Below are 66,790 nucleotides of genomic sequence, written 5' to 3'. Positions count from 1 at the left end.
GGGCCACCACCAGGGGGACAACAGGACCCCCAGAGGGGACAAAGTGCCCCCCAAGAGGGGACCTGAGGGGGACAGGGCCACCCCCAGTGAGGACAGGGCCACCCCTGGGGGAACAAAGCGACCCCCCAGAAGGACGGGGCCACCCCCCAGTGGGGACAAGGCCACCCCAGAGGGGACAAAGTGACCCCTGGAAGGGACAGGGCCACTCCTGGAGGGACAGGGCCACCCCCGGTTGGGACAAGGCCACCCCTGGGGGGACAAAGTGACCCCCAGAGGGGACAGGGCCACTCCTGGGGGGACAGTGGCCCCCACAGGACACAGGGCCACCCCCAGGGTGACACCAGAGGGACATTTCCAGGTGGAGGTGACACCGCCCCACCCCCCACGCCAGGGACAGCGCCACCCCCGTGTCCCCAAGGCCACCCGGGTGTCCCCCCCCAGCGACGGAGCCGTTCCTGTGCCCCCTCCTTGGGTCGGAGCCACCTCAGGGGCCACCTAAGGGACACCTCAGGGTCACCTCAGGGCCACTCTGGGGTCACCTCAGGGGCCACTTTGGGGCCACCTCAGGGGCCACCTCAAGGCCATCCTGGGGGTCACCTTGGGGCCACTTCGGGGTCACCTCAGGGGCCATCTCAAGGCCACTTCAAGGCCACCTTGGGGTCACCCCAGGACTACCCCAGGGGCCACCTCAGGGGCCACCTTGGGGGCCACTTTGGGGCCACCTCAAGGCCACCTCAGGGGCCACTTTGGGGCCACCTCAAGGCCACCTCAGGGGCCACCTTGGGGCCACTTCGGGGCCACCTCAGGGGCCACTTTGGGGTCACCTTGCGACCACTTTGGGGCCACCTCAGGGGCCACTTCAAGGCCATCCCGGGGTCATCTCAGAGCCACCCCAGGGTCACCGTGGGGCCACCCCGGGGCCACTTCAAGGCCACCCTGGGGCCACCTCAGGGCCCACCTCAGGCCCCACTTCAGGGCTACCCTGGAGTCACCTCAGGACCACCTCAGGGTCACCCCAGGGCCACCTCGGGGTCAGCCCGGGGCCAGCCCGGCCGGGCCGTGTCCCCGCGCGGCGCGGTGGCCGCGGTGGCCCTGATGTCCCCTCCCGTGTCTCTCTTGTCACAGCTGTCCGTCAGGTAGCGCGGCCCGGCCCCGCCAGTGGCACCGGACCCTCGGCCACCGGTGACACCCCAGGTGGGTCCTTGTCCCCTCCCTGTCACCCCCCGGGCCGCACAGGGGGACCCTTGGGGACACGGATCCCAGATGTCCCCAAGGCCCTCCTGTGTCCCTAAGGGACATTGGGGACCCTTGGGGACATGGATCTGGAATGTCCCCAAGCGCTCTGCTGGCCCCAAGGGACACTGGGGACACTTCACGGGTGTCCCCATGTCCTTCCCATGTCCCCATGTCCCTCCCATGTCCTTCAGGCACATTGGGGACCCTTGGGGACACAGATCCAGGTGTCCCCAAGGGACATTGGGGACCACTGGGGACACGGATCCAGGTGTCCCCATGTCCCTCCTGTGTCCCCATGTCCCTCATGGGCACTGGTGACTCCTTGGGGACACGGATCCAGGTGTCCCCAGGACCCTTTTTGTCCCCAAGGGACATTTGAGACCCTTGAGGACATGGATATGGAGTGTCCTCATGTCCCTCCTGTGTCCCTCCTGGGCACTGGGGACTCCTTGGGGACACGGATTCAGGTGTCCCCAAGACCCTTTTCTGTCCCCAAGGGACATTGGAGACACCTGGGGACATGGATCTGGAATGTCCCCATGTCCCTGAGGGACACTGGGGACTCCTTGGGGACACAGATCCAGGTGTCCCCATGTACCTCCCATGTCCCTCCCATGTCCCCAAGACATATTGGGGACCCTTGGGGACACGGATCCAGATGTCCCCAAGACCCTTTTCTGCCCCCAAAGGACATTGGGACCCCTTGGGGACACGGATCCAGCTGTCCCCAAGACGCTCCCTGTCCCTATGTCCCTCAAGGGCACTGGGGACACTTGGGGACACTTGGGGACATGGATCCAAGATGTCCCCAAGACCCTCCTGTGTCCCCATGTCCCTCAGGACCCCCTGGGGACACCACCCCCGGTGTCCCCGTGTCCCTCCTGTGTCCCCATGTCCCTTGGGGACATGGATTCAGGTGTCCCTTTGTCCCTCCTGCTGTCCCCATGTCCCTCCTGCTGTCCCCATGTCCCCGAGGGACATGGACCGAGGTGTCCCAATGTCCCTCCTGGTGTCCTCCTGTCCCTCCCGTGTCCCTCCCGTGTCACCCGGGGACACGGATCCAGGTGTCCCCTTGTCCCTTCTGTGTCCCCATGTCCTTTAGAGACATGGGGAACCCCTTGGGGACACTGTCCCAGGTGTCCCTTTGTCCCTCCTGATGTCCCCATGTCCTTCCTGGAGTCCCCATGTCCCTTAGGGACACTGGGGACCCTTTGGGGACACCGGGGACCCCTTGGGGACACTACCCCCGGTGTCCCCATGTCCCTCCAGGTGTCCCCATGTCCCTTAGGGACACTGGGGACCCTTTGGGGACACCACCCCAGGTGTCCCCATGTCCCTCCAGGTGTCCCCATGTCCCTTGTGGACACTGGGGACCCTTTGGGGACACCGGGGACCCCTTGGGGACACTACCCCCGGTGTCCCCATGTCCCTCCAGGTGTCCCCATGTCCCTTAGGGACACTGGGGACCCTTTGGGGACACCACCCCAGGTGTCCCCATGTCCCTCCAGGTGTCCCCATGTCCCTTGTGGACACTGGGGACCCTTTGGGGACACCGGGGACCCCTTGGGGACACTACCCCCGGTGTCCCCATGTCCCTCCAGGTGTCCCCATGTCCCTTAGGGACACTGGGGACCCTTTGGGGACACCACCCCAGGTGTCCCCATGTCCCTCCAGGTGTCCCCATGTCCCTTGTGGACACTGGGGACCCTTTGGGGACACTGGGACCCTTTGGGGACACCACCCCAGGTGTCCCCATGTCCCTCCAGGTGTCCCCATGTCCCTTGTGGACACTGGGGACCCTTAGGGACACTGGGGACCCTTTGGGGACACCACCCCAGGTGTCCCCATGTCCCTCCTGGTGTCCCCATGTCCCTTGTGGACACTGGGGACCCTTTGGGGACACTGGGGACCCTTTGGGGACACCACCCCAGGTGTCCCCATGTCCCTCCAGGTGTCCCCATGTCCCTTGTGGACACTGGGGACCCTTTGGGGACACCACCCCAGGTGTCCCCATGTCCCTCCAGGTGTCCCCATGTCCCTTGTGGACACTGGGGACCCTTTGGGGACACTGGGGACCCCTTGGGGACACCACCTCCGGTGTCCCCATGTCCCCTCAGGTGCCACCACCGGCCCTGTCCCCACCCCCTGGAGGTGCCACCATTGTCCCCATCGCCCCCAAGGGGGGGTGACCATGGTTTGGGGTGGGGTTGGGTTTGTCACCAAATGTCCCCCAGCGCTGGCGCCGCGTCACCGTCACCATCCTCGTGTCTTGTGTCTGTCCCCATCTCACCGGGGGGGAGGTGACACCCGTGTCCGTGTGCCATGTCCTGTCACCGGGGTGGGGACAATTCGGGGGGGGTGGGGACAGTTTGGGGGGGTTGGGGACAGTTTGGGGGGGCTGGGGACAGCTCAGGGGGGTTGGGGACAGTTTGGGGGGCTTGGGGACAACTGAGGCAGCACCAGGACAATTTTGGGGGTGGGGACAGTTTAGGGGAGGGTGGGGACAATTTTAAGGGGGGGGTGGGGACAATTGTGGGGGTGAATCTCCTCAGTTTTGGGAGGGGGTGGGGTCAAACCGAGGGTGTCCCGCCTTCATTTTTTGGGGTTAATTTTAGGGTGAAACTTTTAGGGTCGGGGTTAACTCCAGGGGGTCAGGGTTAACTTTAGGGTTAATTTTAGGGGGTCAGGGTTAATTTTACGTTAATTTTAGGAGATCAGGGTTAATTTTAGATCAGAGTTAATTTTAGGAGATCAGAGTTAATTTTAGGTTAATTTTAGGAGATCAGGGTTCACTTTAGGGTTAATTTTAAGGGGTCAGGGTTAACTTTACGGTTAATTTTAGGAGATCAGGGTTAATTTTAGGGTTAATTTTAGGAGATCAGGGTTAAATTTAGGTTAATTTTAGGGGGTCAGGATTAATTTTAGGAGTTCGGGGTTAACTTTAGGGTTCATTTTAGGGGGTCAGGATTAACTTTAGGGTTAATTTTAGGGGGTCAGGTTTAACTTTAGGGTTCATTTTAGGGGGGTCGGGTTTAATTTTAGGGGGCCAGGGTTAACTCTAGGGTTAATTTTAGGGGGTCAGGGTTAATTTTAGGGTTAATTTTAGGAGATCAGGGTTAAATTTAGGTTAATTTTAGGGGGTCAGGGTTAATTTTAGGGGTCGGGGTTAACTTTAGGGTTAATTTTAGGGGGTCAGGGTTAATTTTAGGGTTAATTTTAGGAGATCAGGGTTAAATTTAGGTTAATTTTAGGGGGTCAGGGTTAATTTTAGGGGTCGGGGTTAACTTTAGGGTTAATTTTAGGGGGTCAGGATTAACTTTAGGGTTAATTTTAGGAGATCAGGGTTAACTTTAGGGTTCATTTAGGTGGTCAGGGTTAACTTTAGGGTTAATTTTAGGAGATCAGGGTTAACTTTAGGGGGCCAGGGTTAACTTTAGGGTTAATTTTAGGAGATCAGGGTTAACTTTAGGGGGCCAGGGTTAACTTTAGGGTTAATTTTTGGAGATCAGGGTTAATTTTAGGAGATCAGGGTTAACTTTAGGGTTAATTTTAGGAGATCAGGGTTAATTTTAGGGGGCCAAGGTTAACTTTAGGGTTCATTTTAGGAGATCAGGGTTCATTTTAGGAGTTCGGGGTTAACTCCGGGGCGGGTCAGGGATGGTTTTGGGTGGATTCGCGTTGATTTGGGGCCGCCCCGAGGGCCCCGCGCCGGTGCCGCAGGTGAGTGAGCCCCGCCCGGGGGAGGGCGGGGGACGCTCGGGGACACTCGGGGGACACTCAGGGACACTCGGGGGACATTCAGGGACACTCGGGGGACACTGAGGGCGGCGCTGGCGGGGGCGGGGGGGTGAATGAGCCCCCTCGGTGCCTTGCAGGAGAGGCAGCTTTCCGCCGTGGGTGCAGCAGACCCGGGTGTGATTTGGGGGGCCGGGGGGGTCCCCGGGCGGCCCCCGCCTCCGCCCCCGCCACCCCCGATCACGGCCAACGGCTGCGAGCGGCGCGGCCCCGCTGCTGAGCACTGACCCCCGCCCCGGGGGTCGCCGGGACCCCCCCCCCCCTCAAAAAAACCGCACCCGCACCCCCCTTGAGTCCCCCCAAAACCCCCCCAGCCCTGGGGGGGAAAAAAAGGGGGAAAGGGGAGGGCGGGGGGGAGGGGGGAACACCCGGAGACCCCCGGGGTGAGGAGGAGGAGGAGGAGGAGGAGGAGGAGGAGGAGGAGGAGGAGGAGGAGGCGAGGGGGGCTCGCGTTTGGGGGGGGTCTCTCACGCGAGGAATTCGGGGGGGTCCGCACGAGGAATTTTTGAAGGGGGGGGGGGTCCTCGTGCAAAGGGCTCCTCGTGCGGGGAAACGGGGGGGGCGGGCCAGGATTTGGGGTCCCCGTGCGACAATTTGGGGTCCCCGTGTGAGAATTTCGAGGTCCCCGTGTGAGAATTTGGTGGTCCCCGTTTGAGGATTTTGGGGTCCCCGTTCCAGGAATTGGGGTCCCCGTGGGAGGATTTTGGGGTCCCTGTGTGAGAATTTCGGGGTCCCCGTTCTAGGAATTTCGGGGTCCCCGTTCTAGGAATTTGGGGTCCCCATGTGATGATTTCCGGGTCCCCGTGTGGGAATTTTGGGGTCCCCGTGTGAGAATTTCAAGGTCCCCGTGCAAGGAATTTTGGGGTCCCCGCGCGAGGATTTCGGGGTCCCCCTACAAGGGCTCCTCGTGCCACCATCCTCTCGTGTCACCAAGAGGAATTTGGGGGCGTCCTCGTGTGCCAGAGCCCCTCGAGTGTCACCAGCTCCTCACCGAGGGCTCCCCGTGGCACCCAGAGGAATTTGGGGGGCTCCGAGTGGCGCCGGGGCCAGCCCAGCCCTACTGAGAGGGTCCCGAGTGCCACCAGCTCCTCGTGTCACCAAGAGCCCCCTGAGTGCCACCAGTTCCTCAAGTGCCAGCAGCTCCTCATGTCACCAAGAGCTCCTCGAGTGCCACCAGCTCCTCGTGTCACCAAGAGCCCCTCGAGTGCCACCAAGAGCCCCTCGAGTGCCACCAGCTCCTCGTGTCACCAGGACCTCATGCAGGAGAACCTGGGGGGGTCCTTGTGCCACCAAGAGCCCCCCGAGTGTCACCAGGACCGGCCCAGCCCCCGTGTGCGGGTCCCTGGTGTCACCGGGGTCTCTCTCTGTGTCACACGCCGCCCTTGGGCACCCACCGGGACCCCCCTGAGCACCGGGACCCCCAAAATTCACCGTCCTCGTGCACCGGGACCCCCCCTCAGGACCCCCCCTCAGGCATCAGGACCCTCGAGTTTCCCCTCCCCCCCTCCTCGTGCACCGGGACCATCAGAGACCCCCCCCCCCATCAATCAGCGCCGTCACCGAGCACCGGGACCCCCCCTTCGAGCATTGACCCCCCGCCATCGTGCACCGGGACCACCGGAGGACCCCCCCCGAATCACCGAGACCACCGGACCCCCCCTCAAACATCGCCAGCCTCGGGCACCGGGACCACCGGAGACCCCCCTCAAATCACCGAGCACCAGGACCCCCCCCCATGCACCGGGACCACCGGAGACCCCCCTCAAATCACCGAGCACCGGGACCCCCCCTCCGTGCACCGGGACCACCGGAGACCCCCCCGAATCACCGAGCACCGGGACCCCCCCTCCGTGCACCGGGACCACCGGAGACCCCCCCGAATCACCGAGCACCGGGACCTCCCCCGTGCACCGCCCCCCCCTCGTGCACCAGCACCGGGACTGGACCCTCCTCGAGCACCGGGACCCCCCCCCCTGTGCATTGACCCCCCCTCTCCGAGCACCGGGACTGGGACTGGACCCCCCTCGAACCCCGGGACCCCCCCGGGCACCGGGACCCCCCCGGGCAGCGCCACCCCCGTGCACCGGGACTGGGACCGGACCCTCCCTCGTGTACCGACCCCTCCCCGAGCACCGGGCCCGGACCCCCCTTTGTGCCCCCCCCCCACCCATCACGGGGGTTCTGCCCCCTCCCCTTTGACGCCCCCGGGAACAGCACCGGGACTGGGGGGGGGGCCCAGGAGCGGGACCGGGGGGGCTCCGAGCACTGGGGGGGCACAGGGGGGTCCCCAGCACCGGGGGGGTCCCTTGGGGATCAATCCTGTGACCCCCCCCCCGTTATCAGCCGGGACCCCCCGTTATCACTAGGGACCCCTCCCAATTTACCGGGACCCCCCCATTCACTGCCTCCCCCCCCTTCACCGACACCCCCAAAGCGCTGGGACACCCCCAGTCCATGAGCCCCCCCCCAGTGCGCCAGGACCCCCCCTCACCGCCCCCCCACTCACCGGACCCCCCAATCCATGGGACCCCCCCCACACTCACCAGACCCGCCCACACTCACCAGGACCCCCCAATCCATGGGACCCCCCACACTCACCAGACCCCGCCCCCCACTTCGGCACCCCCCGGGCCCCCCCCCCCATTGATTGAACCCCCCGAAACGCCCCCAGCCCCTCCCCCCTCGGCCCCCCCGAGCCCCCGGCCCGCGTTGGGCCCCGCCGGGGCCGGGCTGGCTCCACCCCCCGGGGCCCCCCCGAGCCCCCCCGGGCCCCCCAGGACCCCCCGAGCCCCCCCGGTGGGGCCGGGCTGGCTCCACCCCCCGGGGCCGCCGCTGAGCGGAGCCTTTCAATAAACGCCGATCGGTCTTGTAGCCACGCCCACAACGGGGCGGGGCCGCGCGGGGCGGCCAATGGGGAGAGGGGGAGAGGGGAGGTAAGAAAGGATTATGAATGGGAGCGTGGGGAAAGGGGCGGGGCCCCGGAAGGGCGGCCAATGGAGAGCGGAGGAGGCGTGGCCTGGGATTGGGCGGGAAGGGGCGGGCAAGGAAAGGGGGCGGGGCCCCGAAATTACCTCAAAATTACCCCTAAAAACCCCAAATCCCCCCAAACTCCAGTCAAGGACCACGAAATACTCTAAAAATACCCCAAAATTACTACAAAAAAAAAATCGAAACTCCAGTCAGGGACCATAAAACAGTCCCAAATCCCCCCAAAATTGCCCCAAATCCGGTCAGGGAGCCCCCAAATCCCTGTAGGATCCCCCAGATTCCCTCTGGGTGCCCAAAACCCAATCGGGACCACCCAAAATCTTCTCAGGACCCCTTAAAATCTCCCGCAGATTCCTGCAGGAGCCCCCAGATCCCCTCAGGACCCCCCAAAATCCCCCTCAAATCCTCTCACAACCCCAGTTCTCCATAGAGACCCCCCAAAATCTCCCCAAACCCCTCCAGGGCCCTCAATTCTCCCTCAGATTCCCTAAAATCCCCTCATATCCCCTCAGCACCCCCAAACCCCCTCACAACCCCCCAGACTCCCTCAGGAACCCGTTCTCCCTCAGGACCCCCCCAAACACACTGAAATCCCCTCAGGACGCCCCAAACCCTCTCAGGATTCCCCAAATCCTCTCATGACCCCTCACATCCTCTCAGGAACTCTAAACCCCCTCACAACCCCCCAAACCCCTTCAAGACCCCCCCAGATCCCCTCAGGACCCCCAATTTCTCCTCAGGACCCCCAGTTCTCCCTCATGACACCCCAGGCCCCCTCAGATCCCCCCAAATCTCCTCAGGACCTCCCAAATCCCCTTAGGACCCTCCAAATCCCCTCAAAACCCCTCACATCCCCGCAGGACCCCCCTGTCCCCCTCAGAATCCCCCAAATCCCCTCAAGATCCCCAATTCTCCCTCAGAACCCCACAAACCCCTTCCGGACCCCCCCAAATCCCCTCACATCTCCTCTACCCTCCCCAATCCCCTCATAATCCTCCCAACCCCTCCTCATCGCCCGTTCCCCGCTCCCGGTGCTGACCGCGGTCGCTGTCGCCCATCCCGCACTGCCGGGGGCGGTCCTGGGGCTCCCTCAGCGCCCCCAAATTCCTCCCCCCCCCCCCCTCCCCCCGCGGCCTCAGCCCCGTTCCGCCGCCGCTGGGCCCCACCGGGACCACAATGCCCACAATGCACCGCGTGCCCGTTTCCCGTGACGTCACGCCGCCCCGCCCTTTCCGGCGTTGTCCAGAGGCGGCTCCGCCATTTCCCCGTGCGCCGCTACCGGGGCCGGTTCTGGGCCGAGACCGGCGCTTGTCCTGGGGCTCGTTCAGCTCTGCCGGAGCGTCCCCAGAGCGTCCTTTCCGGGTCCCCAGTGAGCATGGAGGACCAACGGGTGCGACGGGGGTCGAGGAGGGAAGGGGAGGGGGCGTGACAGAGGGGGACGGGGGGGGCACGGGGGGTGGCAGGGGGTGGCAGAGGGGACGGGGGATGGCAGAAGGGCAGAGGGGACCGCAGAACCCTCCAGGGAGGAGCAAAGGGGAGCCCGGGAGGGCACAGGAAGCCACAAATGCCACCAGGTCCCTGACACCTCCCCTGTCCCCTGCCCAGGTGTCCCCTCCCGAGCTGCCGCTGGAGCGGCAGGTCACCGTGGTGGCCACACTGGGCACGGTGGTGGCCGCCGTGACCGGGCAACACAGGGACGTGCGGCGACGCGTGTCCCCAAAGTTCCTGCATGCAGCCCTGGGGCGATTCACCCAGAGCCTCCGTGAGATCCTGGACCACGGCGATGTCACCTCCCTGGGCCACCGTGGTGTCCCCTCCCTGGGCCAGGCCCTGGCTGCCTTTGACCCCACCACCCCAGAGGCCAGCTGGGACCATGTGAGAGCCGTGGCCACGGCCTGGTGGACGTTGGTGGCTGCGCTGGAGGAGAGATGGAAACGCCTGGCCTGGGAGGCTGCTGAGCTCGTAGTTATCTGTGAGCACACGGACCCTGCCCGGGCCAGGGACCCACAGGACAAGGCCACCTACCGGGGGACAGCTTGGCACAACCTGGTGGCCACGGTCCGGTGGTCAATGGTGACCCTGGACTGGGAGAAGGAGCAGGAGGAGGAGGTGGCCTCGGCAGGGGCCACGCGCGATGCCCAGGAGGCAGCGGCCACCAGCAAGGAGGAGGTGGCCACCAGCGAGGCCATGGGAGAGGCTGTGGTGGCAAGGGTGGACACCAGGAGGGGACACTGGGCAGAGGCAGCCCTGGAGCCGCTGAAGCGCTTGGTGGAAGCGTGTGACCGAGCCGTCGCGTTCACCAGGAACGTGGAGTTCTACCTCTGGGAGGTCAAGTTCATCCTGAAGTGGGGAGAGCAGACGTCCCGCGACGTTCGCGAGGACTTGGAGGCCAAGGTGGCCGAGTTGGAGCAGCTGTGGAATGCCAGCGCCCGCCTGTTCAGGAATTACCTGCTGGGGGTACTTGAGCTCATTGACAGCATCCTCTTGAATCCCTATGGTGGCCCTGGTGGCCCCGGTGGCCCAGGTGGCCCTGGCAGCCGCGCAGTGACCAAGCTGTGTGAAAAAGCCATCGAGAACATCCCGAAGCTGCTGCGGGGACAGTGATGTCACTGCTGTGATGTCATCAGGGCAGTGATGTCACTGGGAAGACTTGTGGACACTTGAGTGCCACCAGCTCGAGGGCCACCAGCTCCTCGTGTCCCCAGGAGCCCCTCAAGTGCCACCAACTCCTAGTGTCCCCAAGAGTCCCTCAAGTGCCACCAGCTCCTCGTGTCCCCAAGAGCCCCTCAAGTGCCACCAGCTCCTCGTGTCCCCAAGAGCCCCTCAAGTGCCACCAGCTCCTCGTGTCCCCAGGAGCCCCTCAAGTGCCACCAGCTCCTTGTGTCACCAAGAACCCCTCAAGTGCCACAAACTCCTCGTGTCACCCGGAGCCCCTCAAGTGCCACCAGCTCCTCGTGTCACCCGGAGCCCCTCAAGTGCCACCAGCTCCTTGTGTCACTCAGAGCCCCTCAAGTGCCACCAGCTCCTTGTGTCCCCAGAAGCCCCTCAAGTGCCACCAGCTCCTCGTGTCCCCAGGACCTCATGCAGGAGAACCTGGGGGGGTCCCTTGGGGCTCAGTCCTGTCCCCCCCCCCCATTATCAGCCGGGACTCCCCCTGTGAGAAACGGGTCAGAATTGAAATTTTTATAAAAGTTTAAGGGATAAAATCCTGGTGCTAATTGCCAAAAGCTCACCGTTAATTAAACCACGTTCTTTATATTCTGTTATACCACAGCAGTTCATGAATATTCATGAGGGTTGATGCATATTCATAGTATATTATTGATCAAAAAATATATATATATATGAGTAATAAAATAGAAATACAATATATATTTTACAAAAGTATTTTATAATATTTTATACCAACAGAATTTATATTATATTTATATATATTATTATATTAATTTATTATATTATTTAAAATAATATTTTATTTTAATATTTTATATATACATAAATATACGTATATTTTTCTATATTCTGTGTAAATTATTTTCAAACATTCCTGGAGGTTCCGATGTTCTTTTGTTTGGTTTTAACCCTTGACTTGCCTCCTCGCCATCTTGTGCATTAAACCAATTTATTTCATTTCTCCTTGCGGTTCCATCGTGTCGTGTTTTCACTCTCTGGTGACGAGGGAAGAATTCACAAATTCTTCTTTTTTTTTTTGCTGTTTTGGCACTGGGACGGAACTGGGGACACAGGGACACAGCAGGGAACACTGGAAGAGGGACACTGGGATGGGACTGGTGACACTGGAAGAGGGACACTGGGACAGGATGGGGGACACTGGGATGGGACTGGGGACACTGGGATGGGACTGGTGACAGTGGGACAGGGACACTGGGACAGGACGGGGGACACTGGGATGGGACTGGTGACACTGGGAGAGGGACACTGGGACAGGATGGGGGACACTGGGACGGGACTGGTGACAGTGGGACAGGGACACTGGGACAGGATGGGGGACACTGGGATGGGGCTGGTGACACTGGGACAGGGACACTGGGACAGGATGGGGGACACTGGGAAGGGACTGGTGACACTGGGAGAGGGACACGGACAGGATGGGGGACACTGGGGCAGGGACTGGTGACACTGGGAGAGGGACACTGGGACAGGATGGGGGACACTGGGATGGGACTGGTGACAGTGGGACAGGATGGGGGACACTGGGACAGGACTGGGGACACTGGGATGGGACTGGTGACAGTGGGACAGGGACACTGGGACAGGATGGGGGACACTGGGATGGGACTGGTGACACTGGGAGAAGGACACTGGGACAGGATGGGGACACTGGGGTGGTGACATTGGGATGGAACTGGGGACACTGGGACAAAAATGGGAACACTGGGACAGGGACACTGGGACAGGATGGGGGACACTGGGACAGGACTGGTGACAGTGGGAGAGGGACACTGGGACAGGACTGGGGACACTGGGATGGGACTGGTGACACTGGGAGAGGGACACTGGGCTGGAACTGGGGACACTGGGACAGGACTGGGGACACTGGGACGGGACTGGTGACAGTGGGAGAGGGACACTGGGACAGGACTGGGGACACTGGGATGGGACTGGTGACAGTGGGACAGGGACACTGGGACAGGATGGGGGACACTGGGATGGGACTGGTGACACTGGGAGAGGGACACTGGGCTGGAACTGGGGGCAGTGGGAGGGGACAGTGACAGTGGGATGGGGATACTGGGACAGGACTGGGGACACTGGGAGGGGACACTGCGATGGGGACATCAGGAAGGGACTGGGGTGGAACTGGTGACACTGGGAACACTGGGATGGGGACACTGGGACAGGATGGGGGACACTGGGACAGGACTGGGGACACTGGGATGGGACTGGTGACAGTGAGACAGGGACACTGGGCTGGAACTGGGGGCAGTGGGAGGGGACTGGTGACCGTGGGATGGGGATACTGGGACAGGACTGGGGACACTGCGATGGGGACATCAGGAAGGGACTGGGGAGAACCATGGGGGGGTCTGCTGAGTGTGGGGGGGGGTCCCATGGATTTGATGCCTCAGGTTTTGGCTTTTCTCTTTTTCAGATTCTGTGCTGCTTTACTCTGTGGCTCTGGGCTTCATATTAAGGGATGCTGAGCTCTGTTCACAGAGCAGGGAGACAAAACAATTCCTGCCCTAGCTGGGAACCCAAGGACAAATAATCCAAACCTCAGGCCCAAGAGCATAAACATCGTGGACTGAAGAGAGAAAAACAAGAAGGATGGGACTTCATCAGCTAAAGCTATAATTGGACAATTAACCCCAATATGCAAATGAAGCAGAACTTATAAAAGTGACAGACCTCGTGACCGGTCGTCCATTTTGGGGCCATTTTGGTTCATCTTGGGCGTAGCCCTGGCTGGGCTCTCGTTCTGCCCAAGGTGTATCCATGGAGGCCTTTTAACAAATGCCTGCTTTACTGTGTAACCTCGTCTGGCCTCTGTTCTAGGCCAGCCTTGTGCAGGCATCAGTTTGTGGCGAGCACGAAGGGAGCCGAGGCACCCGGGCAAGGCTGGAGCAGAGGCAGAGGAAGGTGCAGCTGCTGCCCCCAGCCCGCGGCACTGGCGGGGCCCAGGTGCGGAGCCGAGGGTGCGGGAGGCCGAGAAGCTCGGCAGGAGCGAGAGAGGCGTGAGCGGCTGCAGGGGCGCTGCGTTTATCGGGTGGGGGCGGCGGGAAGGGGCGTTTTGTGCTCGGGAGCGCAGCGGGTGCGGTGCTCGCTGCGCCCCGGGCTCAGGGAGGGCGGGCGCTGTGAGCAGCGGGGTTGGATTGCGGGGCTGGGCTTGGCCTGGGGCCGGCAGTGCTGGCGCAGGGGATCGTTCCCGCAGCGCCGCTCCGGAGCGCCGCGATTGGAATCTCGCTCTTTCTCTCGCTCGTTGGGTCTTTTAATTTCTACTCAGAGCTCTTAAAATTCCGTGTGTATATTCTGCTGCGAGTGTTGTAGTGATAATATCCCGAGAAACAGTCCCCTGGGATAAGCACTGAGAAACTGGGGAGCCCTTACCGGGGGGAGCCCTGTTTTCCAAATGCAAACTGCGAAAAATGCATGCATTTTATGATTGGCTTTTCGCAAATATTAAAATGAATATTTTATGTGTTGTGTTAGAAAGTAATGCTGTATTAGTTTTCTTAAGTACTGTGTTAAATATAGTTTTAGGTTATAAAAATTGTTAAAATAGAAACGATGCTATGCAGGATACTTTTTTAAAAATAAAGGACTCGCAGACTTGCAGTGAGATAGCAGCCACAGGACACCTAAATCTTTCAGAGAAGAAGAATTTATTGCCCTCTTATCAGAAGAAACCAACTTCTTCCCGCCTCGAAGGCACTGTTAGGATTCAGAGGAAGAAGTTGACGATGACCAGACAGAATCCTGTATTTGAATGGAATTTATGCATCATGTATGAAGTGTATGAATATGCAACAGCTTATTGTTTTTAAGGGTTAATCCTTTGTTAACGTGGGTCCTTTTTCGGGCTCGTGCTGCCCAGAAAAAGGTACCCGGACCATCCATAATTCTTTGTCTTTATTGTCTCATATTGTCCTAATTCAACTTGTCCAAATTATTATTACTCTAATTGTATTACTATTTTTATAACAATTTTATTACTATTAAACTTTTAAAATTTTGAAAACAAGTGATTGGCGTTTTTAACACAAACTTATTGGACGCTCAGAAAAGATCTGGCCGCGGTATGAGCTAGAGGACAATCAGACGAGGCCCGAGTTTGGTAGTTGGGATAAGAGATTAATATCAAGTTTGATTTCCCGTAGAGGCGAGGATAAATACTCGGGGTGCTCAGGTGAGCTGGAGTATGCGAGGCTCTTTCTGGTGTCAGCATAGCAAAAGGAAGAGCATCCCTTAGCCTGAAAGGGAAAAGGGGAGAAAAGGGAAAAAGAGCCAATATTGGCAAACAAAAGTAAAGCGAAGGAGGAAGAAGGCTTAGATCGAGTCGCTCCCGTCCTGAGGGTGGGGTCGATCGTGGCCGGCACGATCGGGGGGCGGGGGAGGCGCAGCTCAGCCGGGGCCCCGGGCAGGGAAGGAGGAGAAAGGCGAGCCCGGGCAGGCAGGGATGGCGCCGGCCCCGGCCAGGAGGAGGAGCCGGGGGCGGAGCCTCGTACCGGGAGAGGGGAGGGGATGGATGGCGGGCACAGCCCAGGGCACCGCCCCGAGAGGAGGAGGAGGAGCCGGGGGCGGAGCCTCATACCGGGAGGGCGGAGAGGGCCCCGCCCATGGGGGAGGGGTCTCTCCGCTCCCAGCCCTGTCAGTTTCCATGGCAACCCTGAACGCCAGGGCGTGGCTTCGGGGGATGACGTCACCGATGCAGGCGGACGCGCAGCCCGGGTTAAAAGACGCAGCAAATCCTGCGTGGGGCTTCCTGGGATCGGGGGTAGGCAAAATAGATTATATGGGACAACAGGGTCAGCCGAATCGGAGAGCTCCTGCTCAAGCAGCTCCGAGGGAGATGAAATTGATGAACTCATTGCAGCCTTGAGCAAGCGAAGGAGGGGAAAGATCGTGAGAAAAGCCATCAAAGAGCGTAGCCCCATAGCGAAATGTACTAGATAAAAAAAAATAAAAATAAAATAACCGGTTTTACAAGCCCCACTACGACCAGCAGCTGGCAACCAGGGGCCGATATATGTATAGGTTCCACATTCCCTTGTGAAAAACACGGTTCGCTTTGCTGTTAAAATTTAAAAGTTTGAGAAAGGACAATAGGAGACAGTAAAACAAAGATTACAATTGGGTGCATCTTGGCACTAATCCAAGAGCACCCCTAATAGTTTGGAAAACGCCCTTTTTGTACCATTTCTACTGCATCAGCCTGTTGCATATTCATAGACCCTTATGCATATCCATCATCTAGTTTACATATTCCAGGAACTGTGTTTTTGTTAATAGCAGAAATAAAAGCAAAGTTATTTTAACATTGTGCATACAACATTCATCTTAATATTTGTAAAAAACAAACAGTATAATATGCATTTATAACAATCCCTCCTCTTCCCTTTTTACAAATCATTTGGCTTGAGCAGTATTTCTTTTTTCCTATCCTCCATTATTTACTTTATTTTTTTTTTCTTTCATAAATAATTTTTGCTTCTTCCAAGAGGTCTTGCTCATTATTTTGTTACTTTAGTGCCAGAATCTTTTGTGCAGTCCCAGATGTAGTCAGTTTTGGGTCTATGGGCATTGTTGCTGAATCATTAAAACTGAAAATCACGGACAAAGGCTCCCTAACTAGTTAAAGTTAGAAAGTTGTATGTTTATTACACCAGTGGGTGGTACGGGTGAGGGGGGGGAGTCGTTCCCAAAATGCGTGACTGCAACGCACGAGGGTTTTTGCCTTCTGTTTATTTCCCAAAATTACACATATGCATAACTCTAGTACTTCTCATCTCTGCCTCGTATTAAAATGAGGTTATTAGTCCTCTACATGTGCACAGTTCTTCTCTTGAATTGGGTCAGGGGTCCCGAATTGGGTCAGGGGCCCCAAGGATGAAGTCAGGAAGGTCTTCGTCAGGTGTCTGTGACCCTCTGGCACGATCCAAGGCTTTGGGATGGATTAACATGGAGTCCAGGTGCTGGGCATTGTTCTACTGGTTTCAATACGTTCCTATAATGGTTCACTTGCTCCACTTCTTTCTACAAATGAGCTCATAATATAACAATTAACTTTAGCTTAAGCATCTAATAATGATTAACCACTTGTTGGTGTATCTGACTTCAATACGAATTGGTTCTAACCCTCAGCTAAAATCTTAAATTTTTAAAATCACGATTCGTTCCCTACTCCTCCTTCAAGGTTGGTAAATTCTTTTACTAACATAGAGATTCTTCTTTATTGAGCCATCTCATGTGGTAGGTGTTTCTTAAAACCATGCCATATATTCTCAATATTGAAGTTAAAGCTGCCACTCGCCACAGAAGTTTCTAATTCTAAATAAGTACTATAATAGACAAAATCAAACTTATACTAAGAGAAGTAAAACAATAATTGGATGAACTAAGACATTGAGCAAGTCAGTTGCCATTGGAGACTACTCAAAAAGCACATCCCACTGATGATGGGATGGGCCTTCTTCCAATCTTTTAAATACTTTCTGTATAGTCTCTGTGGGCATGGTGTGTTGTAATCAAAGTTCTTTTATCTTTAATATCTTTAAGAATTTTCTTTAAATCATAATGTTTAAACAGTTGGGTAACCAAAGCTAAGTTCATCCCTATAGGCAGGCACAGGCAATATTTCTTGGACAGTGATCAAATTTGCCTTTATATGTTGGTATGATACGACAGGTGCCTGATAGGAAAAAGCACATCCTTTGATTTTGACGAAGTTACAAATGCAAAAGTTAAACTGAGTTTCCTTCACAGTGACCTCATCTGCTGTTATAGTGGGACATGCTGTTCTGAGGCAGATGCAACCTTGTCTTGTATACACAGGCAAGGTTGTCTGGTTAATGGCGCTATAAATGATCAAATCGTGAGCCAAAATGGTCAAAAATTTCGAGAAGATTTATTAATTTGTCCGCGCCACCGAATTTCGGTCTCCGAGACCACCGCAGCCCAAAGAGACGGCGTCGAGCCCGGGATGGGCGCTGGGTGAACCTGGGCCTGACCCCTCGAGTGTCAGAGTCTCCCCCATTCACGCTCGCTGCTTCTTGCAGTGAGGTTTTACACAGTTCATTGTGCCCGAGGCAAAGATGACCAAATTTCCTTGGTATCTCTTCACATTCATCGCTGTTTCTTTCCATGTGCAGAGCTGGACAAAAGCCGGGTCCAGGTGTGTAGTCAGCGTCAATGGGCTCCAGGAAGCCAAATTGTATTCGGATGTGTCATTTTGGTGCTGCTGACTGTCTTGAGAGATGCAATCGGCAAGGCGATAATCGCTCTTGGGTGTCTCCTGAGGACTCGAGAAACCGGTGATCATCGCCCTGGAAGCTTCTGTTCTTACCTTAAGGCATCGATCGTTATCTTAACGTGTGTCCAGGAACTCGTTGTAATCTGAAAGGACAGCTGCTCCCAGCCGGGATGGTCAAAAGACAAGTTTTGAATTTCACAATATTTTATACCATACATTAATAGCGTGAATTATCCCTGCCAAATATTTACAACCCCTCCCGCTTTTATATCACTGATTTAATTCGTGCTTCTTTTAGCAACCCAAATTGCTAAATTATTTTTATTTCTACTTCTACGCGCCACCATTAAGGGTCTTTCACAAAGAGAGCAATCTTTATTACACTGTCCTATACTCCCCTTGTGGAACACCCTGATACTCAGTATTATGTACATCCGTTTTCGCTCGTTTCTCAAATTTTGCCAATACTTCGGCAGCGTTGCTGGCATAATTCTTTTCTTCCAATCTCATGATCTTGGATGTGTTGCCTCTGGAATTCACGTCCAGGTCCACGGGCACTATTGCTGTCTGCATCCCCTGGACCGCCGAATGCATCAGTCTAATAAAACACGGAATTAGACGAGGCAGGAATGGGATTCTGGCTACTGAACACAGCACAAAGAGCACAGCTTTGTTCCACCAGGCCCCATCGAACAATCCGTCCCACCAGGAAGATTGCAAAATCGAATTCCATTTTTGAACAGACACGTGGGGCACCTTCTTGATCCCGGCTGCCAATCCTCTTATGGTCTCCCCATAACTGTCAATCTCAATACAGCATTCTGATTCATTGAACTTTCCACACACTCCCCCTTCTTCGGCCAGCAAATAGCCTAAATCTATTCGATTTTGGTACACAAATGCCCATACCTGGGTGTGCTGCTGACTAAGTAAATCCAGGCCTTCGGAGGTGCGATCCAATACAATTTGTATTTTTTCGATACAATTTCCACCACTGCCTGCAGCCGAATCAGCCTGTTCAGTAGGTAAATTGGAGTCCTATACCCGTGGTTTCCATCCTGGGCCCATGTGGCTGGTCCATAATAATCAATTATTCTTGCAGCCGGCCACTCTTCCTCCCCCCAAGGTTTTGTTTACCATTTATCACCGGTATCGTCTTTTTCAAGCTTCTCCTCTCCCTCCTCAGGCTCTCGTACAGTGGAGCCATGTACATGCCCAGAGTGCATGATCCCTTCCACCTCGGGGGTAACTCACTCTATGCCTTCTTTCCACAAATCCAATCAATTCCATCCGGGGCTTTCCATCTGATGTTTATTCTCCCTGGGTCTCCCCAGTATTCTCTCAGGCCCTCCAAGGATTGGAAAGGGTTGGCTCCTGGATTTTTGACCCGACACAGTCCCTTTATTTTCTTCCATTCACAGTTTGTCTCATTCTTCCGGCTCCAGTACCCCGAAAGGGGGTTCTGGCTGCCAGACCTTGCTTTTGGTATTTGATTTCACCATCAGGGTGGGCACACACAGAGTGTATCCCACCATTCCGGCGTGCTCCTTTCCTTCCTGACTGATGCAGATGGTTCCAATCACCCTCTGGTCCAAAATCCATCCCTCAGGTGCCAATTCTGAGATCCTCGGATTGTCCCTTTCTCCGCCATCCGAATGGCCACGTGGTCAGGAGCACAAAGGGCCCCTCCCAGTGAGGAGAGAGGGGTTCCTTCTTCCACACTTTCACTCTGTCACCCAGTTGGATTTTGTGGATAGCGAATCCCAGAGAAGCACTCTGAGATATTATCCCTTCTTTTCTGAGTTCTTGCAAATTTTTGTTGATTGCAACCGGGTTGAATCTGACAGTTCTCAAGCCTGGGGTGTCCCACCAGCATCCCATGTCTATATGGCATCCCATATAACATTTCAAACGGCGAGAGCCCCATCTCCGAATGAGGCATGGTTTGGATATTAAGCAATGCTAGAGGCGGGCATTTCAACCAGGACATCCGAGTTTCTAAAATCAATTTACATAACTGCGCCTTCAAGGTCTGATTCGTCCTTTCCACCTGTCCTGAGCTCTGGGGATGCCACAGAGTGTGGTATTCCCACCGAATGCCTAGCACATCAGCCATCTCCTTAATAATCTTCGATGTAAAATGTGTCCCTTGGTCCAAATCAATGCAATTCACCACCCCATATCGGGGTACAATTTCTTCAGCAATTTTCTGGACACTGTTTGAGCCATTGCCCGTGGGCTAGGAGAAGCCTCCACCCAATGGGTCAATTTGTCCACGATCACAAGCACAAATTTGAATCTCCCCACATTTGGCAACTCTGTGAAATCGACTTGAATTCTTTCAAATGGTCGGTACGCTACGGGGCGGCTCCGCAGTGGTGCCTGTCTTGCCCTCGATTTGTTAATTCTTTGACAAATCAGGCACCCCTCTACCTCTTGTTTGGGCAATTCGTAAATCCCTTTGCACCCGAAAAATTTCAAAAATTGCTCTGCCAGGGCCTGTGCCCCTCAATGTGTTCAGTGGTGCAGTTTCCACAAAATCCTCCTGGTAAAACCTTTAGAAACTGGTTCTCTCCCATCAGGTAATCTCCACTTACCTTCTTTCAATTCTCCTCCAATCTTCTCATAACATTCACTCTCCTTTTGGGAGGGCTGAGGAGGATCATCTGGAACCTCAGTCCCTGTGATCTCTGGGGTATTCACCGTCATCAACGCCGCGGTCTTGGCTTCCTGGTCCGCCAAATTATTTCCCCTGGTCCGGAACTGAATTCCTGCCAGGTGTCCCTTCACATGGACCACCGCAATTTCCTCCGGCCCCCTTAGAGCTTCTAAGATTTGCCGGATCAATTCTCCATGCATCAGTCCCTTCCCCCTTGTGTTGATCAGCCCCCTTTCCTCCCAGATTTTCCCAAAAGTGTGAACCACTCCAAAGGCATACCTAGAATCTGTAAAAATTGTTCCCTTTCTCCCTTCCAGTCCCTTCAAGGCTCTCAGAACTGCGTACAGTTCGCAAGCCTGTGCTGACCAACTCGCACTTGGGACCTGCTTCAATCAGCATTCCCGTCTTTCCATCCACAACTGCCTATCCTGATTTCCTTTTTCCTTCGACTACTCCGCTTGATCTCTCTACAAACTACTTTTCTCCCTCATCCAATTCTTCCTCTTCTAAATCTTCCCTGATTTTTGTTTGCAATTTTTTGTTTGCAATTTTTTGTTTGCAATTTTTTGTTCGCGATTCCACCACCTCCACGCAATCGCGAATCGGCTCTCCCGAAGCTTCCCCAGACAAAAATTGTGCAGGGCTCTGCGCGGCCGTCGTTCTCAACTCCAGGTCCCGCGAGTGAATCACAACGGCCTCGTATTTTAACAGCCTGGCATCGGTGAGCCATTTCTCTGCCTTCTGCTGTAGTATGCCCAGCACATAATGCGGCGCAAATTCTACCAGCGGTGCGCCGGAGGTTACCTTCTGGGCTTCCTCCACCAGCAATGCACCCGCTCTTCCAGTGCCCCCCATCTCCTCCTGCCTCTCTCAGTGCCACCCAACTCCCTCCCAGTCTACACCCAGTGCCTCCCAGTCCATTCCCAGTCCCTCCCAGTCTATTCCCAGTCCATCCCAGTCCGTTCCCAGTCCACTCCCATTCCCTCAAAAACCTTCCCAGTGCCTTCCAGTCCATCCCAGTCCATTCCCAGTCCATCCCAGTCCATTCCCAGTCCATTCCCATTCCCTGAAAAACCTTCCCAGTGCCTTCCATTCCCGCCCGGTCCATTCCCAGTTTCTCCCAGTCCATTCCCTGTCCCTCCCAGTCCATTCCCAGTTTCTCCATTCCCCGACAATCCATTCCCATTCCCTCCCAGTCCATTCCCATTCCCTCCCAGTCCCTCCCAGTCCCTCCCAGTCCCTCCCAGTCCATTCCAGTCCATTCCCAGTTCACTCCCAGACCTCCACCCTCTCTTCCAGTGCCCCCCATCTCCTCCTGCCTCTCTCAGCACCACCCAACTCTCTCCCAATCTACACCCAGTGTCTCCCAGTCTATTCCCAGTCCATCCCAGTCCATTTCCAGTCCACTCCCATTCCCTCAAAAACCATTCCCAGTGCCTTCCATTCCCTCCCAGTACATTCCCATTCTCCATTCCCTGACAATCCATTCCTAGTCCCTCCCAGTCCCTCCCAGTCCATTCCCAGTCCATTTCCAGTCCACTCCCATTCCCTCAAAAACCATTCCCAGTGCCTTCCATTCCCGCCCGGTCCATTCCCAGTTTCTCCCAGTCCATTCCCAGTCCCTCCCAGTCCCTCCCAGTCCATTCCCAGTTTCTCCATTCCCCGACAATCCATTCCCATTCCCTCCCAGTCCATTCCCATTCCCTCCCAGTCCATTCCCAGTCCATTCCCAGTTCATTCCCAGTTCATTCCCAGTTCACTCCCAGACCTCCACCCGCTCTTCCAGTGCCCCCCATCTCCTCCTGCCTCTCTCAGTGCCACCCAACTCCCTCCCAGTCTGCACCCAGTGCCTCCCAGTCTATTCCCAGTCCATCCCAGTCCATTCCCAGTCCACTCCCATTCCCTCAAAAACCATTCCCAGTGCCTTCCATTCCCGCGCAGTCCATTCCCAGTTTCTCCATTCCCTCCCAGTCCATTCCCAGTCCCTCCCAGTCCATTCCCAGTTTCTCCATTCCCTGACAATCCATTCCCAGTCCCTCCCAGTCCATTCCCAGTCCCTCCCCAGCCCAGCCCCTGCTGACCAGGTCCAAAAGCCTCACAAGTAACCCACCGGTGTCCTGACCCCTGCCCAGTCCTGCGTCAGCACCCCATGTGCTGTGTGACTGCTCCCATCCACGAACAACCGAAAGGGTTCCCTCACATCAGGGAGGCTCAGCACTGGTGCTGCTGTGAGTGCTTCCTCGACTCCCCTGAATTCCTCTTCGTCCGCCTTTGTCCATTTGATCCGGTCCAGGGTGAGTTTCTCATATAGAACTTCACCTTTTCGCTGCACACTTCAATCCACTGCTGGCAATATCCCAACAACCCCAAAAGCTCTGACCTCCCTTTTTTACTGCGGGGGTGGTATGGCAATAATCCCTGCCACCCTCTCTGGATCCAATTTCTTTTTGCCTTTAATTAACCAATGTCCCAAGTACCTGACCTCGGGCTCTGTGAATTGCGACTTCGACACTTTCAATCTCTTTATCCCCAGAAAGTTCAAGAGCTAGATTGTGTTCGTCCTTAGGACCTACTGCCTTGGACCTGCAGTCAACAAATCGTCTACATACTGTAGCAGTTTTGTTCTTTCTGTTGGTACAAAATGACTTAAAACCTGCTTGAGTGCCTGCCCGAATGAATTCGGAGAGTCCACGAAGCCCTGAGGCAACGATGTCCACCTGAGCTGCTGCTGTGTGTTCATCTCCGGATCTTCCCACTGAAATGCAAAGTAATCTCTGCTGTCCTTGGCTAGAGGACAAGTCCAGAAAGCGTCCTTCAAGTCAATCACACTCCACCAAGTGTCCTCGGGAGAAAGGTTGCTTAACAAAGTGTAAGGATTCGAGACCGTGGGGAACAAAGTCTTAGTGCTCTGATTCACAGCCCTTAAATCTTGCACCAGCCTGAAGCTGCCGTCTCTTTTCCTCACAGCCAGAATTGGGGGTGCTGTGCCAGGACATGCACGGCTCCAACGTTCCTTTCTCTATCAATTCCTCAATCACAGGTTTCAAACCCCTCCTCCCTTCCATGGAGATGAGATATTGTTTGACCCGTATCAGGTCTCCTGCTCTCTCAATTTCGACCCGAATCGGCTCCATGTCCAACCTCCCAGCCTTCCCCTGATCGTACCACACCCTCGGGTCTGATCTTTTCTTCGTCTTGGACGGCGAGTTTGTACATCCTCACCTTGAGCCGGGATTTTTCCACTGCCAACCCAATCTCTAGAGCAACCATCATGTCCCGCCCCAGCAAACTGAAAATCAGCATCCCCTATCAACAATACGCTTTTTATTTTCCGTTTCTATTTCCACATCTTTTATGAACAGAACCTCGAAAGGTTCCCCCTTTGCCCCAATTACCATCATGGAATCGTCGCTCAGAGAGCTCCCTTGCAGCAGCTGCTGCGCCGCTGTCGGTTGTCGCAGACGTCTTCCATGAAAAATCCTTCCTTAGGATTTTTCCTTGTGAGAAGCTGCAATTTCAGCAACCAAAAGTGAACAATGGTTATCTGCTGCTGTGGAATGCAACAGGCAGAGCCGTGATTGGTCTCCTGTGGGTGTTTGGATTTCCTGACCACTCATGGCAGAGCTGGCTCTTGCTCTCTGTCTGAGACACAGATCTTTGTTATTCATTCTTGTCTATTCTTAGCTTAGCTAGCTGCTGAAGAAACCTTTTCATTTCTGTTTCTTTTTAGTATAGTCTTAATGTAACATATATCATAAAATAATAAATGAAACCTTCTGATCATGGAGTCAACACTCTCGTCTCTTCCTCATCCTGAAAACCCTTGTGACCACGGTCACAGTCGGTTCTGCCCCTGAGTCCACCATAAACCACATCTCCTCCCTGTGGGGTCCCACTTTTAATTTTATCAAGGGCTCCCTCGGTGTTCCGGACCCCAAACTGAAAAGCCCCTGACACCCCTAAACTTCTTGAAACATCGCCCGGTCCTTGGCTTTGTTGGGGCAATTCCTTCGGATGTGTCCCTTCTGTTTGCAGTAATAGCACTCAAAATCCCACCTTTGATCGTTCGATCCTTTTCCCTGTGAATAATCCTGTTTCTTTGCCGGTGCCTTTTTCGCCGCATCCTTACCTTGCTCCTGCTTTTGTGCTTCCCTTACTGCAGCCACCAACACCTTGGCTTGGATCTTTTGTTTCTCCTCATCCCGTCTCATGTAGAATTTCTGGGCTGCAACCCCTGTTCCTGCCACCCATCTACCTTTTCTAACTTCTTCCAAACGTCCTCCCGAGATTTCGCCACAAACTGCGTTTTCAGCAAAACCATCCCCACCGGAGAATTGGGATCCATCCCCGAATACATTCTCAAACCTTTGCGGAGTCTCTCCATCCATTCCGTGGGGGTCTCATCTTTCCCTTGGCACTCTCGGAGTACCTTGCTCATGTTTTGTCCCTTGGGTACCGCCTCCCGGACACCCTGAATTATCATTTTTCTCAGATTTATCGTTTTCTGCCTCCCCTCCTCCGTCTGGGCCTCCCAAGACGGTTTCTGGCTTGGCCATGTCTCCTCCCCGGCTCCCCCCCTGTTAGGGTTCCTCTTTTCCCAATCTTTGATCGCGGCTTGCCTGACCACGTCTCTTTCCTCGTTGTTAAACAGCGACCTTAGGATGGCTTGGAGACCCTCACAGGTGCATATGCTGGTTCTCCAAAATCTCATCCAACCTTTCTGCCACCCCCAAAGGATCATCCATCGATTTTCCCATCTCTTTCTTGAACGCCCTCACGTCACCCGTGTCGATCGGGGCGTGTACGAACCCAATCAGCCCCGGAGCCTTCGGCGCTTCCCGTAAAGGGAAGATGCCGGGCTTCTCTTCCTCATCCCCACTGTCCCCCGTGGTCACCCTCCTTGTCTGCCGCCTCGTCCGACGGGCCAGGGGAGAGATGTCCCTAGGGACGGTTACCTGTCTCCCCTCGGTTTTTGGCCATGCAGGAAAATGGATGCCGCTGCCTGCTCTGGCCAGGGGCGGCGGCGCCATCGCCTGAAACTGCTGAACCCTCGCCTCGGGAGGCATCTCGGGCACTGCCTCCCGAAGGAGGAACAGCAGGAGGAAGAGGAGTGTGAGGAAGAGTGGGGACACCGGAGGAGGAACAGGAAGAGGAAGCAGCACAAGGTTCCACCTCTCCCTGTGTCTGCAGCCTCCAACCCCAGCCCCAGGAGCATTGTCCCCCCTCCACATGCAGCAGGTGACTGGGGATTGGGATCCACAATTTTCCCGGGGGTGAATCTTGGTGTTTCTGAGCTTTATTGGGCTAATTGTTGGTGCTTTGTTTTTTTTTGTAGTGGCTGAATCTTTATATTTGGAGGGGGCTTTTGCTGAATCTTGATGTTTGGGAAGTTTTTGATCTGTGTCTTGATGTTTGGAGTACTTTGGTGCTGAATCGTGGTGTTTTGGAGGTTCTTAGAGACACAAGATGCCCAATGACCTAATGAGATGAACTTGGGCAAGGAGGAACTCCCAGTCCAAGGCACTCTCATCTTGTTTTTTTCCCCAAACCAGGATTTTTCATTCCTAGGGCGTGTCTGGATGGAGGAGGAGGAAAAGCCCTGGAGATTCCGCACGAGGAGGGGCTGCAAACCCAGCCCAGGGAGCTGCAGGGAGGAAAGAGCCCCCCTGAGCCAGGAAGGCGGCCGGAGATCCAGCCAGAGCTCAGAGCTGGTGGAGAAGCCTCATGGCAGGGAGAAGCCCCACAAGTGCTTGGAATGTGGGAAGGGTTTTAGTCGGAGCTTAGATCTGATCCAGCACCAGGTGATCCACACTGGGGAGCAGCCCTATGAGTGTGAGGAGTGTGGGAAGAGCTTCAGCCAGAGCTTGGACCTGATGCAACACCAGAGGATCCACACTGGGGAAAAGCCCTTTGAGTGTGGGGAATGTGGGAAGAGCTTTGGATACAGCTCTGGCCTGAGGAAACATGAGAGGATCCACACTGGGGAAAAGCCCTGTGAGTGTGGGGAGTGTGGGAAGAGCTTCAGCATCAAGTGCCAGCTGACGGAACACCAGAGGATCCACTCTGGCGAAAAGCCCTACAAGTGTGGGGAATGTGGGACGCAGGTGATCCACACGGGGGAACGGCCCTACACCTGCTTGGAATGTGGGAAGAGCAAAGGGTGGCACTCGGACCTGAGAAAACACCAGCTTAGTGTAGTAAATAATAGTGGTAAATAATTTCCTGGACTCCGTTGTTAATTAAATTCTGTTTCTAAAGCTGAGCGGGAAAGGGGATCCGAATAAAAATCCCAGCGAACCCCAAATCCGGAACCCCGCCGCCCAAACCCCACCTTGGACCCCCAGAATCGGGGTCAGGGTCAGGGCCAGCAGCGGCAGCAGCCGGGGGAGGCTCCGCGCTCCGTCCATGGCGCTCCGGGCACAGCGGGAAGGGTCGGTGCTGCTGCCAGGAACGCGGATCCGAACTGGGGGCACTGGGAACGGGGGAGCAGCACCCCAGAAAGCGCTCGGCCAATGGGAGAGCGGGGTGTATGGCGCGTCACCTGTTGCCGGGGAGAGCGTTCAGAAATTGAGCTCCCTAAGAAATTCCGGCCAATCAGAACAAGGAGCGGAAATGACGCCTCAGGTGCTGGGTAGAGCCTCTGGAAATCGGGCTCCCAACGGAACCGGCCAATTACAGAGCGCAAAAATCACTGCGGCCAATGAGAGCGAGCCCCAAAAAAACCACAACCAATGAAAGCGCGGCCAAAAACCACGCCCGACCAATCAGGGAGCGCGTCCCTCATGACCCCGCGCTGCTCCGGGCTGGTTCTCGCAGTTGGGCGCGGTCGGTTTGGGGTGGAGGTCGCCGGCCATGGGGCGAGGGGCGGCAGCCGGGGCCCTACTGGTGGCACTGGTGGTGCTGGGAGCCCCCCCGGCTGCGGGCGCGGAGCTCTCGGGTGAGCGGGGGGCGGGAGGCGCTGGGACAGGGCGGGAGAAGGGGGAAAAGGGGACGGGGGGACCCCAAAACTGAGCGGGATCGGGCCGGGGATTGGGGGATTTTTTTAAAGAGTAGAAAATAGGCAAAATGGGGGAAATGGGACCCCAAAAATCCTATCGGGAGGGGATGGAGGTGGGAGGGGAGAGGATGCGGAAGGGGAAATGGGCGAAGGGCGGCAAAGAGGAAGCAGCAGCGCGGGCAGGAGGGTCCCGTGGCGGCCGTGGGGCACAGGGGGTGCGGGGCGGGGATCCGGGGTGGGCCCCGGAGCTCTGGGGGTGCTGGGGGGGCACCACTGAGCTGTGTCCGGCACTCACAGGGGTGTTCCAGCTCCTGGTAAAGTTCGAGTGTTCCTTCATTAACGGCACGGAGAAGGTCAGGTTCGTGCAGAGGCGAATCTACAACCGGGAGCAGGTCCTGATGTTCGACAGTGACGTGGGGCACTACGTGGGGTTCACCCCCGCTGGGGAGGCCGAGGCCAGGTATTGGAACAGCGACCCGGCCAAAATGGAGGACGAACGGGCTGCGGTGGACACGTACTGCCGGCACAACTACCCGATTGTTGCCCCGTTCAGCGTGGAGCGCCGAGGTGAGCGCGGGGCAGAGCGTGTGCCCTCGGGCCCTGCCCTGCCCGTGACCATCCCAGTCAATCCCAGTCCCCACCAGTCCCTTCCAGTGTATTCCCAGTCTCCCTCCCACTCCATTCCCAGTCCCCTTGAAGCCCATTGCCAATCCCCCCCAGTCCATTCCCAGTCCATCTCCGTCCCTCCCAGTCCATTCCCAGTTCAACCCCAGTTCCCTCTCCAACTTCCACCCTCTCTCCCAGTGCCGAGTGCCCCTCCCATCTTTCTCAGTTCCCCTCCTGTCCTTCCCAGTCCCTCCCAGTCCGTCCCAGTCCCACCCAGCCCCTCCAACTCAGTTCCCAGTCGATTCCCAGTTCATTCCCAGTTCACTCTCAGATCTCCACCCACTCTCCCAGTACCCCCATTCCCCTCCCACATCTCTCAGAGCCACCCCGGTTCCTCCCAGTCCTTTCCCAGTCCATCCCAGTTCATTCCCAGTCCCGCCTTGTTCCTTCCCACTCATATTCAGCCCATTCCCATTCCATTCCCCATCCCTCCCAGTTCATTCCCAGCCCCTCCCAGTCCCTCCCAGTCCATTCCAGTCCATTCCCAGTCCCTCCCAGTCCCTCCCAGTCCATCCCAGTCCATCCCAGTCCATTCCCAGTCCCTCCCAGTCCCTCCCAGTCCATTCCAGTCCATTCCCAGTCCCTCCCAGTCCCTCCCAGTCCATCCCAGTCCATCCCAGTCCATTCCCAGTCCATTCCCAGTCCACCCCAGTCCCTCCCAGTGGCCCCCATCGCGTCCATTTCAGCGACGCGTAACGCTGACGCTTCTCAGCCAATCAGATCGCGTCTCTCTGGTGACTCCCCTGTTGCCAGGCAGACCCGCAGCGCCGAGAGCCCCGCGCTGGACTCGGCCTCGCAGCGCCGCGCCCTCCATTCCCAGTTCCTCCCAGTCCATCCCAGTCCCTCCAAGACCATCTCCAATTCCTCCCCACTCCCTCCCAGTCCCTCCCAGTCCCTCCCAGTCTATTCCCAGTCTATTCCCAGTCCCTCCCATTCCATCCCAGTCCATCCCAGTCCATTCCCAGTTCACTCTCAAACCTCCACCCTCTCTTCCAGTGCCCCCCATCTCCTCCTGCCTCTCTCAGGGCCACCCAAATCCCTCCCAGTCTACACCCAGTGCATCCCAGTCTATTCCCAGTCCATCCCAGTCCATTTCCAGTCCACTCCCATTCCCTCAAAAACCTTCCCAGTGCCTTCCAGTCCCTCCCAGTCCATTCCCAGTCCCTCCCAATCCATTCCCAGTTCCCCACAGTCGATTCCCAGTCTCACCAGTCCATTCCCAGTCCCTCCCACTCCATTCCCAGTCCCTCCCAGTCCATTCCCACTTTCTCCAGTCCCTCCCAGTCCATTCCCAGTCCCTCCCAGTCCATTCCCAGTTCCTCCCCAGCCCAGCCCAGCCCTCCCCTCTCTCTCCCAGTGCCCCCCAGCTGATCCCAGTGCGTCCCCGCTCTCTCTCTCTCTCTCTCCCAGTGCCCCCCAGCGTGTCCATCTCGCTGGTGCCCCCCTCGAGCTCCCAGCCGGGCCCCGGCCGCCTGCTCTGCTCCGTGATGGATTTCTACCCTGCTGCCATCCAGGTGAGGTGGTTCCAGGGCCAGCAGGAGCTCTCGGAGCACGTGGTGGCCACCGACGTGGTCCCCAACGGGGACTGGACCTACCAGCTGCTGGTGCTGCTGGAAACGCCGCCCCGGCGCGGGCTCACCTACAGCTGCCAGGTGGAGCACGTCAGCCTGGAGCAGCCCCTGAGCCGGCACTGGGGTACGGGGGAGCCCCTGGGGGCGCTGGCAGAGCCACTGGGCTGTGCTGGGAGCCACTGGGAGGGAGCTGGAGAGAGCCGGGCTGGGACTGGGAGAGGCCCTGGGGGCTGGACAAGGGCTGGGAAGGGGTTTGGGGGAGGCTGGGGAGGGTGGGATGGGGTTGGGGGGGTCCTGGTGGGCACTGGGAGGGAGTTTGGGGGCGCTGGGAGTGACTGGGAGGGAGTTTGGGGGGCGCTGGGTGTGACTGGGAGGGAGTTTGGGGGTCCTGGTGGGCACTGGGAGGGAGTTTGGGGGCGCTGGGTGTGACTGGGAGGGAGTTTGGGGGTGCTGGGTGTGACTGGGAGGGAGTTTGGGGTTGCTGGGTGTGACTGGGAGGGAGTTTGGGGACGCTGGGTGTGACTGGGAGGGAGTTTGGGGGCGCTGGGTGTGACTGGGAGGGAGTTTGGGGGCGCTGGGTGTGACTGGGAGGGAGTTTGGGGGCGCTGGGTGTGACTGGGAGGGAGTTTGGGGGCGCTGGGTGTGACTGGGAGGGATCGCAGTGAGCCCGGAGGCGCTGGAAGGAGATCGGCCATGGCCAAGCGGGGCTCGCCATGAGCTCGGTTGTGCTGGGCACAGACTGGGAGGGCTCTGGCTGAGTCCTGCTGGGGCTGCCCAGGGACTGCGAGAGGCTTTGGGGCTCCTGGGGCGCTGGGGGCAACTGGGAGGGGGCTGTGGGATCCTCAGAGGGACGGGAGGGGCTTTGGTGGCTCCTGGCCAGGACCAAAAGGGATCGGGGGGAGGTTTCAGGGGCTCCTGGCTGGGCTGGGGGCCACAGGGAGGGCGCTGGGAGGGGCTGGGGGTGTCCGTGAGGGGTTTTGGGGGTGCTGAGCCCTGCGGACCCCCCAGAGATGCCGCCGGACGCCGCCCGCAGCAAGATGCTGACGGGCATCGGGGGCTTCGTCTTGGGCTTCGTCTTCCTGGCGCTGGGGCTCGGCTTCTACGTGCGCAAGAAGGTCAGGGCGGGTGCCGGGGGTGGCGTCCCGGCCGTGGCGGAGCGTGCGCGCTCCCGCCGGGGCCCCCAGCCCGGTGTCACCCCCTTTTCTCTGCCCACAGAGCTCCTGAGCCGCCGGCGGCCGCAGCCCCTCCCCGTGGGCTCGGGCCCGGCCGGGACCCCCCGCTCCGTCCCCGCTCCGCTGATTTTGGGGGGGGTCCCGTGTCCCCCCCAGCGCCGCTGGCGCTCTGCCCCCGCCCAGTGCCTGCTCCCAGTGCTCCCAATAAAGCTTCCCAGTTGGCCCCGGGGCCGTTTATTGGGGGCGATGGGGAGGGGATTGGGGGGGGGGCGATGGGGACGGATTTGGGCAAAGGGAGGGGGAGAAAGGGTGGGGGCTGGGCCCGGGGGGAGCGGGAGGAGGAGGAGGAGGAGGAGGAGGAGGAAGGATTAGAAAGGAGGAGGGAGGAGGAGGAACCGGGAAGAAGAGGAAGAAGAGAGGAAGAGGAGGGAGAAAGGAGGAGGAGGAAGAACCGCGCGGTTCTCCCGCCCCGCCTCGAGGCGGAGGAGGCGGAGGAGGAGCAACCAGGTAGAAGAGGAAGGAGAGAGGAAGAGGAGCAGTCGGAAGAAGACGACCCGAACGGGATTAATTTTAATAAATAATTGAAAAACTTTACAGAAGTATTAAATATAGAAATTAGTATTATACTAAGTGTTACTAAAATAGAATTTTCGTTTACCTAATTTTGTTACATTTAAATAGTAATGAATAATTTCCTGGACTCCGTTGTTAATTAAATTCTGTTTCTGAAGCGGAGCGGGACAAAGGGATCAAAAGAGAAAATCCCAGCGAACCCCAAATCCGGGACCCCGCACCCAAACCCCACCTTGGACCCCCAGAATCGGGGTCCGGGTCAGGGCCAGCAGCGGCAGCAGCCGGGGGAGGCTCCGCGCTCCGTCCATGGCGCTCCGGGCACAGCGGGAAGGGTCGGTGCTGCTGCCAGGAACGCGGATCCAAACTGGGGGCACTGGGAACGGGGGAGCAGCGCCCCAGAAAGCGCTCGGCCAATGGGAGAGCGGGGTGTATGGCGCGTCACCTGTTGCCGGGGTGAGCGTTCAGAAATTGAGCTCCCTAAGAAATTCCGGCCAATCAGAAAAAGGAGCGGAAATGACGCCTCAGGTGCTGGGTAGAGCCTCTGGAAATCGGGCTCCCAACGGAACCGGCCAATTACAGAGCGCAAAAATCACTGCGCCCAATGAGAGCGAGCCCCAAAAAAACCACAACCAATGAAAGCGCGGCCAAAAACCACGCCCGACCAATCAGGGAGCGCGTCCCTCATGACCCCGCGCTGCTCCGGGCTGGTTCTCGCAGTTGGGCGCGGTCGGTTTGGGGTGGAGGTCGCCGGCCATGGGGCGAGGGCCGGCAGCCGGGGCCCTACTGGTGGCACTGGTGGTGCTGGGAGCCCCCCCGGCTGCGGGCGCGGAGCTCTCGGGTGAGCGGGGGCGGGAGGCGCTGGGACAGGGGGGGAGAAGGGGGAAAAGGGGACGGGGGGACCCCAAAACCGAGCGGGAGGGGGCTGGGGATTGGGGATTTTTTAAAAAGAGTGGAAAAGAGGCAAAATGGGGGAAATGGGACCCCAAAAATCCTATCGGGAGAGGATGGAGGTGGGAGGGGAGAGGATGCGAAAGGGGAAATGGGGGAAGGGCGGCAAAGAGGAAGCAGCAGCGCGGGCAGGAGGGTCCCGTGGCGGCCGTGGGGCACAGGGGGTGCGGGGCGGGGATCCGGGGTGGGCCCCGGAGCTCTGGGGGTGCGGCTGGGGGGTGCTGGGGGGGCACCACTGAGCTGTGTCCGGCACTCACAGGGGTGTTCCAGCACATGTCTAAGGTCGAGTGTTCCTTCATTAACGGCACGGAGAAGGTCAGGTTCATAATGAGGTACATCTACAACCGGGAGCAGTACGCGATGTTCGACAGTGACGTGGGGCACTACGTGGGGTTCACCCCCTTTGGGGAGATGAATGCCAAGCGCTGGAACAGCGACCCGGCCAAAATGGAGGACAGACGGGCTTCGGTGGACACGGTCTGCCGGCACAACTACCCGATTGTTGCCCCGTTCAGCGTGGAGCGCCGAGGTGAGCGCGGGGCAGAGCGTGTGCCCTCGGGCCCTGCCCTGCCAGTGACCATCCCAGTCAATCCCAGTCCCCACCAGTCCCTTCCAGTGTATTCCCAGTCCCTCCCACTCCATTCCCAGTCTCCTTCAAATCCATTCCCAGTCCCTCCCACTCCATTCCCAGTCCCCTTCCAGCCCATTCCCAATCCCTCCCAGTCCATCCCAGTCCCTCTCAGTCCAACCCAACCCCTTCCAGTCCATTCCCAGTTCATCCCAATCCCTCCCAGCCCATTCCCAGTCCATCCCAGTCCATTCCCAGTCATTCCCAGTCCATCTCAGTCCCTCCCAGTCCATTCCCAGTTCAATCCCAGTTCCCTCTCCGACTTCCACCCTCTCTCCCAGTGCCGAGTGCCCCTCCCATCTTTCTCAGTTCCCCTCCTGTCCTTCCCAGTCCCTCCCAGTCCCTCCCAGTCCCACCCAGTCCCTCCAACTCAGTTCCCAGTCGATTCCCAGTTCATTCCCAGTTCTCTCTCAGATCTCCACCCACTCTCCCAGTACCCCCATCCCCTCCCACATCTCTCAGAGCCACCCCGGTTCCTCCCAGTCTATCCCAGTTCATTCCCAGTCGCTCCTAGTCCTTCCCCAGTCCATCCCAGTTCATGCCCAGTCCCGCCTTCTTCCTTCCCACTCATATTCAGCAAATTCCCATTCCATTCCCTATCCGTCCCAGTTCCTCCCAGTCCATTCCCAGTCCATCCCAGTCCCTCCCAGTCCCTCCCAGTGGCCCCCATCGCGTCCATTTCAGCGACGCGTAACGCTGACGCTTCTCAGCCAATCAGATCGCGTCTCTCTGGTGACTCCCCTGTTGCCAGGCAGACCCGCAGCGCCGAGAGCCCCGCGCTGGACTCGGCCTCGCAGCGCCGCGCCCTCCATTCCCAGTTCCTCCCAGTCCAGCCCAGTCCCTCCAAGGCCATCTCCAATTCCTCCCCAGTCCATCCCAGTCCCTCCCAGTCCCTCCCAGTCCATTCCCAGTTTCTCCAGTCCCTCCCAGTCCATTCCCATTCCCTCCCAATCAATTCCCATTCCCTCCCAGTCCCTCCCAGTCCATCCCAGTCCATTCCCAGTTTCTCCATTCCCTCCCAGTCCATCCCCAGTCCATCCCCAGTCCATCCCAGTCTATTCCCAGTCCATTTCCAGTCCATTCCCAGTTTCTCCATTCCCTCCCATTCCCACCAAGTCCATTCCCAGTCCATCCCAGTCCATTCCCAGTTCACTCCCAGACCTCCACCCTCTCTTCCAGTGCCCCCCATCTCCTCCTGCCTCTCTCAGCACCACCCAACTCCCTCCCAGTCTACACCCAGTCCCTCCCAGTCTATTCCCAGTCCATCCCAGTCCATTTCCAGTCCACTCCCATTCCCTCAAAAACCTTCCCAGTCCCTCCCAATCCCTCCCCAGTCCATTCCCAGTCCCTCCCAGTCCATTCCCTGTTTCTCCATTCCCTCCCAGTCCATTCTCAGTTTCTCCAGTCTCTCCCAGTCCATTCCCAGTCCCTCCCCAGCCCAGCCCAGCCCTCCCCTCTCTCTCCCAGTGTCCCCCAGCTGATCCCAGTGTGTCCCCGCTCTCTCTCTCTCTCTCTCTCCCAGTGCCCCCCAGCGTGTCCATCTCGCTGGTGCCCCCCTCGAGCTCCCAGCCGGGCCCCGGCCGCCTGCTCTGCTCCGTGATGGATTTCTACCCTGCTGCCATCCAGGTGAGGTGGTTCCAGGGCCAGCAGGAGCTCTCGGAGCACGTGGTGGCCACCGACGTGGTCCCCAACGGGGACTGGACCTACCAGCTGCTGGTGCTGCTGGAAACGCCGCCCCGGCGCGGGCTCACCTACAGCTGCCAGGTGGAGCACGTCAGCCTGGAGCAGCCCCTGAGGCGGCACTGGGGTACGGGGGAGCCCCTGGGGGCGCTGGCAGAGCCACTGGGCTGTGCTGGGAGCCACTGGGAGGGAGCTGGAGAGAGCCGGGCTGGGACTGGGAGAGGCCCTGGGGACTGGGCAAGGGCTGGGAAGGGGTTTGGGGGATGCTGGGGAGGGTGGGATGGGGTTGGGGGGGTCCTGGTGGGCACTGGGAGGGAGTTTGGGGGTTCTGGGTGTGACTGGGAGGGAATTTGGGGGCACTGGGTGTGACTGGGAGGGAGTTTGGGGTCTCTGGGTGTGACTGGGAGGGAGTTTGGGGGTCCTGGTGGGCACTGGGAGGGGGCTGTGGGATCCTCAGAGGGGCGGGAGGAGCTTTGGTGGCTCCTGGCCAGGACCAAAAGGGATCGGGGGGAGGTTTCAGGGGCTCCTGGCTGGGCTGGGGGCCACAGGGAGGGCGCTGGGAGGGGCTGGGGGTGTCCCTGAGGGGTTTTGGGGGTGCTGAGCCCTGCGGACCCCCCAGAGATGCCGCCGGACGCCGCCCGCAGCAAGATGCTGACGGGCATCGGGGGCTTCGTCTTGGGCTTCGTCTTCCTGGCGCTGGGGCTCGGCTTCTACGTGCGCAAGAAGGTCAGGGCGGGTGCCGGGGGTGGCGTCCCGGCCGTGGCGGAGCGTGCGCGCTCCCGCCGGGGCCCCCAGCCCGGTGTCACCCCCTTTTCTCTGCCCACAGAGCTCCTGAGCCGGCGGCGGCCGCAGCCCCTCCCCGTGGGCTCGGGCCCGGCCGGGACCCCCCGCTCCGTCCCCGCTCCGCTGATTTTGGGGGGGGTCCCGTGTCCCCCCCAGCGCCGCTGGCGCTCTGCCCCCGCCCAGTGCCTGCTCCCAGTGCTCCCAATAAAGCTTCCCAGTTGGCCCCGGGGCCGTTTATTGGGGGCGATGGGGAGGGGGCTGGGGGGGGGCGGTGATGGGGACGGATTTGGGCAAAGGGAGGGGGAGAAAGGGTGGGGGCTGGGCCCGGGGGGAGCGGGAGGAGGAGGAGGAGGAGGGGGAGGAGGAGGAGGAGGATGAGGAGGATGAGGATGAGGAGGGGGAGGATGAGGACGGGGAGGAGGAGGAGGGGGAGGATGAAGTTGAGGAGGGGTCGCTGCCGGCGGATCCCGCCCTGCCCCGGCGCGGGCCGAGCTCTGTGCGCCGCTCCTGCTCCATCCGCCCTGGAAAGATCCACGCTGGACAATCCCGGGTCACCCGCGCTGGCCGCACACCCCGCTGGGGACGCTGCATCTTCCTGTCTGCCCCCGTTGTCGCCGGGATGAAGGCCGGAGGGTCCGCGCTGCTTCTTTGGTTCCGGCTCCTCTTCCTCATCTCTCGCTCCTCTTCCTCCTGCCCCTCCTCCCCCGAGGTTCCATCGCTCCTCCCCCTTCCTCACCCCGCCTATTTCCCCTCGTCTCTCTCACGTCCCCCGCTCCTTCCTCCTCCTCCTCCTCCTCCCGCTCCCCCCAGGCCCAGCCCCCACCCTTTCTCCCCCTCCCTTTGCCCAAATCCGTCCCCATCGCCCCCCCCCCCAACCCCCTCCCCATCGCCCCCAATAAACGGCCCCGGGGCCAACTGGGAAGCTTTATTGGGAGCACTGGGAGCAGGCACTGGGCGGGGGCAGAGCGCCAGCGGCGCTGGGGGGGACACGGGACCCCCCCCAAAATCAGCGGAGCGGGGACGGAGCGGGGGGTCCCGGCCGGGCCCGAGCCCACGGGGAGGGGCTGCGGCCGCCGCCGGCTCAGGAGCTCTGTGGGCAGAGAAAAGGGGGTGACACCGGGCTGGGGGCCCCGGCGGGAGCGCGCACGCTCCGCCACGGCCGGGACGCCACCCCCGGCACCCGCCCTGACCTTCTTGCGCACGTAGAAGCCGAGCCCCAGCGCCAGGAAGACGAAGCCCAAGACGAAGCCCCCGATGCCCGTCAGCATCTTGCTGCGGGCGGCGTCCGGCGGCATCTCTGGGGGGGCCGCAGGGCTCAGCACCCCCAAAACCTCTCACGGACACCCCCAGCCCCTCCCAGCGCCCTCCCTGTGGCCCCCAGCCCAGCCAGGAGCCCCTGAAACCTCCCCCCGATCCCTTTTGGTCCTGGCCAGGAGCCACCAAAGCCCCTCCCGTCCCTCTGAGGATCCCACAGCCCCCTCCCAGTTGCCCCCAGCGCCCCAGGAGCCCCAAAGCCTCTCGCAGTCCCTGGGCAGCCCCAGCAGGACTCAGCCAGAGCCCTCCCAGTCTGTGCCCAGCACAACCGAGCTCATGGCGAGCCCCGCTTGGCCATGGCCGATCTCCTTCCAGCGCCTCCGGGCTCACTGCGATCCCTCCCAGTCACACCCAGCAACCCCAAACTCCCTCCCAGTCACACCCAGCACCCCCAAACTCCCTCCCAGTCACACCCAGCGCCCCCAAACTCCCTCCCAGTCACACCCAGCGCCCCCAAACTCCCTCCCAGTCACACCCAGCGCCCCCAAACTCCCTCCCAGTCACACCCAGCGCCCCCAAACTCCCTCCCAGTCACACCCAGCGCCCTCAAAATCCCTCCCAGTCACACCCAGCGCCCCCAAACTCCCTCCCAGTCACACCCAGCGCCCCCAAACTCCCTCCCAGTCACTCCCAGCGCCCCCAAACTCCCTCCCAGTCACACCCAGAACCCCCAAACTCCCTCCCAGTGTCCACCAGCGCCCCCCCAACCCCATCCCACCCTCCCCAGCATCCCCCAAACCCCTTCCCAGCCCTTGCCCAGCCCCCAGAGCCTCTCCCAGTCCCAGCCCGGCTCTCTCCAGCTCCCTCCCAGTGGCTCCCAGCACAGCCCAGTGGCTCTGCCAGCGCCCCCAGGGGCTCCCCCGTACCCCAGTGCCGGCTCAGGGGCTGCTCCAGGCTGACGTGCTCCACCTGGCAGCTGTAGGTGAGCCCGCGCCGGGGCGGCGTTTCCAGCAGCACCAGCAGCTGGTAGGTCCAGTCCCCGTTGGGGACCACGTCGGTGGCCACCACGTGCTCCGAGAGCTCCTGCTGGCCCTGGAACCACCTCACCTGGATGGCAGCAGGGTAGAAATCCATCACGGAGCAGAGCAGGCGGCCGGGGCCGGGCTGGGAGCTCGAGGGGGGCACCAGCGAGATGGACACGCTGGGGGGCACTGGGAGAGAGAGAGAGAGAGAGAGCGGGGACACACTGGGATCAGCTGGGGGGCACTGGGAGAGAGAGGGGAGGGCTGGGCTGGGCTGGAGAGGGACTGGGAATGGACTGGGAGGGAATGGGAATGGACTGGGAGGGAATGGGAATGGACTGTGGGGAACTGGGAATGGACTGGGAGGGACTGGGGATGGATTGGGAGGGACTGGGGATGGTCTGGGAGGGAATGGAGAAACTGGAATGGACTGGGAGGGACTAGAAGGCACTGGGAAGGTTTTTGAGGGAATGGGAGTGGACTAGAAATGGACTGGGATAGACTGGGAATAGACTGGGAGGCACTGGGTGTAGACTGGGAGGGAGTTGGGTGGCACTGAGAGAGGCAGGAGGAGATGGGGGGCACTGGAAGAGAGGGTGGAGGTCTGGGAGTGAACTGGGAATGGACTGGGATGGACTGGGATGGACTGGGAGGGACTGGGATTTCTTGGGTTGGCACTGAGAGAGATGGGAGGGGATGGGGGGAACCGACAGAGAGGGTGGAGGTTTGAGAGTGAACTGGGAATGAACTGGGAATGGACTGGGAGGGAATGGAGAAACTGGGAATGGACTGGGAGGGAGTGGGGAGGAATTGGAGATGGCCTTGGAGGGACTGGGCTGGACTGGGAGGAACTGGGAATGGAGGGCGCGGCGCTGCGAGGCCGAGTCCAGCGCGGGGCTCTCGGCGCTGCGGGTCTGCCTGGCAACAGGGGAGTCACCAGAGAGACGCGATCTGATTGGCTGAGAAGCGTCAGCGTTACGCGTCGCTGAAATGGACGCGATGGGGGCCGCTGGGAGGGACTGGGGTGGACTGAGAATGGACTGGGAATGGACTGGGATGGACTGGGATGGATTGGGAGGGACTGGGAATGGACTGGGAATGGAGTGGGAGGGACTGGGAATGGACTGGAATGGACTGGGAGGGACTGGGAGGGGCTGGGAATGAACTGGGAGGGATGGGGAATGGAATGGGAATGGGCTGAATATGAGTGGGAAGGAAGAAGCTTGGACTGGGAATGAACTGGGATGTACTGGGAAAGGACTAGGAGCGACTGGGAATGAACTGGAATGGACTGGGGAAGGACTAGGAGCGACTGGGAATGAACTGGGATGGACTGGGAGGAACCGGGGTGGCACTGAGAGATGTGGGAGGGAATGGGGTTACTGGGAGAGTGGGTGGAGATCTGAGAGTGAACTGGGAATGAACTGGGAATCGACTGGGAACTGAGTTGGAGGGGCTGGGTGGGATTGGGACAGACTGGGACGGACTGGGAAGGACTGGAGGGGAACTGAGAAAGATGGGAGGGAAACACGGCCCTGGGAGAGAGGGTGGAAGTTGGAGAGGGAACTGGGATTGAACTGGGAATGGACTGGGAGGGACTGAGATGGACTGGGGATGACTGGGAATGGACTGGGATGGACTGGGAATGGGCTGGGAGGGATTGGGATTTACTGGGAATGGACTGGAAGGGGTTGGGATGGACTGGGAGGGACTGGGAATGAACTCGAAGGGGACTGGGAATGTAGTGGGAGGGAGACTGGGAATACACTGGAAGGGACTGGTGGGGACTGGGATTGACTGGGATGGGCACTGGCAGGGCAGGGCCCGAGGGCACACGCTCTGCCCCGCGCTCACCTCGGCGCTCCACGCTGAACGGGGCAGCAATCGGGTAGTTGTGCCGGCAGAACGTGTCCACCGCAGTCCGTGCGTACTCCAGTCTGGCCGGGTCGCTGTTCCAGCGCTTGGCAACCCTCTCCCCATAGGGGGTGAACCCCACGTAGTGCCCCACGTCACTGTCGAACATCGCGTACTGCACCCGGTTGTAGATTTTCCTCTCCACCAACCTGACCTTCTCCGTGCCGTTAATGAAGTGACACTCGGCCTTTTGCAGGTACTGGAACACCCCTGTGAGTGCAGGACACAGCTCAGTGGTGCCCCCCCAGCCGCACCCCCAGAGCTCCGGGGCCCACCCCGGATCCCCGCCCCGCACCCCCTGTGCCCCACGGCCGCCACGGGACCCTCCTGCCCGCGCTGCCGCTTCCTCTTTGCCGCCCTTCCCCCATTTCCCCTTCCGCATCCTCTCCCCTCCCACCTCCATCCCCTCCCGATAGGATTTTTGGGGTCCCATTTCCCCCATTTTGCCGATTTTCAATTCTGGTAAAAATTTCCCCAATCCCCGGCCCCTTCCCGCTCAGTTTTGGGGTCCCCCCGTCCCCTTTTCCCCCTTCTCCCGCCCTGTCCCAGCGCCTCCCGCCCCCGCTCACCCGAGAGCTCCGCGCCCGCAGCCGGGGGGGCTCCCAGCACCACCAGTGCCACCAGTAGGGCCCCGGCTGCCGGCCCTCGCCCCATGGCCGGCGACCTCCACCCCAAACCGACCGCGCCCAACTGCGAGAACCAGCCCGGAGCAGCGCGGGGTCATGAGGGACGCGCTCCCTGATTGGTCGGGCGTGGTTTTTGGCCGCGCTTTCATTGCTTGTGGTTTTTTTCGGGCTCGCTCTCATTGGGCGCAGTGATTTTTGCGATCTCTGTAATTGGCCGGTTCCGTTGGGAGCCCGATTTCCAGAGGCTCTACCCAGCACCTGAGGCGTCATTTCCGCTCCTTTTTCTGATTGGCCGGAATTTCTTAGGGAGCTCAAGTTCTGAACGCTCTCCCCGGCAACAGGTGACGCGCCATACACCCCGCTCTCCCATTGGCTGAGCGCTTTCTGGGGCGCTGCTCCCCCGTTCCCAGTGCCCCCAGTTCGGATCCGCGTTCCTGGCAGCAGCACCGACCCTTCCCGCTGTGTCCGGAGCGCCATGGACGGAGCGCGGAGCCTCCCCCGGCTGCTGCCGCTGCTGGCCCTGACCCTGACCCCGATTCTGGGGGTCCAAGGTGGGGTTTGGGTGCGGGGTCCCAGATTTGGGGTTCGCCGGAATTTTCTCTTTTGATCCCTTTGTCCCGCTCCGCTTCAGAAACAGAATTTAATTAACAACGGAGTCTAGCAAATTATTCATTACTATTTAAATGTAACAAAATTAGGTAAACGAAAATTCTATTTTAGTAACACTTAGTATAATACTAATTTCTATATTTAATAATTCTGTAAAGTTTTAAATTATTTATTAAAATCAACCCCGTTCGGGTCGTCTTGTTCCGACTGCTCCTCTTCGTCTCTCCTTCCTCTTCTATCTGGTTGCTCCTCCTCCTCCTCCTCCGCCTCGAGGCGGGGCGGGAGAACCGCGCGGTTCTTCCTCCTCCTCCTTTCTCCCTCCTCTTCCTCTCTTCTTCCTCTTCTTCCCGGTTCCTCCTCCTCCCTCCTCCTTTCTAATCCTTCCTCCTCCTCCTCCTCCTCCTCCTCCTCCTCCCGCTCCCCCCGGGCCCAGCCCCCACCCTTTCTCCCCCTCCCTTTGCCCAAATCCGTCCCCATCACCGCCCCCCCCAACCCCCTCCCCATCGCCCCCAATAAACGGCCCCGGGGCCAACTGGGAAGCTTTATTGGGAGCACTGGGAGCAGGCACTGGGCGGGGGCAGAGCGCCAGCGGCGCTGGGGGGGACACGGGACCCCCCCCAAAATCAGCGGAGCGGGGACGGAGCGGGGGGTCCCGGCCGGGCCCGAGCCCACGGGGAGGGGCTGCGGCCGCCGCCGGCTCAGGAGCTCTGTGGGCAGAGAAAAGGGGGTGACACCGGGCTGGGGGCCCCGGCGGGAGCGCGCACGCTCCGCCACGGCCGGGACGCCACCCCCGGCACCCGCCCTGACCTTCTTGCGCACGTAGAAGCCGAGCCCCAGCGCCAGGAAGACGAAGCCCAAGACGAAGCCCCCGATGCCCGTCAGCATCTTGCTGCGGGCGGCGTCCGGCGGCATCTCTGGGGGGTCCGCAGGGCTCAGCACCCCCAAAACCTCTCACGGACACCCCCAGCCCCTCCCAGCGCCCTCCCTGTGGCCCCCAGCCCAGCCAGGAGCCCCTGAAACCTCCCCCCGATCCCTTTTGGTCCTGGCCAGGAGCCACCAAAGCCCCTCCCGTCCCTCTGAGGATCCCACAGCCCCCTCCCAGTTGCCCCCAGCGCCCCAGGAGTCCCAAAGCCTCTCGCAGTCCCTGGGCAGCCCCAGCAGGACTCAGCCAGAGCCCTCCCAGTCTGTGCCCAGCACAACCGAGCTCATGGCGAGCCCCGCTTGGCCATGGCCGATCTCCTTCCAGCGCCTCCGGACTCACTGCGATCCCTCCCAGTCACACCCAGCGCCCCCAAACTCCCTCCCAGTCACACCCAGTGCCCCCAAACTCCCTCCCAGTCACACCCAGCGCCCCCAAACTCCCTCCCAGTCACACCCAGAGACCCCAAACTCCCTCCCAGTCGCACCCAGCGCCCCCAAACTCCCTCCCAGTCACACCCAGAGACCCCAAACTCCCTCCCAGTCGCACCCAGAGACCCCAAACTCCCTCCCAGTGCCCACCAGGACCCCCCCAACCCCATCCCACCCTCCCCAGCATCCCCCAAACCCCTTCCCAGCCCTTGCCCAGCCCCCAGGGCCTCTCCCAGTCCCAGCCCGGCTCTCTCCAGCTCCCTCCCAGTGGCTCCCAGCACAGCCCAGTGGCTCTGCCAGCGCCCCCGGGGGCTCCCCCGTACCCCAGTGCCGGCTCAGGGGCTGCTCCAGGCTGACGTGCTCCACCTGGCAGCTGTAGGTGAGCCCGCGCCGGGGCGGCGTTTCCAGCAGCACCAGCAGCTGGTAGGTCCAGTCCCCGTTGGGGACCACGTCGGTGGCCACCACGTGCTCCGAGAGCTCCTGCTGGCCCTGGAACCACCTCACCTGGATGGCAGCAGGGTAGAAATCCATCACGGAGCAGAGCAGGCGGCCGGGGCCGGGCTGGGAGCTCGAGGGGGGCACCAGCGAGATGGACACGCTGGGGGGCACTGGGAGAGAGAGAGAGAGAGAGAGCGGGGACACACTGGGATCAGCTGGGGGGCACTGGGAGAGAGAGGGGAGGGCTGGGCTGGGCTGGGGAGGGACTGGGAATGGACTGGGAGGGACTGGGGATGGACTGGGAGGGAATGGGAATGGACTGGGAGGGAATGGGAATGGACTGGGATGGAATGGGAATGGACTGGAAGGGACTGGGAATGGACTGGGATGGAATGGGAATGGACTGGGAGGGACTGGGAATGGACTGGGATGGAATGGGAATGGACTGGGAGGGACTGGGAATGGACTGGGAGGGAATGGAGAAACAGGGAATGGACTGGGAGGGACTGGGGACCGATTGGGAGGGAATGGTGAAACTGGGAATGGACTGGGAGGGACTGGAAGGCACTGGGAAGGTTTTTGAGGGAATGAGAGTGGACTGAAAATTGACTGGGATGGTCTGGGAATAGACTGGGAGGGACTGGGAATGGACTGGGAGGGACTGGGAAGGGACTGGGAATGGACTGGGAGGGACTGGGAATGGACTGGGAGGGAGTGGGGAGGAATTGGAGATGGCCTTGGAGGGACTGCGATGGACTGGGAGGAACTGGGAATGGAGGGCGCGGCGCTGCGAGGCCGAGTCCAGCGCGGGGCTCTCGGCGCTGCGGGTCTGCCTGGCAACAGAGGAGTCACCAGAGAGACGCGATCTGATTGGCTGAGAAGCGTCAGCGTTACGCGTCGCTGAAATGGACGCGATGGGGCCACTGGGAGGGACTGGGGTGGACTGGGAATGGGCTGGGATGGACTGGGATGGACTGGGAATGGACTGGGAATGGGCTGAATATGAGTGGGAAGGAAGAAGCTTGGACTGGGAATGAATTGGGATGGATTGGGAATGGACTTGGAGGAACTGGGGTGGCACTGAGAGATGTGGGAGGGGATGGGGGTACTGAGAGAGTGGGTGGAGATCTGAGAGTGAACTGGGAATGAACTGGGAATCGACTGGGAACTGAGTTGGAGGGGCTAGGTGGGACTGGGACGGACTGGGAGGGACTGGGAAGGACTGGAGTGGAACTGAGAAAGATGGGAGGGGCACTCGGCACTGGGAGAGAGGGTGGAAGTTGGAGAGGGAACTGGGTTTGAACTGGGAATGGACTGGGAGGGACTGAGATGGACTGGGAATGGGCAGGGAATGGACTCGAAGGGGACTGGGAATGGAGTGGGAGGGAGACTGGGAATACACTGGAAGGGACTGGTGGGGACTGGGATTGACTGGGATGGGCACTGGCAGGGCAGGGCCCGAGGGCACACGCTCTGCCCCGCGCTCACCTCGGCGCTCCACGCTGAACGGGGCAGCAATCGGGTAGTTGTGCCGGCAGTACCGGTCCACCTGAGCCCGTTTGTACTCCAGTATGGCCGGGTCGCTGTTCCAGCCCTTGGCCCACCTCTCCCCAGCGGGGGTGAACCCCACGTAGTGCCCCACGTCACTGTCGAACATCACGTCCTGCATCCGGTTGTAGATGTACCTCTCCACGAACCTCACCTTCTCCGTGCCGTTAATGAAGTGACACTCGGCCTTTTGCAGGTTCACGAACACCCCTGTGAGTGCAGGACACAGCTCAGTGGTGCCCCCCCAGCCGCACCCCCAGAGCTCCGGGGCCCACCCCGGATCCCCGCCCCGCACCCCCTGTGCCCCACGGCCGCCACGGGACCCTCCTGCCCGCGCTGCCGCTTCCTCTTTGCCGCCCTTCCCCCATTTCCCCTTCCGCATCCTCTCCCCTCCCACCTCCATCCCCTCCCGATAGGATTTTTGGGGTCCCATTTCCCCCATTTTGCCGATTTTCAATTCTGGTAAAAATTTCCCCAATCCCCGGCCCCTTCCCGCTCAGTTTTGGGGTCCCCCCGTCCCCTTTTCCCCCTTCTCCCGCCCTGTCCCAGCGCCTCCCGCCCCCGCTCACCCGAGAGCTCCGCGCCCGCAGCCGGGGGGGCTCCCAGCACCACCAGTGCCACCAGTAGGGCCCCGGCTGCCGCCCCTCGCCCCATGGCCGGCGACCTCCACCCCAAACCGACCGCGCCCAACTGCGAGAACCAGCCCGGAGCAGCGCGGGGTCATGAGGGACGCGCTCCCTGATTGGTCGGGCGTGGTTTTTGGCCGCGCTTTCATTGGTTGTGGTTTTTTTGGGGCTCGCTCTCACTGGCCGCAGTGATTTTTGCGATCTCTGTAATTGGCCGGTTCCGTTGGGAGCCCGATTTCCAGAGGCTCTACCCAGCACCTGAGGCGTCATTTCCGCTCCTTTTTCTGATTGGCCGGAATTTCTTAGGGAGCTCAAGTTCTGAACGCTCTCCCCGGCAACAGGTGACGCGCCATACACCCCGCTCTCCCATTGGCCGAGCGCTTTTCGGGGTGCTGCTTCCCCGTTCCCAGTGCCCCCAGTTCGGATCCGCGTTCCTGGCAGCAGCACCGACCCTTCCCGCTGTGCCCGGAGCGCCATGGACGGAGCGCGGAGCCTCCCCCGGCTGCTGCCGCTGCTGGCCCTGACCCTGACCCCGATTCTGGGGGTCCAAGGTGGGGTTTGGGCGGCGGGGTTCCGGATTTGGGGTTCGCTGGGATTTTTATTCGGATCCCCTTTCCCGCTCAGCTTTAGAAACAAAATTTAATTAACAACGGAGTCCAGTAAATTATTTGCTACTATTTAAATGTAATAAAATTATGTAAACGTAAATTCTATTTTAGTAACACTTAGTATAATACTAATTTATACATTTAATACTTCTGTAAAGTTTTAAATTATTTATTAAAATAATCCCGTTCGGGTCGTCTTCTTCCGGCTGCTCCTCTTCCTCTCTCCTTCCTCTTCTACCTGGTTGCTCCTCCTCCTCCTCCTCCTCCTCCTCCTCCTCCCGCTCCCCCGGGCCCAGCCCCCACCCTTTCTCCCCCTCCCTTTGCCCAAATCCGTCCCCATCGCCCCCCACCCCAATCCCCTCCCCATCGCCCCCAATAAACGGCCCCGGGGCCAACTGGGAAGCTTTATTGGGAGCACTGGGAGCAGGCACTGGGCGGGGGCAGAGCGCCAGCGGCGCTGGGGGGGGACACGGGACCCCCCCCAAAATCAGCGGAGCGGGGACGGAGCGGGGGGTCCCGGCCGGGCCCGAGCCCACGGGGAGGGGCTGCGGCCGCCGCCGGCTCAGGAGCTCTGTGGGCAGAGAAAAGGGGGTGACACCGGGCTGGGGGCCCCGGCGGGAGCGCGCACGCTCCGCCACGGCCGGGACGCCACCCCCGGCACCCGCCCTGACCTTCTTGCGCACGTAGAAGCCGAGCCCCAGCGCCAGGAAGACGAAGCCCAAGACGAAGCCCCCGATGCCCGTCAGCATCTTGCTGCGGGCGGCGTCCGGCGGCATCTCTGGGGGGTCCGCAGGGCTCAGCACCCCCAAAACCTCTCACGGACACCCCCAGCCCCTCCCAGCGCCCTCCCTGTGGCCCCCAGCCCAGCCAGGAGCCCCTGAAACCTCCCCCCGATCCCTTTTGGTCCTGGCCAGGAGCCACCAAAGCCCCTCCCGTCCCTCTGAGGATCCCACAGCCCCCTCCCAGTTGCCCCCAGCGCCCCAGGAGTCCCAAAGCCTCTCGCAGTCCCTGGGCAGCCCCAGCAGGACTCAGCCAGAGCCCTCCCAGTCTGTGCCCAGCACAACCGAGCTCATGGCGAGCCCCGCTTGGCCATGGCCGATCTCCTTCCAGCGCCTCCGGGCTCACTGCGATCCCTCCCAGTCACACCCAGCGCCCCCAAACTCCCTCCCAGTCACACCCAGCGCCCCCAAACTCCCTCCCAGTCACATCCAGCGCCCCCAAACTCCCTCCCAGTCACACCCAGCGCCCCCAAACTCCCTCCCAGTCACACCCAGTGCTCCCAAACTCCCTCCCAGTCACACCCATCACCCCCAAACTCCCTCCCAGTCACACCCAGCGCCCCCAAACTCCCTCCCAGTCACACCCAGCGCCCCCAAACTCCCTCTCAGTCACTCCCAGCAACCCCAAACTCCCTCCCAGTGCCCACCAGGACCCCCCCAACCCCATCCCACCCTCCCCAGCATCCCCCAAACCCCTTCCCAGCCCTTGCCCAGCCCCCAGGGCCTCTCCCAGTCCCAGCCCGGCTCTCTCCAGCTCCCTCCCAGTGGCTCCCAGCACAGCCCAGTGGCTCTGCCAGCGCCCCCAGGGGCTCCCCCGTACCCCAGTGCCGGCTCAGGGGCTGCTCCAGGCTGACGTGCTCCACCTGGCAGCTGTAGGTGAGCCCGCGCCGGGGCGGCGTTTCCAGCAGCACCAGCAGCTGGTAGGTCCAGTCCCCGTTGGGGACCACGTCGGTGGCCACCACGTGCTCCGAGAGCTCCTGCTGGCCCTGGAACCACCTCACCTGGATGGCAGCAGGGTAGAAATCCATCACGGAGCAGAGCAGGCGGCCGGGGCCCGGCTGGGAGCTCGAGGGGGGCACCAGCGAGATGGACACGCTGGGGGGCACTGGGAGAGAGAGAGAGAGAGCGGGGACGCACTGGGATCAGCTGGGGGGCACTGGGAGAGAGAGGGGAGGGCTGGGCTGGGCTGGGGAGGGACTGGGAATGGACTGGGAGGGAATGGGAATGGACTGGGAGGGAATGGGAATGGACTGTGGGGAACTGGGAATGGACTGGGAGGGAATGGGAATGGACTGGCATGGAATGGGAATGGACTGGAAGGCACTGGGAAGGTTTTTGAGGGAATGGGAGTGGACTGGAAATGGACTGGGATGGACTGGGAATAGACTGGGAGGCACTGGGTGTAGACTGGGAGGGAGTTGGGTGGCGCAGAGAGAGGCAGGAGGAGATGGGGGGCACTGGAAGAGAGGGTGGAGGTCTGGGAGTGAACTGGGAATGGACTGGGAGGGACTGGGAATGGACTGGGAATGGACGGGGTTGGACTGGGAATAGACTGGGAGGGACTGGGATTTCTTGGGTTGGCACTGAGGGAGATGGGAGGGGATGGGGGGAACCGGCAGAGAGGGTGCAGGTTTGAGAGTGAACTGGGAATGGACTGGGAAGAGACTGGGAATGGACTGGGAAGAGACTGGGAATGGACTGGGAGGGACTGGGAATGGACTGGGAGGGAGTGGGGAGGAATTGGAGATGGCCTTGGAGGGACTGGGATGGACTGGGAGGAACTGGGAATGGAGGGCGCGGCGCTGCGAGGCCGAGTCCAGCGCGGGGCTCTCGGCGCTGCGGGTCTGCCTGGCAACAGGGGAGTCACCAGAGAGACGCGATCTGATTGGCTGAGACGCGTCAGCGTTACGCGTCGCTGAAATGGACGCGATGGGGGCCACTGGGAGGGACTGGGGTGGACTGGGATGGACTGGGAATGGACTGGGATGGATTGGGAGGGACTGGGAATGGACTGGGATGGACTGGGAATGGACTGAGATGGATTGGGAGGGACTGGGAATGGACTGGAATGGACTGGGAGGGACTGGGAGGGGCTGGGAATGAACTGGGAGGGATGGGGAATGGAATGGGAATGGGCTGAATATGAGTGGGAAGGAACAAGGCGGGACTGGGAATGAACTGGGATGGACTGGAAAGGTCTAGGAGAGACTGGGAATGAACTGGTATGGACTGGGAATAGACTGGGGTGGCTCTGAGAGATGTGGGAGGGGATGGGGGTACTGTGAGCGTGGGTGGAGATCTGAGAGTGAACTGGGAATGAACTGGGAATCGACTGGGAACTGAGTTGGAGGGGCTGGGTGGGACTGGGACGGACTGGGAGGGACTGGGAAGGACAGGAGGGGAACTGAGAAAGATGGGAGGGGCACTCGGGACTGGGAGAGAGGGTGGAAGTCGGAGAGGGAACTGGGATTGAACTGGGAATGGACTGGGAGGGACTGAGATGGACTGGGGATGACTGGGAATACACTGGAAGGGACTGGTGGGGACTGGGATTGACTGGGATGGTCACTGGCAGGGCAGGGCCCGAGGGCACACGCTCTGCCCCGCGCTCACCTCGGCGCTCCGTGATGAACGGGCGGGACCCCTCGTAGTTGTACCGGCAGTACCGGTCCACCTCACCTCGTTGGTACTCCATTATGGCTGGGTCGCTGTTCCAGCCCTTGGCCCACCTCTCCCCAGCGGGGGTGAACCCCACGTAGTGCCCCACGTCGCTGTCGAACATCAGGAACTGCTCCCGGTTGTAGATGTGCCTCTCCACGTACCTCACCTTCTCCGTGCCGTTAATGAAGTGACACTCGGCCTTAGACATGAGCTGGAACACCCCTGTGAGTGCAGGACACAGCTCAGTGGTGCCCCCCAGCCGCACCCCCAGAGCTCCGGGGCCCACCCCGGATCCCCGCCCCGCACCCCCTGTGCCCCACGGCCGCCACGGGACCCTCCTGCCCGCGCTGCCGCTTCCTCTTTGCCGCCCTTCCCCCATTTCCCCTTCCACATCCTCTCCCCTCCCACCTCCATCCCCTCCCGATAGAATTTTTGGGGTCCCATTTCCCCCATTTTGCCTATTTTCCACTCTTTTAAAGAAATCCCCAATCCCCAGCCTCCTCGGGCTCAGTTTTGGGGTCCCCCCGTCCCCTTTTCCCCCTTCTCCCCCCCTGTCCCAGCGCCTCCCGCCCCCCGCTCACCCGAGAGCTCCGCGCCCGCAGCCGGGGGGGCTCCCAGCACCACCAGTGCCACCAGTAGGGCCCCGGCTGCCGCCCCTCGCCCCATGGCCGGCGACCTCCACCCCAAACCGACCGCGCCCAACTGCGAGAACCAGCCCGGAGCAGCGCGGGGTCATGAGGGACGCGCTCCCTGATTGGTCGGGCGTGGTTTTTGGCCGCGCTTTCATTGGTTTTGGTTTTTTTGGGGCTCGCTCTCATTGGCCGCAGTGATTTTTGCGCTCTGTAATTGGCCGGTTCCGTTGGGAGCCCGATTTCCAGAGGCTCTACCCAGCACCTGAGGCGTCATTTCCGCTCCTTTTTCTGATTGGCCGGAATTTCTTAGGGAGCTCAAGTTCTGAACGCTCTCCCCGGCAACACGTGACGCGCCATACACCCCGCTCTCCCATTGGCTGAGCGCTTTTTGGGGTGCTGCTCCCCCGTTCCCAGTGCCCCCAGTTCGGATCCGCGTTCCTGGCAGCAGCACCGACCCTTCCCGCTGTGCCCGGAGCGCCATGGACGGAGCGCGGAGCCTCCCCCGGCTGCTGCCGCTGCTGGCCCTGACCCTGACCCCGATTCTGGGGATTCCAAGGTGGGGTTTGGGTGCGGGGTCCCGGCTTTGGGGTTGGCTGGGATTTTTATTCGGATCCCGTTGTCCCGCTCAGCTTTAGAAACACAATTTAATTAACAACGGAGTCCAGGAAATTATTTGCTACTATTTAAATGTAATAAAATTATGTAAACGTAAATTCTATTTTAGTAACACTTAGTATAATACTAATTTATACATTTAATACTTCTGTAAAGTTTTAAAATTATTTATTAAAATAATCCCGTTCGTGTCGTCTTCTTCCGACTGCTCCTCTTCCTCTCTCCTTCCTCTTCTATCTGGTTGCTCCTCCTCCTCCTCCTCCGCCTCGAGGCGGGGCGGGAGAACCGCGCGGTTCTTCCTCCTCCTCCTTTCTCCCTCTTCTTCCTCCTTCCCGGTTCCTCCTCCTCCCTCCTCCTTTCTAATCCCGCCTCTTCCTCCTCCTCCTCCTCCTCCTCTTCCTCTTACTCCTCCTCCTCCCCCCCAAATTTCCCGCTCGGCTCCGAGGGGCAGCGCCAGGAGCCGAGGATCTGCCCAGCAACTGCTGAGTCATCTCCGCCGCGCGATCTGATTGGCTGGTGCTTGTACAGCGGCCCCTGTGATTGGTTGGTTTTTTCCCTGTTTGTTTCAGGGTTTGGGGAGGGGGAGTTTTGCTGTGGGATGATCCCAAAAATGCCCGAATTGACGGAATCCAAGAAAAAATCCGAGGGAATTCCCAAAAAAATTCACAGAAAAATCCCCCATTTCAGCCCTCCAAAAATCCCAAATCCCAAACACCCAAAATTGCCCGAAAATCTGAAAGAAAATCTCCGAAAATCGCTCCAATAATCAAAAAATTCCCTCCGGATATCTCAAAAAATCCCATAAAAAATCCCCCAAAAATCATAAATCCCAAAATCTCCAAAATCCCCAAAAAACCCCAGAAAAATCCCCAAAAAACTCCCCCAAAATCCAATTTTTCCCCAAAAATAACCCCAAAAATCCAGTTTTTCCCCCCCCAAAAAATCCAAATTTTTCCACCAAAAATCCAAAATTTTTCCCTCAAAAATACCACAAAAATCAAAATTTTTCCCCTAAAAATCCAAATTTTTCCCCGCAAAAAATCAAAATTTTTTCCCCCCAAAAAACCCAAACAATCCAAATTTATCCCCCTGAAAAAAACCCCAAAAATCCAAATTTTTCTCCCAAAACCCCAAAAATCCAAATTTTTCCCAAATTTTTCCCCCCAAAAAATCCGAATTTTTCCCCCCAAAAAACCCCCCCAAAATCCAATTTTTTCCCCAAAAAATCCAATTTTTTTCCCCCAACAATCCAAAATTTTTCCCCCCCAAAAATCCCAAATTTTCCCCAACCCCCCCACCCCAAAAATCCAAAATTTTCCCCAAAAACTCCAGATTTTTCCCCCCAAAAATCCAAATTTTTTTCCCCCAAAATCCAAATTTTTTTCCCCCAAAAAATCCAGATTTTCCCCCTAAAAAAATCCAAATTTTTTCCCCCCAAAAAATCCAAAATTTTCCCCCCCAAAAAATCCAAATTTTCCCCAAAAAAACCCCCAAAAATCCAGTTTTTCCCCCCCCAAAAAAATCCAAATTTTTCCACCAAAAATCCAAAATTTTCCCCTCAAAAATACCACAAAAATCCAAATTTTTCCCCAAAAAAACCCAAATTTTTCCCCCAAACCCCAAATTTTTCCCCAAAAAACCCCCATGAAAATCCAAATTTTCCCCGCAAAAAATCCAAATTTTTTCCCCCCAAAAAAACCACAAAAATCCAAATTTTTCCCCTAAAAATCCAAATTTTTCCCCCCCAAAAATCCAATTTTTTCCCTCAACCCCCCCCGAAAATCCAAGTTTTTCCCCAAAAATCCAAATTTTTTCCCCCCAAAAAAACCCCAAAAATCCAAATTTTCCCCCCCAAAAATCCCAATTTTTCCCCAAAAAAATCCCCCTAAAAATCCAAAATTTTCCCCAACCCCTCCTCAAAAATCCCAATTTTTCCCCCAAAAAACCCCCCCAAAAATCCAATTTTTTCCCCAAAAAATCCAATTTTTTCCCCCCAAAAATCCAAAATTTTTCCCTCCAAAAATCCCAATTTTTCCCCAAAAAAAACCCCAAAAAATTCAAATTTTTCCCCCAAAAAAGCCCCAAAAATCCCATTTTTTCCCCAAAAAGCAGACTCCAGACTGGAATAATATTTTCTTTATTTACACCATCCAAGAATTCCAAAGGATTTTTTTTTTCTCTTTTTTTTTCCACTTTTTTTGGATTTTTTTAAAATTTTTTTTTCTTCTTTTTTCTAGGAAAAAAAAAAACCAAAAAACCCAAAAAATCCCAAACCACGAAATCCTAAAAGGGCCACGAGGGAATGGGAGAGAGGAGAAGGAAAAATGGGAAAAATTGGGAAAAAAACCCAAAAAAAGCAAAAAAAAAAACCCCAAAAATCCCAAAAAAAAAGCAAAAAAAAATCCCAAAAAAACCCCAAAAAAAGCAAAAAAAAAATCCCAAAAAACGCAAAAAAAAATCCCAAAAAAACCCAAAAAAAGCAAAAAAAAACCCCAAAAAAACCCCAAAAAAAACCCCCAAAAATCAGGAAAAACAAAGAAAAAATTAAAATAAAATAAAAAATTTTAACATAAAAAAATTCCCCCCAACCCCTTTTTTATTTTTAATTTTATTTTAATTTTTTATTTTATTTTAATTTTTTAATTTTATTTTAATTTTTTATTTTAATTTTAATTTTTTATTTTAATTTTAATTTTTAATTTCATTTTAATTTTTTAATTCCTGGAGATGGTGGAATTTTTCCAGATATGAAAATAATTTGGATTTTCTCTGGAAAAAAGGGGGGAAAAGGGAAAAAATTCCAATTTTTAGGGGAAAAAAATCAAATTTTTAGGGGAAAAAAATTCGAATTTTTAGGAGAAAAAATGGGGAAAAATTTTAATTTTTAGGGGAAAAAATTTAGGGGAAAAATTGAATTTTTATGGAAAAAAAATTTCAAATTTTTAGGGGGAAAAAAGGGAAAAAATTTTAATTTTTAGGAGAAAAAAATACGGAAAAATTCAATTTTTAGGGAAAAGAATTCAAATTTTTAAGGGAGAAAATTTAATTTTTAGGGGGAAAATGGGAAAAAATTGAATTTTTATGGAAAAAAAATTTCAAATTTTTAGGGGGAAAAAATGGGGAAAAATTGAATTTTTATGGAAAAGAAATTAAATCTTTAGGGGGAAAAAAAATTAATTTTTAGGAGAAAAAATGGGGAAAAATTCAATTTTTATGGAAAAAAATTCAAATTTTTATGGGGAAAAAAGGAAAAAAAAATTTCAGTTTTTAGGGGAAAATAATTCAAATTTTTAGGGGAAAAAAGGGAAAAAAATTTAATTTTTTAGGGGAAAAAATGGGGAAAAATTCAATTTTTAGGGAGGAAAAAATGGGGAAAAATTCAAGTTTTAGGGAAAAAAATTCAATTTTTATGAAAAAAAATTTAAATTTTTAGGGGGAAAAAATTTTAATTTTTTGGAGAAAAAATGGGAAAAAATTCAATTTTTATGGAAAAAAAATTCAAATTTTTAGGGGAAAAAAGGGAAAATAATTTTAATTTTTAGGATTAAAAAAGAAATCAATTTTTAAAGGAAAAAAGGGAAAAATTTAGGGGAAAAATTCAAATTTTTTTGCCCCAAATTTTAGAACTTTTTCTGCCTTTTTTCCCATTTTTTTACTTTAAAATTGAAGATTTTAAAGAAATTTTAAAAGAAATTTTTAGGATTTTTTAAAGAAACTTTTAAGGATTTTTTTAGGAATTTTGGAGGAAATTTTTAAAGTTTTTTAGGGAATTTTAAGGATTTTTTAGGAATTTTTTAAAGATGATTTTTACAAATTTTTCCAATTTTTTAAAGGAATTTTTAAGGAATTTTTTCAGGATTTTTCCTCTTTTTTCCCTTAAAAATCCCCAATTCAAAAATTCAATTTTCCCCAAATTATGGAATTTTTGCTGCCTCTTTTCCTTCTTTTGTTTTACTTTAAATTTGATTTTTTTAAGGAATTTTTTTCCAGGATTTTTTTCCTAGAAATTCCATTTCAATCCTTCCCTTTTTCCCCTAAAAATTCCTATTTTTCCCCCCTAAAAATTCCCATTTTTCTCCCAAAATTCCCATTTTTTCCCCCAAATTTTTCCATTTCTCCAAGAAATTTTCAGATTTTTTCCAGGAATTTTTTCTGGGAATTTTTTCCAGGAATTCCACTTCAACTTCTCCCTTTACCCCCAAAAAATTCCCATTTTTCCCCCCAAAAAATTCCCATTTTTTCCCAATTTTTCCCCTTTTTTCCCAATTTTTTCCAGGAAATTTTCAGTTTTTTTCCAGGATTTTTTTCTGGGAATTTTTTCCAGGAATTCCACTTCAACCTCTCCCTTTACCCCCCAAAAATTCCCATTTTTCTCCCTAAAATTCCCATTTTTTTCCCAAAAATTCCCATTTTTCTCCCAAAAATTCCCATTTTTTCCCAATTTTTTCCCCAAATTTTCACCTTTTTCCAAAATTTTTTCCGGGAATTTTTTCCAGGAATTCCCCCTCCAAATCCTCCATTCCCTCCCTTTTTCCCCTCCTAAAAAATTCCCATTTTTTCCCAAAAATTCCCATTTTTTTCCCCAAATTTTTCCATTTCTCCAGGAAATTTTCAGATTTTTTCCAGGATTTTTTTCTGGGAATTTTTTCCAGGAATTCCACCTCAATCTATCCATTTTCCCCTCCCTATTCCCCTCCAAAAATTCCCATTTTTTCCCAATTTTTCCCCCAAATTTTCACCTTTTTCCAGGAACTCTCCATTTTTTACAGGAATTTTTCTAGGATTTTTTTCTGGGAATTTTTTCCAGGAATTCCACCTCAACCCCTCCCCTTACCCTCCTAAAATTCCCACTTTTCTCCAAAAATTCCCATTTTTCTCAAAAAAAAATCCCATTTTTTCCCCAAAAATTCCGATTTTTTCCCAATTTTTCCCCCAAATTTTGACTTTTTTTTTCCAGGAACTCTCCATTTTTTCCTGGAATTTTTTCCGGGAATTTTTTCCATGAATTCCCCCTCCAAATCCTCCATTCCCTCCCTTTTTCCCCTCCCAAAAAATTCCCATTTTTTCCAAAAAATTCCCATTTTTTCCATTTTTTTCCCCCAAATTTTTCCATTTTCTCCAAGAAATTTTCAGGTTTTTTCCAGGAATTTTTTCCAGGAATTCCACCTCAATCTATCAATTTTTCCCCCAAAAATTCCCATTTTTTCCCCAAAAAAATCCCATTTTTCCCAAAAAAAATCCCATTTTTCCCCCAAAAATTCCCATTTTTTCCCAATTTTTCCCCCAAATTTTTACATTTTTTTCCAGGAATTTTTTCCAGGAATTCCCCCTCCAACTTCTCCATTCCCTCCCTTTTTCCCCTCCGAAAAAATTCCCATTTTTTCCAAAAAATTCCCATTTTTTCCCCCAAATTTTTCCATTTCTCCAAGAAATTTTCAGGTTTTTTCCAGGAATTTTTTCTGGGAATTTTTTCCAGGAATTCCACCTCAATCTATCCATTTTCCCCTCCCTATTCCCCTCCAAAAATTCCCCAAAAATTCCCATTTTTTCCCCAAAAATTCCCATTTTTTCCCATTTTTTTCCCCAAATTTTTCCATTTCTCCAAGAAATTTTCAGTTTTTTTCCAGGATTTTTTTCTGGGAATTTTTTCCAGGAATTCCACCTCAACCCCTCCCTTTACCCCCAAAAATTCCCATTTTTCTCAAAAAAAAATCCCATTTTTCTCAAAAAAAATCCCATTTTTCCCCATTTTTTCCCCCAAATTTTCACTTTTTTCCAGGAATTTTTTTGGTTTTTTTCCAGCATTTTTTTCTGGGAATTTTTTCCAGGAATTCCACTTCAACCTCTCCCTTTACCCCCCAAAAATTCCCATTTTTCTCCTAAAAATTCCCATTTTTTTTCCCAAAACCTCCCATTTTTTGCCCAAAAATTCCCATTTTTTCCCCCAAATTTTTCCATTTCTCCAAGAAATTTTCAGATTTTTTCCAGGATTTTTTTCTGGGAATTTTTTCCAGGAATTCCACCTCAACCTCTCCCTTTACCCCCCAAAAATTCCCATTTTTTCCCCAAAAATTCCCATTTTTCTCCCAAAAATTCCCATTTTTTCCCCAAATTTTCACCTTTTTCCAGGAATTTTTTTGGTTTTTTTCCAGCATTTTTTTCTGGGAATTTTTTCCAGGAATTCCACTTCAACCTCTCCCTTTACCCCAAACAAATTCCCATTTTTTCCCAAAAATTCCCATTTTTTTTCCCAAAACCTCCCATTTTTTGCCCAAAAATTCCCATTTTTTCTCCCCAATTTTTCCATTTCTCCAAGAAATTTTCATTTTTTTTCCAGGAATTTTTTCTGGGAATTTTTTCCATGAATTCCCCCTCCAACTTCTCCATCCCCACCCTTTCCCCCCCCCCAAAAAAATCCCAATTTCCCCCCAAATTTTTGAATTTTCCCCCCAAATTTTTACATTTTCCCCCCCAAATTTTACCATTTTCCCCCATTTTTTTTCGGTTTTTCCCAGGAATTCTTCAGTTTTTTTGTATTTTTTTGCTTTTCCTCCTGGGAATTTGGGTTTTTTCCGGGTTTTTTTTGGGAATTCAGGCGGAATCGGAGTCGCTGGTGTCCGAGGAGGAGGAGGAGGAGGAGGAGGAGCTGGAATCTGAGCTGGAGCTGGAGGCGCTGAGGCGCGAGGCGGCCGCCGCTGCCGATTCCGGCTTCTCGTTGGCTGAAATTGGGGAAAAAAGGGGAAAAAATGGGAAAAAATCCCCCAGAAATTCAACTTTTTATTCCAGCTAAAATTGCCCCAAAAATCCCAAAAAAAATCCCCAAAAAATCCCAATTTTCCAGGCTTTTTGGTGGAATTAATTCCCCAAAAAATCCAAATTTTGGAGCCATTTTTTGGCCAAATTCAGCTCCCAACGCATCCCAAAAATTCCCCAAATATTCCCCTCAAAATTCCCAAAAAATTCCCCCAAAGATTCCTCAAAAATCCCTCAAAAATTCCCTAAAAAATGCCTCAAAATTCCCCCAAAAATTCCTCAAAATTTCCCTAAAAAATGCCTCAAAAATTTCCCCCAAAATTCCCCAAAAACTCCTCAAAAATTCCCACAAAGATTCCTCAAAATTCCCCCCAAAATTCCTCAAAATTTCCCTAAAAAATGCCTCAAAAATTCCCCAAAAACTCCCCCAAAAACTCCTCAAAAATTCCTCAAAAATCCCCCAAAAACTCCTCAAAAATTCCGAAATTTCAGGGTTTTTTTGAGGAATTATTCCTCAAAAATTCCAAATTTTGGGTTTTTTTCCCAGAATTCAGGGACTCACCAGACCCAAAATTCCCAACCCCAAAATCCCAAAATCCCCAAAATTCCCAATCCCAGAATTTCCCCCATTGCCGCTGCTGATTCCAGCTTCTTGTTGGCTGGAAATGGGGAAAAAAGGGGAAAAAATGGGAAAAAATCCCCCAAAAATTCAACTTTTTATTCCAGCTAAAATTGCCCCAAAAATTCCTCAAAAATTGGGAAAAAATTCCTCAAAAAATCCCAAATTTCAGGGTTTTTTTGGAGGAATTATTGCTCAAAAAATCCAAATTTTGGAGCCATTTTTTGGCCAAATTCAGCTCCCAACGCATCCCAAAAATTCCCCCCAAAATTCCCAAAAACTTCCTCAAAAATTCCCCCAAAAATCCCCCCAAAAATTCCCTAAAAATTCCTCAAAAATTCCCCAAAAATTCCAAATTTTGGATCTTTTTTGGGGCGGATTTCAGCTGCCCAAAACATCCCAAAATTCCCAATTCAAATCCCAAAATTCCCAAAATTCCCAATCCCAGAATTTCCCCCATTGCCGCTGCCGACTCCGGCTTCTCGTTGGCTGGAAATGGGGAAAAAAGGGGAAAAATTGGGAAAAAATCCCCCAGAAATTCAACTTTTTATTCCCCCGAAAATTCCTCAAAAAATTCCCAAAAAATTCTGCAAAAATTCCCCAAAAATTCCAAATTTTGGACCCAAATTTTGGGTTTTTTTCCCAGAATTCAGGGACCCACCTGACCCAAAATTCCCAAAAATTCCCCCAAAAATTCCTCAAAAATTCCCAAATTTCCATTTTTTTTTTTTGAGGAATTTTTCCCCAAAAATTCCAAATTTTGGAGCCATTTTTTCATCATCATTCATCTTCCGACCCCAATCCCAAAATCCCAAAATTCCCAATTCAAATCCCAAAATCCCAACCCCAATCCCAAAATCCCAAAATTTCAACCCCAATCCCAGAATTCCAATCCCAAAAAAATTCCCAAAATCCCAAAATTCCCAACCCAAAAAAAACCCAAAATTCCCCCCAAAATTCCCCAAAAAATTCCTCAAAAATTCCCCAAAAATCCCCCAAAAATTCCTCAAAAAATCCCAAAAAATTCCCCAAAAAATCCCAATTTTCAGGGTTTATTTGAGGAATTATTGCCCCAAAAATTCCAAATTTTGGATCTTTTTTGGGGCAGATTTCAGCTGCCCAACACATCCCAAAATTCCCAATCCCAGAATTTCCCCCATTGCCGCTGCCGATTCCGGCTTCTCGTTGGCTGGAAAGGGGGAAAAAAGGGGAAAAATTGGGAAAAAAATCCCCCAAAAATCCCTTAAAATTCACCTTTTTATTCCAGATAAAATTCCCCCAAAAATTCCTCAAAATTAAGGGAAAAAATTCCTCAAAAATTCCCCAAAAAAATCCCAAATTTCAGGGTTTTTTTGGAGGAATTATTGCTCAAAAAATCCAAATTTTGGAGCCATTTTTTGGCCAAAATCACCCGCCCGATCCATCCAAAATTCCCCCAAATTCCCAGAATTCCCAAAATTCCAACCCCAAAATCCCAAAATTCCCCCAAAAATTCCTCAAAAAATCCCAAATTTCCAGAGTTTTGGTGGAATTAATTCCCCAAAAATTCCTCAAAAAATTCCCCCAAAAATTCCTCAAAAATTCCCAAAAAAATTCCTCAAAAATTGGGAAAAAATTCCTCAAAAAATCCAAATTTCAGGGTTTTTTTGGAGGAATTTTTCCCCAAAAAATCCAAATTTTGGAGCCGTTTTTTGGCCAAATTCAGCTCCCAACGCATCCAAAATTCCCAATCCCAGAATTTCCCCCATTGCCGCTGCCGACTCCGGCTTCTCGTTGGCTGGAAATGGGGAAAAAAGGGGAAAAATTGGGAAAAAATCCCCCAGAAATTCAACTTTTTATTCCCCCGAAAATTCCTCAAAAATTCCCAAAAAATTCTGCAAAAATTCCCCAAAAATTCCAAATTTTGGACCCAAATTTTGGGTTTTTTTCCCAGAATTCAGGGACCCACCTGACCCAAAATTCCCAAAAATTCCCCCAAAAATTCCTCAAAAATTCCCAAATTTCCATTTTTTTTTTGAGGAATTTTTCCCCAAAAATTCCAAATTTTGGAGCCATTTTTTCCTCATCATTCATCTTCCTACCCCAATCCCAAAATCCCAAAATTTCAACCCCAATCCCAGAATTCCCAATCCCAAAATCCCAAAATTTCAACCCCAATCCCAGAATTCCAATCCCAAAAAAATTCCCAAAATCCCAAAATTCCCAACCCAAAAAAAACCCCAAAATTCCCCCCAGAATTCCTCAAAAATCCCCCCAAAATTCCCTCAAAAATTCCTCAAAAATCCCCCAAAAATTCCTCAAAAATTCCCAAATTTCCAGGTTTATTTGAGGAATTATTGCCCCAAAAATTCCAAATTTTGGATCTTTTTTGGGGCAGATTTCAGCTGCCCAAAACATCCCAAAATTCCCAATTCAAACCCCAAAATTCCCAAAATTCCCAATCCCAGAATTTCCCCCATTGCCGCTGTCGATTCCGGCTTCTCGTTGGCTGAAAATGGGGAAAAAAGGGGAAAAATTGGGAAAAAAATCCCCCAAAAATTCAACTTTTTATTCCCCAGAAATTCCTCAAAAATTCCCCAAAAAATTCCCCAAAAAAATCCTAAATTTCAGGGTTTTTTTGGAGGAATTCTTGCCCAAAAAATCCAAATTTTGGAGCCATTTTTTGGCCAAATTCAGCTCCCAACGCATCCCAAAAATTCCCCAAAAATTCCCCCCAAAAATTCCTCAAAAATTCCCCCAAAATTCCCCAAAAATTCCCCCGAAGATTCCTCAAAAATCCCCCAAAAATTCCTCAAAAATTCCCCAAAAACTCCCCCAAAAACTCCTCGAAAATTCCTCAAAAATGCCCCAAAATTCCCAAAAAATTCCTCAAAAATCCCCAAAAAATCCCAAATTTCCAGGTTTTTTGGAGGAATTATTGCTCAAAATATTCAAATTTTGGACCCAAATTTTGGGTTTTTTTCCCAGAATTCAGGGACCCACCTGACCCAAAATTCCCAATCCCAAAATTCCCCCAAAAATTCCCCCAAAAATTCCCAAAAAAATCTGCAAAAATTCACAAAAATTCCCAATTTTGGATCTTTTTTTGGGGTGGATTTCAGCTGCCAAACATCCCAAAATTCCCCCAAAAATTCCTCAAAAATTCCCCCAAAAATTCCCCCAAAATTTCCCAAAAATCCCCAAAAAATTCCTCAAAAATTCCTCAAAAACTCCCCCAAAAACTCCTCAAAAATTCCTCAAAAATTCCCCCAAAGATTCCTCAAAATTCCCCCAAAAATTCCTCAAAATTTCCCTAAAAAATGCCTCAAAAATTCCCCAAAAACTCCCCCAAAAACTCCTCAAAAATTCCTCAAAAATCCCCCAAAAACTCCTCAAAAATTCCCAAATTTCAGGGGTTTTTTTGAGGAATTATTCCTCAAAAATTCCAAATTTTGGGTTTTTTTCCCAGAATTCAGGGACTCACCAGACCCAAAATTCCCAATCCCAAAATTCCCAACCCCAAAATCCCAAAATCCCCAAAATTCCCAATCCCAGAATTTCCCCCATTGCCGCTGCCGATTCCGGCTTCTCGTTGGCTGGAAATGGGGAAAAAAGGGGAAAAAATGGGAAAAAATCCAAAAAAAATTCAACTTTTATTCCCCCAAAAAATTCCTCAAAAATTCCTCAAAAATTCCCCAAAAAAATCCCAAATTTCAGGGTTTTTTTGGAGGAATTCTTGCCCAAAAAATCCAAATTTTGGAGCCATTTTTTGGCCAAATTCAGCTCCCAACGCATCCCAAAAATTCCCCAAAAATTCCCCCAAAATTCCCAAAAAATTCCTCAAAAAATTCCCCCAAAATTCCCCCAAAAATTCCTCAAAAAACCCCAAATTTCAGGGGTTTTTTTTGAGGAATTAATCCCCAAAAATTCCAAATTTTGGAGCCATTTTTTGGGTTTTTTTCCCAGAATTCAGGGACTCACCTGACCCAAAATTCCCAATCCCAAAATTCCCCAAATTCCCTGGAATTCTGGACCCTTTTGGAGCCATTTTTTGGTGAAATTATTCCCAAAAATTCCAATTTTGGAGCCATTTTTTGATGAAATTATTCCCAAAAAATTCAATTTTTGAGCTTTTTTTTCGGGGTTTTTTCCCAAAATTCTTTTCCCTACCCCACCCAAATTTCCCCAAATTCCCAAAATTCCCCAAAATTCCCCAAATTCTGCTTTTCCAACCCTTTTTTGGGGTTTTTTGGCCGAGTTGAGCTGCCCGCTGACGTCCTGCAGCCGCTTCTCCAGCTCCCCGTTTCTTCTCCAGGGCCAGCTCCTCTTTCGTCTTCCCCACCGGCTTCTTCAGGGCTGGAAAGTTCCAGAAAAGTCAGGAAAAAATGGGAAAAATTGGGGGAAAAATTGGGGAAAAATTGGGGAGAAATTGGGGGGAAAATTGGGGGAAAATCGCAGAAAAAATCGCAATAAAATCAAGAAAATTGCAGAAAAATCCCTAAAAAATCCCAGAAAAATCCCCAAAAATAATTCTAAAAATCCCCAAAAGATCCCCAAAAATCACCAAAAATTCCAAATAATTCCCTGAAAAATCCCCAAAAAATCATCAAGAAATCAAAAAAAACATCAAAAATTCCTAAAAAGTCCCCAAAAAGTCCCTGAAAAAAATCCCCAAAAAATCACCCAAAAATCCCCAAAAGATCCTCAAAAAATCACAAAAAAATCCCAGAAAAATCCCCAAAAAAATCCTCAAAAAACCCCCCCCAAAATCATTAAAAAATCCCCCAAAAAATCCCCAAAAAATCCCCAAAAAAATCCTCAAAAAATTTCCCCCCCAAAAAAATGCCTAAAAATCTGGAAAAAATAATTAAAAAATCACCTAAAAATCTGAAAAAAATCCCCTCAAAAAAATTCCCGATAAACCCCTCAAAAAACCCCAAATCCCCTCAAAGACCCCCACAAACCCCCTCAGAAAAAACCTCAAATCCCTTCACAAAAACCCCTCAAAAAACCCCTCACAAAACCCCCTCAGAAAAAAAACCCCAAATCCCCTCAAAAAAACCCCAAATCCCCTCAAGAAAACCACCCCAAAATCCCCTCAAAAAAAACCCAAAGAAAACCCCCAAACCCCCTCATAAACCCCCTCAAACAAACCCCAAAACCCCTCAAAATAACCCCAAATCCCCTCACAAAACCCCCTCAAAAAACCCCTCAAAAAAACCCCCAAACCCCTCAAAAAAAACCCAAAACCCCTCAAAAAAAAAACGCCAAAACCCCCTCAAAAACTCCTCCAAAATCCCCCCAAACCCCTCAGAAAAAACTCCCGAACCCCTCACAAAAACCCCCTCAAAACCCCCAAAACCCCTCAAAAAAAAACCGCAAATCCCCTCACAAAACCCCCTCAAAAACCCCCTCAAACAAACCCAAAACCCCTCAAAATAACCCCAAATCCCCTCACAAACCCCCTCAAAAAACCCCTCAAAAAAAAAACCCAAACCCCTCAAAAAAACCCCTCAAAATCCCCAAACCCCCTCAGAAAAAACCCCCAAATCCCTCAAAAAAACCCCCTCAAAAAAAATCCCCAAACCCCCTCAAAACCAACCCCAAACCCCCTCACAAAAACCCCTCAAAAAAAAACCCCAAACCCCCTCAGAAAAACCCCAAACCCCCTCAAAAACCCCCTCAAACAAACCCCAAACCCCGTCAAAGAACCCCTCCAAAAGCCCCAAACCCCCTCAGAAAAAAACCCAAATCCCCTCAAAAACCCCTCAAAAAACCCCCGAAACCCCCTCAGAAAAAAACCCCAAACCCCCTCACAAAACCCCCTCGAAAAACCCCTCACAAAAACCCCCCAAACCCCCTCAAAAAACCCCAAACCTCCTCAAAACCAACCCCAAAATCCCCTCAAAAAACCCCCAAAAACCCCCAAAACCCGCTCAAAAATCCCCTCAAACCCCCCCAAACCCCATTCCCCTCCCCTGCTGTCTCACTTTCGCTGTAGGGCTTGCGCGGTTTCTTCCTGAGGCAGGAGAGGACGTAGCGCTCGAGCTCCCTGAGCGTGGAGGCCTTGAGGGTCTCGAAGTCGATCTCGATCTCCTCGGGGTTGGAGTCCCTGAGCGAGGGCTCCCGGCTCTGGATGATGTGCACGACCCTGCCCAGCTTCTCCCCGGGCAGTTTGTTGATGTCCAGGCTCAGCTGCCGCTTCTCGTCGTACGACATCGGCTTCGACTCCTCCTCCTCCTCCGAGTCCAGCAGCGACGACGGCGCCAGGGCCAGCGCAGCCTTCGAGGCCTTCTTGGAAGGCCTAAAAAAAATTGAAAAATCCCGGGTTTGTAATGGAGTTTTGGGGGGTTTTTTACGGAGTTTTGGGGGTTTTTTTCCTAATTTTTTTGCAATTTTTTCCTGATTTTTGGGGTTTTTTTTGCAGGGTTTTTTACCGGATTTTTTGGGATTTTTTTCCTGATTTTTTGGGCTTTTTTTGCTGGATTTTCAGGGTTTTTTTTCCTGGATTTTTGGGATTTTTTTCCTGGATTTTTGGATTTTTTTCCCTCCTTTTTTTGGGATTTTTTTCCCTCATTTTTTGGGATTTTTTTTCTGGATTTTGGGATTTTTTTCCTGGATTTTTTTCCCTCATTTTTCGGGATTTTTTTCCCTCATTTCTTGGGTTTTTTTTCCTGGATTTTTGGGGGTTTTTTCCCTCATTTTTTGGGGATTTTTTTTCTGGATTTTTGGGATTTTTTTCCTGGATTTTTGGGATTTTTTTCCCTCCTTTTTTTGGATTTTTTTTCTGGATTTTTGGGATTTTTTTCCTGGATTTTTTTCCCTCATTTTTCGGGATTTTTTTCCCTGGATTTTTGGGGTTTTTTTCCCTCATTTTTTGGGGTTTTTTTCCCTCATTTTTTGGGATTTTTTCCTGGATTTTTGGGATTTTTTCCCTCATTTTTTTGGGATTTTTTTTTCTGGATTTTTGGGGGTTTTTTCCTGGATTTTTGGGGTTTTTTTTGCCAGATTTTTTGGGGTTTTTTTACACATTTTAAGAATTTTTTTACGGACTTTTTGGGGTTTTTTTCTGATTTTTGCGGGTTGTTTTCCTGATTTTTTGGGTTTTTTTGCTGGATTTTTGGGGATTTTTTTCCTGATTTTGTGGGGATTTTTTCCTAATTTTTGGCAATTTTCTTCCTAATTTTTGGCAATTTTTTCCTGACTTTTTGGGCAATTTTTCTTCCTCTTTTTTGCCATTTTTTCCTGATTTTTTGGCAATTTTTTCCTGATTTTTGGATTTTTTTTTCTGGATTTTTGGGGTCCTTTTTCCTGGATTTTTGGGATTTTTTTCCCTCATTTTTTTGGGATTTTTTTTTCCTGGATTTTCAGGATTTTTTTTCCCTCATTTTTTTGGGATTTTTTTTCCCTCATTTTTTTGGGATTTTTTTTCTGGATTTTTGGGGTTCTTTTTCCTGGATTTTTGGGGTTTTTTTCCTGGATTTTTGGGATTTTTTCCCTCATTTTTTGGGGTTTTTTTCCCTCATTTTTTTGGATTTTTTTTCTGGACCTTTGGGGGCGGTTTGCCGGATTTTTGGGGTTCTTTTTCCTGGATTTCGGATTTTTTTCCCTCATTTTTTTGGGATTTTTTTCCCTCATTTTTTGGGGTTTTTTTCCCTCATTTTTTTGGGATTTTTTTTCTGGACCTTTGGGGGCAGTTTGCCGGATTTTTGGGGTTCTTTTTCCTGGATTTTCAGGATTTTTTCCCCTCATTTTTTTGGGATTTTTTTCTGGATCTTTGGGGGCGGTTGCCGGATTTTTGGGGTTCTTTTTCCTGGATTTTTGGGGTTCTTTTTCCTGGATTTTTGGGGTTTTTTCCTGGATTTTTGGGGTTTTTTTCCCTCATTTTTTGGGGATTTTTTTTCTGGATTTTTGGGGGCGGTTTGCCGGATTTTTGGGGTTCTTTCTCCTGGATTTTTGGGATTTTCCCCTGGCTTTTTTCTGGATTTTGGGGGTTTTTCTCCTGATTTTTTTTTTTTTTCCTGAAAAACCCCAAAAAATCACAAAAAAAACCCTGAAAATTCCTGAATAAATCCCAATAAACCCAAAAATATTAAAATATCAAAATTCAGCTGATCTGGATCCGGTTCCAGCCCCGTTTTGTGGGCCCTCCTGAGCTGGGCCTCCCCTGACCGGGCCTCCTCAGCCAAACCCCAAAAATCCCCAAAAAATCCCCAAAAAATTGCAAAAAACCCCTGAAAATTCCCAAATAAATCCCAATAAATCCCAAAAATATCAAAAATATCAAACTCCAGCTGACCTGGATCTGGTTCCAGCCCCGTTTTTGTGGGCCCTCCTGAGCTGGGCCTGCTGTGCCCGGGGCCTCCTCGTCCCAAACCCCAAAATCCTCATCCCATCCCTCAAAAACTCCCAAAAAATCCCTGAAAAATTTGCAAAAGACTCCTGAAAATTCCCAAATAAATCCCAATAAACCTAAAAATATCAAAAATATCAAAATTCAGCTGATCTGGGTCCGGTTCCAGCCCCGTTTTTCTCGGCCTCCTGAGCTGGGCCTGCTGTGCCCGGGACTCCTCATCCCAATCCCCGAAAACCCCCAAAAAATCACAAAAAAATCCCTGAAAATTGCAAAAAACCTTGAAACTTCAAAAATAAATCCAAATAAATGTAAAAATATCAAAAATACCAAAATGCAGCCGACATGGATCCGGTTCCAGCCTCGTTTTTGTGGGCCCTCCTGAGCTGGGCCTGCTGTGCCCGGGCCTCCTCAGCCCAAACCCCAAAATCCCCAAAAAATCACAAAAAAATCCCTGAAAAATTGCAAAAAATCTTGAAACTTCAAAATAAATCCAAATAAATGTAAAAATATCAAAAATACCAAAATGCAGCCGACATGGATCCAGTTCCAGCCCCGTTTTTGTGGGGCCTCCTGAGCTGGGCCTGCTGTGCCCGGGGCCTCCTCAGCCCAAACCCCAAAATCCTCATCCCATACCTCAAAAACTCCCAAAAAACCCCCAAATTTGCAAAAAACTCCTGAAAATTCCCAAATAAATCCCAATAGACCCAAAAATATAAAATAATATCCAAATTCAGCCCATCTGGATCTGGTTCCAGCCCCGTTTTTGTGGGGCCT

General features: G+C 54.3%; 7 protein-coding genes and 1 long non-coding RNA gene across 13 annotated transcripts in view; 4 read left to right on the top strand and 4 right to left on the bottom strand.

The window, feature by feature from the left end:
* The window catches only part of SYNGAP1 (synaptic Ras GTPase activating protein 1), a 31,262-nt gene extending 25,828 nt beyond the window's left edge, over window positions 1-5,434 (top strand). For 2 of the 6 annotated variants that reach the window (XM_077191115.1, XM_077191113.1), the window contains exons 17-18: window positions 1,126-1,194; window positions 5,112-5,433. In XM_077191115.1, coding sequence (XP_077047230.1) covers window positions 1,126-1,194; window positions 5,112-5,251 — 209 coding nt within the window. In that variant the 3' untranslated portion in view covers window positions 5,252-5,433. Of the gene's footprint in view, window positions 1-1,125; window positions 1,195-5,111 lie in introns of all 6 variants that reach the window. The other 4 variants (XM_077191117.1, XM_077191122.1, XM_077191114.1 and 1 more) reach the window with 3 other exon arrangements.
* Window positions 5,435-9,258: 3,824 nt separating this feature from the next.
* LOC129132068 (uncharacterized) lies at window positions 9,259-11,655 on the top strand. The gene is made up of 2 exons (XM_054651045.2): window positions 9,259-9,409; window positions 9,625-11,655. The coding sequence occupies exons 1-2, from the start codon at window positions 9,395-9,397 to the stop codon at window positions 10,621-10,623; spliced, it is 1,014 nt and encodes a 337-aa protein (XP_054507020.2). The 5' UTR covers window positions 9,259-9,394; the 3' UTR covers window positions 10,624-11,655.
* A 15,562-nt stretch (window positions 11,656-27,217) lies between these two features.
* On the top strand, window positions 27,218-31,238 carry LOC129132035 (class II histocompatibility antigen, B-L beta chain-like). Its single transcript, XM_077191192.1, has 5 exons — window positions 27,218-27,546; window positions 27,904-28,173; window positions 29,683-29,967; window positions 30,852-30,958; window positions 31,059-31,238. Exons 1-5 carry the CDS (start codon window positions 27,462-27,464, stop codon window positions 31,065-31,067), a joined length of 756 nt encoding a protein of 251 aa, XP_077047307.1. The 5' UTR covers window positions 27,218-27,461; the 3' UTR covers window positions 31,068-31,238.
* An 844-nt stretch (window positions 31,239-32,082) lies between these two features.
* LOC129134640 (class II histocompatibility antigen, B-L beta chain-like) lies at window positions 32,083-35,850 on the top strand. The gene is made up of 5 exons (XM_077191195.1): window positions 32,083-32,426; window positions 32,796-33,065; window positions 34,687-34,971; window positions 35,464-35,570; window positions 35,671-35,850. The coding sequence occupies exons 1-5, from the start codon at window positions 32,342-32,344 to the stop codon at window positions 35,677-35,679; spliced, it is 756 nt and encodes a 251-aa protein (XP_077047310.1). The 5' UTR covers window positions 32,083-32,341; the 3' UTR covers window positions 35,680-35,850.
* A 687-nt stretch (window positions 35,851-36,537) lies between these two features.
* LOC143695952 (class II histocompatibility antigen, B-L beta chain-like) lies at window positions 36,538-40,609 on the bottom strand. The gene is made up of 5 exons (XM_077191194.1): window positions 40,387-40,609; window positions 39,758-40,027; window positions 37,808-38,092; window positions 36,818-36,924; window positions 36,538-36,717 (listed from the first exon to the last, which is right to left on the bottom strand). Exons 1-5 carry the CDS (start codon window positions 40,469-40,471, stop codon window positions 36,709-36,711), a joined length of 756 nt encoding a protein of 251 aa, XP_077047309.1. The 5' UTR covers window positions 40,472-40,609; the 3' UTR covers window positions 36,538-36,708.
* A 970-nt stretch (window positions 40,610-41,579) lies between these two features.
* On the bottom strand, window positions 41,580-45,364 carry LOC129134638 (class II histocompatibility antigen, B-L beta chain-like). The gene is made up of 5 exons (XM_077191193.1): window positions 44,958-45,364; window positions 44,329-44,598; window positions 42,726-43,010; window positions 41,860-41,966; window positions 41,580-41,759 (listed from the first exon to the last, which is right to left on the bottom strand). Exons 1-5 carry the CDS (start codon window positions 45,040-45,042, stop codon window positions 41,751-41,753), a joined length of 756 nt encoding a protein of 251 aa, XP_077047308.1. The 5' UTR covers window positions 45,043-45,364; the 3' UTR covers window positions 41,580-41,750.
* A 648-nt stretch (window positions 45,365-46,012) lies between these two features.
* Window positions 46,013-49,845, bottom strand: LOC143695950 (class II histocompatibility antigen, B-L beta chain-like). Its single transcript, XM_077191191.1, has 5 exons — window positions 49,644-49,845; window positions 49,015-49,284; window positions 47,222-47,506; window positions 46,294-46,400; window positions 46,013-46,193 (listed from the first exon to the last, which is right to left on the bottom strand). Exons 1-5 carry the CDS (start codon window positions 49,726-49,728, stop codon window positions 46,185-46,187), a joined length of 756 nt encoding a protein of 251 aa, XP_077047306.1. The 5' UTR covers window positions 49,729-49,845; the 3' UTR covers window positions 46,013-46,184.
* Window positions 49,846-54,230: 4,385 nt separating this feature from the next.
* LOC143695972 (uncharacterized) lies at window positions 54,231-55,749 on the bottom strand. The gene is made up of 2 exons (XR_013185440.1): window positions 55,476-55,749; window positions 54,231-54,970 (listed from the first exon to the last, which is right to left on the bottom strand). It is a non-coding gene; the product is annotated as an uncharacterized LOC143695972 (long non-coding RNA).
* Window positions 55,750-66,790: the final 11,041 nt, after the last annotated feature.

The sequence above is a fragment of the Agelaius phoeniceus genome, chromosome 27, assembly GCF_051311805.1.
Source record: "Agelaius phoeniceus isolate bAgePho1 chromosome 27, bAgePho1.hap1, whole genome shotgun sequence".
Classification (NCBI taxonomy): Eukaryota; Metazoa; Chordata; class Aves; order Passeriformes; family Icteridae; genus Agelaius; species Agelaius phoeniceus.
Note: the sequence above shows the minus strand (reverse complement) of the source record. Positions and strands in the feature narration are given on the sequence as shown.

Coding starts and splice junctions, on each gene's coding strand:
- LOC129134640 (XM_077191195.1), top strand. CDS start 32,342: ATGGGGCGAGGGCCGGCAGCCGGGGCCCTACTGGTGGCACTGGTGGTG. Junction 32,427..32,795: donor TGCGGGCGCGGAGCTCTCGG/GTGAGCGGGGGC, acceptor CGGCACTCACAG/GGGTGTTCCAGCACATGTCT. Junction 34,972..35,463: donor GCCCCTGAGGCGGCACTGGG/GTACGGGGGAGC, acceptor CGGACCCCCCAG/AGATGCCGCCGGACGCCGCC.
- LOC129134638 (XM_077191193.1), bottom strand. CDS start 45,042: ATGGGGCGAGGGGCGGCAGCCGGGGCCCTACTGGTGGCACTGGTGGTG. Junction 44,599..44,957: donor TGCGGGCGCGGAGCTCTCGG/GTGAGCGGGGGC, acceptor CTGCACTCACAG/GGGTGTTCGTGAACCTGCAA. Junction 43,011..44,328: donor GTTCAGCGTGGAGCGCCGAG/GTGAGCGCGGGG, acceptor TCTCTCTCCCAG/TGCCCCCCAGCGTGTCCATC.
- LOC143695952 (XM_077191194.1), bottom strand. CDS start 40,471: ATGGGGCGAGGGCCGGCAGCCGGGGCCCTACTGGTGGCACTGGTGGTG. Junction 40,028..40,386: donor TGCGGGCGCGGAGCTCTCGG/GTGAGCGGGGGC, acceptor CTGCACTCACAG/GGGTGTTCCAGTACCTGCAA. Junction 36,925..37,807: donor GCCCCTGAGCCGGCACTGGG/GTACGGGGGAGC, acceptor CGGCCCCCCCAG/AGATGCCGCCGGACGCCGCC.
- LOC129132035 (XM_077191192.1), top strand. CDS start 27,462: ATGGGGCGAGGGGCGGCAGCCGGGGCCCTACTGGTGGCACTGGTGGTG. Junction 28,174..29,682: donor GTTCAGCGTGGAGCGCCGAG/GTGAGCGCGGGG, acceptor TCTCTCTCCCAG/TGCCCCCCAGCGTGTCCATC. Junction 29,968..30,851: donor GCCCCTGAGCCGGCACTGGG/GTACGGGGGAGC, acceptor CGGACCCCCCAG/AGATGCCGCCGGACGCCGCC.
- LOC143695950 (XM_077191191.1), bottom strand. CDS start 49,728: ATGGGGCGAGGGGCGGCAGCCGGGGCCCTACTGGTGGCACTGGTGGTG. Junction 47,507..49,014: donor GTTCATCACGGAGCGCCGAG/GTGAGCGCGGGG, acceptor TCTCTCTCCCAG/TGCCCCCCAGCGTGTCCATC. Junction 46,401..47,221: donor GCCCCTGAGCCGGCACTGGG/GTACGGGGGAGC, acceptor CGGACCCCCCAG/AGATGCCGCCGGACGCCGCC.